At 44.5% G+C, this 72,089-nt stretch overlaps 1 protein-coding gene across 1 annotated transcript; it reads right to left on the reverse strand.

Moving 5' to 3' along the window:
* Positions 1-11,000: 11,000 nt before the first annotated feature.
* thnsl2 (threonine synthase-like 2) lies at positions 11,001-51,514 on the reverse strand. The gene is made up of 9 exons (XM_041194086.1): positions 51,457-51,514; positions 47,827-48,059; positions 40,625-40,819; positions 30,137-30,289; positions 23,521-23,751; positions 22,367-22,515; positions 21,583-21,708; positions 17,351-17,502; positions 11,001-11,251 (listed from the first exon to the last, which is right to left on the reverse strand). Exons 2-9 carry the CDS (start codon positions 48,047-48,049, stop codon positions 11,047-11,049), a joined length of 1,434 nt encoding a protein of 477 aa, XP_041050020.1. The 5' UTR covers positions 48,050-48,059; positions 51,457-51,514; the 3' UTR covers positions 11,001-11,046.
* Between the last annotated feature and the right edge of the window lie 20,575 nt (positions 51,515-72,089).

Below are 72,089 nucleotides of genomic sequence, written 5' to 3' on the forward strand. Positions count from 1 at the left end.
GTTGATCTAGAGACTTCTACTCTTCAGCGAACAAATAATTAATCTATTTGGATGAGATTCTTCTGTCTACTATTTTAGCAGCTAGATTACAGTGTGGCAGACTTCTGTCTCGTAACTCATTTCAAATAAACAGGTTCACTCCTCCATTGAGATATCAGGTTGCAGAAAGATACTCTGCTAGTATTACCAATAGTAATTTCTAGACAATGGGTGGAATTTTCCAGCCCCCTCGCGGTGAGATTAATGACAGGCGAGTGGGGGAGAGGCCACAATGTGGCGGGAGCTGTCAAGTTGGTTTCCCGCCAGCGTAACGTGATGGTGGGATCTTCTGCTCCTGGCCAGCATGGTGGATCGGAATTCCCGCCAGAGGTCGGCCTGAAGCCGATTTGCATCCCACTAATGTGATGCCGATGAAGTCTCGGCCGGAATGACCCCCCAAACCACACCGCCAGCAGGAAGTCACGCTGGTCCAGAACATGTCTGGACCAACATGTCTGCAAGCACTTACCTTAAGGCCTGGAGCAGCTCCCAGAGATGAGGAGAAGATGGAGACATCCAGCAATCAGGCCCTGGAACATCGTGTGTAGCTGTGGGTGGGTGGGGCATCAACCACATGGATCTTCTCTCTGCTCATCAGCATCCAAGAGGTGGTTGTTCTTGGCACAGTAGCTTCTTCCAGGGTTTGGATCTTCAAGCTGCAGGTGGAAGGCTGCAGGAGGCACTGGTGGGCGGCGAGGGTCTATGCTGGGGAGGGGGGAGTAGACTGGGAGTAGGCAGGGTGGGTGTGCAGGCCTCTAGGTGAGTAGGAGAATCTAGGGGTGAAAGTGGGAAGAGAGATTCAGCAGGGGTTGTGCAATGGGTGAGGTGGTACGGAGCAGGAGGGTGGTAAGGGCCGCGTTGGAGTGGAGGCGGTGAGGGAGGGAGTGGGTACTTGTGCAGGTGTGAAAGGGCAGGGGGCTTGCAGGGTTGTGAAGGGACACTGGAGATACAGAGGCTTGGACTGGCCTGGGGGCGTGCAGAGGGGAAAGGGGTTCAGAGGGAGGGGTCAATGGAGGATTCCTGGGGGGTATTCTGAGGGTACCGCAGGTAGGACGAGATGATGAGGGTTAAAGGGGGCAGTGGGAGTTGATAGGGTGGGGGGGTAAGGATGTGACGGTGTCACGTGAAGGGATGCTGAGGGTTGTTGGTGGGGATCCGGAAGATGATGCGGATTCGGGTGGGTCAGGAGGATGAGGGGGGTTATGGCAATTGTAACAGGGTGGGATTATCAGAATGTTAGGGGGCTTCTACATTTACCTATATGGCATGGAAGTGTTCAAGGGTGAGGGTGAGAAGGTTGAAAGTGATTCCTGGGGGAGTCAATGGTTATTGGGAGGAGGCAGTGGGTGAAGGGGGAGGGGTAAAGGTATAGACTCTACTTCAAACGTCACTTGCACTATGGTTGCTCGCAACTATGTAGAACTTTGTGGTGGAGATCCCGAGACGCTGCATGGGAGTTGAGTCATTGAGGGTGGGCAGTGATACAGGTCAGCTCAACTGAAAGGGAACCCCAGCATGTATATTTACAATGCTAGGGCATTGAGGCAGATAATAGTGTGAAGGGCAAAGGCTCAGCCTGTGCGGGAGACCTCTTGTACATGGCCCACAGGGGCCCTGGCAAAGACCCTTGCCTCCCTGCACATGCCTGATTCCTGGAGATGTGGGGTGTCCCTCGGAAGATGTTGGGGGTGGGGTGTGTGTGCACAGGCTTAAGGACTATCGCAAATAAACCATGCCAGACATGATTAAAGTGCAAATGAACTATATGAACAGAAGTGTGATATGCGTAACAATCATAGTGCACCCGTACAACCACTTGTGAAATCAGAACTTGTTAATATTTCTTTCCCTACCACTTCTTCTAAGTGCTCCCCTGACATCTGCAGCAGGGGTGGAGGCAGCCTGCTGACCAGTTGGCCCTGTTGCCTTGGGTGACCTTGGCGGCCGTCCTCTGGAGAGTCGAGGCCTGGAGACTCCTGGCTTACTCTGGCTGTCCTGCTCTGGGCCAGCTGCTTCCTCTGTATTCACAGGGGAGGGCATCACAGGCAAAGGGGATTCAGAAGGACCGGACACCCTCAAAGAGTCCTGAGTGGAGGTCTCAGGGGTGTCCAGCTGCTGCACTCCCTCTCTTTGGTGCCCAAAGGCCCCTGCCTGGCTCCTTGAGGGGAAGGGGTACCTGGAGGGAGGACAAGGTGCCCTTTCCCCCTCTCTCATAGCCACAGCAGAAGTTCACCAATGGCCAAGCAATGGAGTGCATGTCTGTACACATCTCCAGCAGAATCTGCTGGACTGGATTCTCCATGGAGTCTGCCACCCTCCTCATGGTGACCATGCACAGGTAGGCACCACTTCATCAGCAAGCAGGCAGGGTCCTCTGCCTCATGTGCCACTCTGTTGAGGGCCTCCGACATCACAGCCTGATGTTCCTCCAAATCTTGCTGCCCCTCCGCCATCTCTTGGAAGGCCGATTCCAGAGGCCCATCATTAAGCGCGAACCCTGCAGATGCCTCTTCCCCAGCATTCCTCCAAATGCCGTGAGCTTAGTTGGCCCGGTCTCCTCCTGCTGCGGACATATGTCCGTGCAGTGACCACCAGAATGCGGTTAACTAGAACTAATACCCACCGAGGTACGTGTGTGGAGGGTGCAGGTATCTGCTGTGATGCCTCTACAGATGCACTTTCTTCATCAGCGATGTCTTCACTCCTCTCTGGGCTTGTGTGCATGCTGGACATGGCTTCCCCTCTTTCAGGCCTCGCCCTCTTCCTGGTGGCACCTGTAAGTGAGTGAGGAGGGAGCGCGTGACTGCATGAGTTGCCTCCGACACGGAGGAATGCTTGACCCTTAGGTTTCTGTGACATGCGTAGATCCTTACTGGATGGAGGCCGCAAGCTAATCTCTCTCCCTCCGATGCATCTGTCCCAGTCCACCCTTACCAACTGGGATGCCCTCTCCCCCCCAAAGTTGATCTGTCTTTTAAGTGTAGCTGGCCACCTCCCATCTTCTCATCTCCTCTCTCTTTCTTCTATTATGGCTTAATTTCTGCACAAAGAGATGGGATGAGAGAAATTAGGTTTCACATATCTTTCCCATGCTTCCAGTCTTACACATAACCCACTGGATTGTGTGCCATGTGATTGATGCACTGCAGGTTGCCCACCAGAGCAGTGAGCCCACGCAGATGGATGGATAAGGCTTAGAGGGGCATGTCATTAGCGGTGCTTTCTGGTGCCCTCAGCACCTGTGACCCCTTCCCTCCCAACCAAACCACCCTCCCATCCTTCCCAGACAGCATCTGAGATCTCTGTTTGGGAGGGTGAGGGATCCCACAATGGCCTCTCCACCTGCAGATTAGATGGACAGCAGTGGGGCTATGAGGCATCACTTCATCAAGTAGCCACTGAGGCCCATGTCCCCTGTACCATTCACTGAGCAGCTGAGGGTTCACTTACCCTTGCGGTGCAGATGAGGTCACTCATCCTTTTTTGGCATCGCAGGTCAGCCCTATTCTGGAGGCCCTGGGCACTGACTGCCCTTGAGACTTGCACCCATGCAGGGTTCGTCTCCCTGCTCAGCACCCTACTCCCCGTCCATGGATAGAGGGTGTCCCTCCTGGCCTCCACTTGGTTGAGCAGGGTGCCCAAGGAGGTGCCATTGAACTTGGGCGCCAGAGCTCCCTGTCAATTTCTGGCCATCTCCTCAATCAGCGTGGTGGGAAAGTCGCTGTCTGGGTGCCTTTTAAATATGGCACCCAGATATGACGACGGGGCATGTGCCATCCAGCCAACACCCCCCACAAAAAATGTCAGGAAAACCCCAACAGCATAATTAATGAGGTCAGGGTCGCGCCATGCCACATGAATTCCCAGCAGCCTCTGCGGTGGGAAACACTCCCTGTCCCTACCCCCAACGCAGGACTTAGTCCCGAAGGGGAAAATTCCACCCAATTATGTTTTATTTATTGTGATGGATATGAGAATGCTGACAAGCTGTAATCCAACTAAAGGGCTTAATAAAAAGCAAAATACTGCAGATGCTGGAGTTCTGAAATAAAAACAGAAAATGCTGGAAAAGCTCAGCAGGTCTGGCAGCATCTGTGGAGAGAGAAACAGAGTTAACGTTTTGGGTCCAATATGCCTCTTCTTCGGAACTGAAGAGAGGTAGGAATGTAATGGGTTTGAGCAGCATAAAACCCACCTCACATCCCTACCTCTCTTCAGTTCTGCAGAAGAGTCATATCGGACTTAAAGCATTCACTCTGTTTCTCACTTGACAGATGCTGCCAGACACACTGAGTTTTTCCAGCATTTTCTGTTTTTATTAATAAAGGGCTTAATTGTTTGTTTTACAGAATATTGTGCATGCCCAAGAGTCACTTCAGGGAAGTATTTCCTTTGAGATGTTCAGATGGTTCATAAAGGAAGGGAAAGAGAGAGAGAAATTAAAGCAATTTGCATTAATTTAAGCTTCAATGTTTTAAAATGTCCCAGAGTGAGGTGAGAATCACTCCCTTGACATCAAGGTAGCATTTGACCAAATGTGACACCAAGGAGCCGAGTAAAATTGAAATCTATGGGAATCAAGGAGAAAACTCTTCACTGTTTGGAGTCATACCTGGCACAAAGGAGTGTCTTTGTGGTTGTGGAGGGAGAATCATTTCAGCCCCAAGACATCACTGCAGGATTTCATATTTCCAGCATTCACAGTATTTTGCTTTTACATCACTGCAGGAGTTCTTCAAGATAGTGTCCTAGGTCCAACCATCTTCAGCTGCTTCATCAGTTCCCTTCCCTCCATCGTTGGTTAGAATTGGGGATTTTCTTTGATGATTGCACAGTGTGCAATTCCATTTGCAATGCCTTTAGTAATGAGGCAGTCCATATGTGCATATGCAGCAAGACCTGGACAACATCCTGGCTTGGACTGATTAGTAGCAATATTCACACCACACAAGTGCCAGGCAATGATCATCTTCAACAAGTAAGACTAGCCACCACCCCTTGAAATTTATTGACATGGCCATTGTCAAACCCCCACCACCTTGGAGTTACCATTGACCAGAAAGTTAACTGGACGAGCCACATAAATACCATGACTAAGAGCAGGGCAGGAGCTGGGTGTCCTGCAGCGAGTGATTTAACTCCTAACTGCCCCAAAGACTTTCCACCAAGCACACAAGGCACAAGTCAGGAGTGTGCTGGAATACTTTCCGCTTGTCTGGATGAATACGGCTCCAAAAACACTCAAGCTTGACACCACCCAGGACAAAGCAGCCAACCAGCCACCACCTCAAACATCCACTTCCTCCACTAGCCATGCAACATGTTTTGGCCTTTATTTCAAGGGGTATGGAGTATAAAAGTAGGGAATTTTGCTACAACTGTGCAGGGCATTGGTGACATCGCACCTGGAGTACTGTGTACAGTTTTGATCTTCTTACTAACTGGATGACCAGGAATGGCCTATAATAACAGGAGTTAAGCAGAATGAGAGGTAACCTTATTGAAACATATACAATTCTGAGGGGACTTGACAGGGTGGATGCTGAGAGGATCTTTCCCCTTGTGGGGGAATCTAGATACTAGGGGGCACAGTTTCAAAGTAAGGAGTCTCCCATTTGAGGCAGAGATGAGGAGGGATTATTCTCTCAGGGTTGTTAGTCTTTGGAATTCTTTTTCACAGGAAGCAGTGGAAGCTGGGTCATTGGCCGGGATTTTCTGGCCCCACCCACCGCTGTGAATTTCCAGTTCCGCCAAAAGTCAATGGACATTTAGCTGGCCTGCTGCATCTCCCATGGCGGCTCCCAACATGGTGGGGACAGAGAATCTCAGCCATTGAATATGTTCAAGGCTGAGTTAGAGCTTTGATTGACAAGAGAGCGAAGGGCTATGGGAAGTGGTGGAGGGAGGGGGTTGGGGGCGGAGTGGGGGGTGGTGGTGGAGGTGGGGGGGTGGGGGGCAGCAAAAAAGAGACCACATCAAATCCGCCATGATCTTATCAAATGGCAAAGAAGGCTCAATGGGCCAAATGGCCTATACTTGCTCCTATTTCTTGTGCTCTTGTATTGGGAGGTCTCAGGCAGTTGTAGAGCTCCTCTCAGGAGGTTATAGAGTTGCACGGGTGGGGAACCACGAAGGGGTTTGATAACAAGAATGACAATTCTCATTGAGACACTCGGGTGCCGATGCATAACTTTATTTCTTCTGGGGTATAATCCTTTCCGAAAATTGGCCCGAAGATTTGAGTGAAATCAGCAGTGAGCCAGTCCGCACAATTTTGAGTCAAAAATAAAACATTCAGAAAACTTCAGGTTGAAGTCAATATAAATACCAAATGCTCATACAGTAAAGCCTGCAAAGGGCAATCTTAAGATATTTTGACTGCTGGTGTAAATCAGTTTAAAGTTGTCAATGTGCTATTTGAACTCAATTTTCCAGGTGCATTAAAAAACATAGGACGTCCTAGTCTAAAAAAAGACCAGAATTCAACCACAAAAATAAAAAACTATGAATGCTGAAAATCTTAAATGAAAAGAAAAAGTGCTGGAAATGCTGTAGAGGTCAGGCTGCACCCTGCAGAGAGAGAAACAGAGTTAACGTTTCAGGGTCGCGATGACCTGTCATCAGAACACCAAGATGCATCTAGTTTGCCTTCTACCATCCTGTTAATCTCGTAATGCAATGATAATGGAGCTGTTGACATCATTGCAAGTGATGTCAATTAATCAATTTACAACAGAACCAGACGTGAGACGATTAAAAACCCCAGTGGTAGAGAGCTTTGGGAACCACAAATCCAAAATCATCTGTTCCTTTCAAGCCTGCTATACTTAGCAGACATCATGTGTAAAATTACACATACAGTGTATCCCCTTCTGAAAGAAATCTATCTAATTTGTATTTGAATAATTACTTGTTGCTTCACATACTGATAGACACACAAGCAGTGGAAGCTGAGAGCACAGATGTGACATTTAAAGGCATGTGGCAATTAAAGGAAAGGAGCAAAATGAACAAACAGCCTTTGGAAAGGAATTTAATAGAATTTAAGACTGGAAAACTGGAGTAGTGTCAGAAAATCGCACAACATGTGCATCATCATGATTATAACATGAAGATGTTGACCAATACTTCGCTGGAAATTGGGGCACTATGTAAAACAACAGCTTGCCAAAATATAGCATTGTTAATATAATAAATTGTCCCAAGGTGCTTACAGAGATAACATAAAACAAAAAATGCCACTCAAAGAGTTAATAAGGCAGATAACTGAAAACTCGGCCTGGTAGATAGCAAGATGGAGAGGTTTAGGGAGGGAATACCAGAGCTTAGGGTCTTCACAGCTGAAAGCACCTAGTGTGGGAGAGAAGAAAATGGGGGATGCGCAGGAGGCCAGAGTTGAAGGAGCGTAATATCGCTGCGTGTTGTGGAGTTGGAAGAGATTACAGAGATAGGGAGGGGTGAGGCAATGGACGGACTCGGAATGAAGGCTGTTAATTTTAAAATCAAACTGCTACTTGAGTGGAAGCCAATGTAGGTCAGAGAGCACCAGTGATCAATGAACAGGAATTGGGGCTGGATCTTATAGGATGCTTGCGTCCCCACCACCCCCCTCCCCCGCCCCACACCAAGGTAAAATGGAGGGGTAGACTACCCACAATCCCGATGGCTGTTCTGCAGCAATTTAATGCTGGGAGCAGCTTTAATTGTTTTAAGCCAAGACTTCTGCCCCTCTCTTGGAAGGAAGCCCCACCTTAGAGGGCTGCTGGCCATCCGATTGACCGGCAGCTCCGTAGTCCCAGCAACGCCAGCAAGGAATGGTGGTCACTGCTGGGATTACAGGCCGAGGAGCCCAGGTAAATCTGGAGTCAGGGCTCTCAGTGAGTGGAGTGAGGGGGTGGGGGCATCAGGTTCAAGAGGGCAGTTGGGGAAAGTTAAAGGGGGGAATGTCTTGGGACAAAGTGGACCCCTTGTCTGACACCAGCCTGCACATCTAAAGATGCCGGGCTTCTCCACATGGTGTGGACCTACCCCGCCGGAGGTAAAATACAATTGGGGGCGTGATAAATCCCTTACATAGAAACTAGGAGCAGGAGTAGGCCATCCGGCCCTTCGAGCCTGCTCCGCCATTCAATATGGTCATGGCTGATCCTCTCAACGCCATATTCTCGTTTTCTCTCCATACCCCTTGATGCCCCTAACATCCAAAAATTTATCAATTTCTTTCTTGGATATACTCAATGACCTGACCTCCACAGCCTTCTGTAATAGAGAATTCCACAGGTTGCCCACCCTCTGAGTGAAGAAAGTTTTCCTCCTCTCGGTCCTAAATGTTCTGCCCCGTATCCTGAGACTGTGGCCCCTGGTTCTAGACTCCCCAACCCGGGGAAACATCCTCCCTGTATCCAGCCTGTCTAGCCCTGTTAGAATTTTATATGTTTCAATCAGATCCCCTCTCATTCTTCTAAACTCCAGTGAATACAGGCCCAGTCGAACCAATCTCTCCTCATATAACAGTCCTGCCATCCCCGGTATCAGCCTGGTGAACCTTCGCTTACTGTAGAGGGTGCATAGAAGTTGACCTGGTGTATAAGTCAGCCCCTCATTTCAGTCACAATATGCTATGCTCGCATTGGCAGTGAGTCTCAATTTTTCACTCCACAAATGGATGTTTTACTTACTGGAACATTACAACCGGGTCCAAGTGATCAAGTAGGCAATATGGGCTGTGTTGCGAAGATGCACAGAAGTTTAAGACATGGCCACGCAGAATAGATCCCTCCCCCAAACTCCCAACGTGGCAGATGACAAAGATGGCGACCACCCACACCCATGCTAGCAGTTCACTTTTACACTCAGCATGTAAGTTAACCCCTGTTTTTGGAAAGATTTTTCAAGGATTCAAAGGTTGGCTTATATCCCGGTATCTAAACTAAGGGCCTCTATCAGGCTGACTGCACCCCCTGCCCCCTTTAAAATATTAGATAGGTCGGGGTAGGGAGCATAGGCAGTTGGAAGGCCGCCTGCTGGATTTTATGTGCGCCCCTGCCTTCAAACCCACTGATAGGAGGCATAAAATCTAGCCCTTGGTATAAGTCAGGACAGGCAGTGGAGTTTTGGATGATCCTAAGCTTACAGCGGGAAGAAAGTATGAGACCAGGTAGTAGTGTGTTGGAATAGTCAGGTCTGGAGGTAACAAAAGCATAGATGATGGTTTCAACAGCAGGTGAGCTGAGGTGGGGTGGAGTCAGGCAACATTACAGAGGTGGAATTAGGCGGTCTTACCAATGATGTGGATATATGTCAGGGTCAAATGAAACACCAAGGTTTTCCAACAGTCTGCTTCAGCATTAGATAGTTACCAGGGAGAGAAAGATGGAGACAGTGGCTAGGTCCCTAGTGTCGAGGACTGAAGACAATGGCTTTGGTCTTCTTAATCCTTAGATGGAGGAAATTTCTGTTCATCCTCTAATGGGTGTTGGATAAACAGTCTAATAATTTAGAAACAGTGGAGGGATCAAGAAAGCTTTTGTTTTATTAATTCATGAGATGTGGGTGTTGCCGGTTGGCCAGAATTTATTGCCCATCCTTAATTGCCCTTGAGAAGGTGGTGGTGAGCTGCCTTCTTGAACCGCTGCAGTCCATGTGCTGTAGGTACACCCACAGAGCTCTTAGGAAGGGAGTACCTGAATTTTGACCCTGGTGCTGGTGAGGTAGAGCAGGATATTTTTAGCATACATGTGAAAACTAATACTTTACCTTCCAATGATGTGGCAAGAGGACAGCATGTAGATGAGAAATAGGAGGGGACCAAAGGACCCTTTGGGGACACTGGAGGAAACCATGCAGGAGCAGGGAGAAAAACCATTGCAAGGGATACTCTGGCTATGATTAAATAGTTAAGATTGCAATCAGAGGAGAGCAGTCCCACCCAGTTAGATGACAGTGGAAAGGCGTCAGGCACATAGGACTTAGGAGCAGGAGTAGGCCATCCAGCCCTTCAAGCCTGCTCTGCCATTCAATAAAATCATGGCTGATGCGGTTGGAATCTCAACTTCGCTTTCCTGCCTCCCACAACCCTTGACACCCTTGTCTATCAAAAATCTGTCTAACTGAGCCTTTAATAAATTCAATGACCCAGCCTCTATATCTTTCTGGGGAAGACAAGTCCACATACTAACGATCCTCTGAGAGAAAAATTTTCTCCTCATCTCAGTCTTAATAGTGAGACCTCTTATTCTTAAATGGCGCCCCCTAGTTCTAGCCTCTGCCATGAGTGGAAAAATCCTCCGGGTATCTACCCTGTAAAGCCCTCTCAGTTGGGATTGTGTGTGTAAGGAGCCCTTAATAGGTTGCCAAATGAGAGCCAGAGGCAAACTGTAGGCTTGTCTAAGAGAGAGAAACAAGCCTGAGGTGCAGTAGGAGAGGAGTTCTGAATGGCAAAAACTAGAGAACTACAAAAAAAAACAAACACAGCTGACAGCTCAGAGCATTAGGAAACCCATCCAGAACACCACTCTGAACCAGACCCAGCCCACAGGCAGGAGCTTGGGGTAGGTGTGAAGAAAGCGATTCGGAGAGGGGCAAACCGACATTGACAGCATCCTTTACTGCAGGTATGCGCGGGCAGGAGGAGTACTCCTGGGATGTAGTGTAGTTCTGTCCTGGTCCTGGAAGCTTTCTTTGATTGACAACCTCAATGTTAGTCAGCATCTATTTTGCATTAACTGATCCCATGAGAGCAGGTGTCAAGAACAATAAAGTCCAGCACCATCGGTAACAAAAGACCAAGGGAAAGGGCTGAATTGATGAATGCAGTAGGTTAGTTCATCTGAATCCGATAACAAATCAAGAGCAGCCCATTGGAGGCAGAGAACACCCTTGGGATTTGGGCAGCAGACTACAAACACACACATGCAGAATCAGAGAATTTGGCCTTCCATTATCCAGGTACAAAAGACCAGTGTGGTGAAACCAAGGCTATTTATATGTTTGATTCTGGGAAGACATTCATGTTCCTCTGCGTGCATTAATTTCCTCGATTTTATGGTAGAGAATCTTTTCCCAGTCTTCTCCTCTCTTCATGGCCATACAGCGTGTTTCCATGGTCTCCAAAGCACGGATCTCAGGTGGAATTTCTGGAGTTAGTCCAGCCTTCAGTACAGCCTCTGGAAACTTAGCAGCAGCAGCGGTCGCTAGGCAACATCTAGGGGTGCTAAGTGCAACCAGACAAAGAGAATTAGGGGTCAGGAAAGAGTTTTTTTACTTCATTTCATTATTATTGGACAGTCATAACAAAGGAAAGAAAATACAAAGACATCTTCCTTTTTATAGTGCTATTTCACAATGTCAAATCACCACTTATTCTCCTCTGCTCCACAGAAACCAGCTCTTTCTGATTGTTTCATTTTTCCTGCCCTTTTCACTGTATCAACAAACATCTGCCAGCCATCTCACACACCTCCTTCCTTCCTTCTAAATTTGGATGAGACATTAAACAAAGGCCCAAATCTGCTTGTCTTGCCAGACAGTATTCCAAGAACAGAGAGTCTTCAATATCCCTCCCTCAACTCACATCACCAAAACTAGTCAGACAACAGGAACAAGCCATTCAGCCTCTCGAGCCTATTCCGATATTTAATTATACCACACCTGATCTCTGTCTTAATTCCAAATTGGTTCCATAACCTTTCATACCTTTGCCAAAAAAAAATCAGTTTTGAAACTTCAGTGTAAGTGAAGTGCTTCAGGATGTTTCTTCCAGGTGTAATAAGGTGTGATATGAATTGGAAGTTAAGTATTGCTGAATAAAGAGACATCTCCAAGCTTTTCTTCTTGCACTCATCAGGACACAATCAAGAGAGGAGAAGCAGTCGGGAGGGAGAAAACAGCGCGAGAGGAGAGGCAGTCAAGAGATTGAAAACAGTGCAAGAGGAGAGGTAGTCGGGAGATTGAAAACAGCGCGAGAGGAGAGGCAGACGGGAGGGGGAAAACAGAGCAAGAGGAAAGGCAGTCAAGAGATTGAAAACAGTGTGAGAGGAGAGGCAGTCAGGAGATTGAAAACAACATGAATGGAGAGACAGTCAGGACTGTGAAAACAGTGTGAGTCCTACAGCACATACCTGTGTAATTAAGAAAGGAATACCTTTTAGTTGTATTTGTGGGTTGTACTAACATTTAATAAGCACAGTAAATTGTAGTATACATAGGACACAGTAAATTGTAGTATACATAGGAATTATTTTAAATTAATTAAGAAAATGTGTAAAATAAATTAGTAAATAAATACTGCATGAAATGTTTTATACAAAGTTTAAGGTATGTCAGTGTAGCTTGGCCATATGGAATGTGTATCCTACGGGATGTGGGAAGTCATGCAGGCACAAAGTGCCCTCGATGACTACACCTGCAGGAAGTGTCACCAGCTGCAGAAACTTGAGCTCTGAGTTGCAGAGCTTGAGCTGAAGTCACTGCAGTGCATCTGCCAGGCTGACAATTACATGGCTAGCACATTCAGAGGTGGTCACACTGCAGCTAAGGAGTACATAGACAGAGAGGGAATGGGTGACTGCCAGATATCTAAGATAAAGAGGCAGGTAGTGCAGGAATCCCCTTAGATTATTTCACTTGCTAACCGCTTTTCCATTTTGTATACTGGTGAGTGAAATGGTTCCTCAGAGGACTGTAGCAAAAGCCAAGTTCGTGGCACTACAGGTGGCTCAGCTGCACAGGAGGAGAGGATGAAGAGTAGAAGTGCTATAGTAGTAGGGGGTTCCATAGTTAGGGGAGCAGACAGGCATTTCTGCGGCCATAGACCTGACTCCAGGATGGTTTGTTGCCTCCCTGGTGCCAGAGTCAAGGATGTCACAGAGCACCTGCAGGGCATTCTTTTGGGGGTAGGTGAGCAGCCGGAGGTTGTTGGCCATATTGTGACCAATGACATAGGTAGGAAAAGGGATGAGGTCCTGAAAACAGATTTCATGGAGTCAGGTAAGGAATTAAAAAGCAGGACGTCAAGAGCAGTAATCTCAGGATTACTCCCAGTGCCACGTATTATTGAGCATAAGAATAGGAAGATTGAACAGCTAAAAATGGGGCTGGAAAAATTGAGTAGGAGGGAGGACTTTAGATTTCTGAGGCATTGGGACCGGTTCTGGGGCAGGTGGGACCTGTACACCTTAACAGGTGGGATTATTGTCCTCTTGGGGAGGTTTGCTAGTGTTGTTGGGGAGGGTTTAATCTAGATTGGCAGGGGGGGTGAGAACCTGAGGGGAAATTCAAAGTGGGGAGGAGAAAAACTGGCAGTGGGAAGTAGGAAAGTATCAACTGATAATGAGGATATATCAGAGAGTAGTATCAAGGTAGACCGAATATTTGGAGAGTTTGATACAATTAGATAGAGTCAGAGTAAGCAGGAAAGTAAAAAAAGCTTAAATCAGGGCTAATATGCATGTATGTGAATGAAGAGTATGATTAATAAGATCGGTGAACTGCAGTCACAGGCTGACAAATGGACTTATTGCTATAACAGAGACCTGGCTCAAAGAAGGGCAGGATTGGACGGTAAATATTCCTGGGTCCAAGGTGTTTAGGAGAGACAGGAAAGGAAGAAAAGTGGGAGGGGTGGGGAGATTGGCAGTACTGATTAAAGATGGCATTAGAGTACTGGGGAGAGAGGATGTTCCTGAGGGGTCAGGGACGCGATCTCTCTGGCTAGAGGTAAGGAATGAAAAAGGTGCAATAACGTTGATCAGCATAGTATATAGACCACCAACTAGCGGAAGGGATGTGAAGAAACAAATTTGCAAAAAAACTACAGAGAGGTGCAAGATTTATGGAGTAATCATAATGGGGGACTTCAATTATCCAAATATAGACTGGGATAGGAAAAGTGCAAAGGGGCAAGAGTGGCAAGAGTTACTGAAATGCGTACAAGATAAATTTCTGCAGCAGCATGTTTCCGGTCCAATGGGAGGACAGGCACTTTTAGACATGGTTCTGGGGAATGAGTTGGCCCAAGTGGATTTCATATCAGTGAGAGAGCCACTAGGGGACACTGATCATTGTATCACAAGGTTTAGGTTGGTGATGGAAAAGGACAGCGCACAATCGAGAGTAGGGATAATTAATTGGGGGAAAGCCAACTTTGATGTGATGACAATGCATCTGAGTCAAGTGAGTTGGAATCAAACGTTGGTAGAAAGGACGGTGGCTGAACAATGGGCCACCTTCAAAGAAAAGGTATTGCAGGCAGTGTCAAGGTATATTCCCTTGAAGGGGAAAGATAGGACAATGAATCCAGAGTACCCTGGATGATGAGAGAGATAGAGGTAAAGATGAAAAGGAAGAAGTTAGGTAGAAAATACAATCGAGAATCAGGCTGAGTATAGGTGGACCCAGAGCGGAAGTGAAGAAACTAATAAGAAAAGCAAGGAAAGAGGCTGGCAATGAACATAAAAGGGAATCCCTACGTCTTCTATAATCATATAAATAATAAAAGGGTAGTAAAAGAAAGATAAAAATAAAGTACTGCAGATGTTGAAAATCTGAAACAAAAACAGGAAATGCTGGTAAAACTCAGCAGGTCTGGCAGCATCTGTGGAGAGAGAAACAGAGTTAACGTTTTGAGACCTTTTAACTCTTCTTCAGAGCTAAGGAGGTAAAAGAAAGATTAGGGCTGATTAGGGACAAAAAAGAGGCTGGAGAAGTAGCGAAGGTATTGAATGAATACTTTGCATCTGTCTTTATAAAGGAAGAAGATGCCACCCAGGCCGAGGTGAGAGAGGAGGTAACTGATAGACTAGAAGAATTTACAATTGAAAGGAAGGAGGTGTTGGAAAGGCTATCTTTACTTAAAATAGATAAGGTACCAGGACCAGATGAGATGCATCCAAGGCTACTGAGGGAAGACAGTGTGGAAATTGCAGAGGCACTAGTGATCATCTTCCCGTTTTCCTTAGACACAATGGAGGTGCCAGGGGATTGGAGAAATGTTACACCTTTGTTCAAAAAGGGGTGCATGGGTAAAACTGGAAATTACAGACCAGTCAGTTTGACCTCAGTGGTAGGGAAACTTTTGGAAATTATAGTTCAGGATAAAATCAATAGTCACTTAGACAAGTGCAAGATAATTAAGGATGGATTCATTAAAGGAAAATCATGTTTAACTAACTTGCTGGAATTTTTTGAGGAGGTAACAGAGAAGGTTGATAAGGGCAATGCTGTTGATGTGGTACATATGGATTTTCAAAAGGCATTTGATACAGTGCCACACAATAGACTTGTGAGCAAATTTCTAGGTTATGGCATAAAAGGGAAAGAAAGCACTTGGATGAGAAATTGGCTGAGTGACAGGAAATAGAGAGTAGTGATAAGTGGCTGTATTTCAGATTGGAGGAAGGTCTGTAATGGAGTTCCCCAGGGGTCAGAGTTAGGACCTAGCCTGTGGTGTACAGGGCATAATTTCAAAATTTGTAGATGATATGAAGATTGGAAATGTTGTCAACTGTGTTGGGGTTAGTCTCAAACTTCAAAAGGACACAGGCATGTTGGTTATTAGGTAAACAAGTGGCAGATGAAGTTCAATGAAGAGGAGTGTGAGGTGATTCATTTTGGAGGAAGAATATGGTGAGACAGTATAAAATAAAAGGAGCGACTCCAAAGGAGGTGCAGGAACAAAGGGACCTCAGTGTATATGTACATAGGTCACTGAAGATGACAGAGCATGTTGAGAGAACAATTAATAAAACACTTAGTATCTTAGGCTTAATTAATAGGGGCATTGAGTACAAGAGTAAGGAGGTCATGTTGACTTGTATAAAACACTAGTTGGGCCTCATATGGAGTACTGCATCCAGTTTTGGGTGCCATAATTATGGAAGGATGTGAAGGCATTGGAGAGAATACAGAGGAGGTTCACAAGAATGATTCCAGGGTTAACGAACGGTGCTTATGAGGATTGATTGTGGAGTTTGAGACTCTATTCCCTGGGGAAAAGGCTGAGAGGAGACTTGATAGAGGTATTCAAGATCCTGAGGGGTATGGACAGCGTAAATAGTGAGAAACTGTTTCCACTCAAGAGAGCATCAAGAACTAGAGGGCACAAATTCAAAATAATTGGCAATAGGAATAAATGTGTTGTGAGGGAAAACTTTTCACCCAGAGGGTGGTTGAAGCCTGGAACAAACTTCCTGAGAGGGTGGTGGATGCAGGCTCAATTGAGGTATTCAGAAGGGAATTGGATTGCTACCTGAAAAGATAGAATGTGCAAGGTTACGGGGATAAGGCAGGGGAGTGGGACTAGGTGGCATGCTCTTTCAGAACATGGGTCAAATGGCCTCCTTCTGCACTGTAAAGGTTCTGTGATTCTGTGAATGGTACCAATATAGGGGGATAGTGTGGGTAAAAGGCATTGAAGTGTTCGATCAGCCATGATCGTATTGAATGGTGGAGCAGACTCAATGAGCTGAATGGCCTTCTCCTGTTCCTATGTTCCATGTGTGTACAGGTGGATGCCTGAGTATTCACACATTTACGACTATGTATTACTGAGAAAAGAGACATGTATAAGCTTTTCATCTTGTACTCATCAGTGCACTCACAAAAATACCAATATAAGGGGAAAGCAACAATTTATACTGTATGTGAAGAGAGTGCTGATTGGTTGGCAAGTGGAATTGCCATGGAGAATGCACCACTGATGGTGACTGACATACTCCTGAGTGTGCTAAGAATTACACTGACAACCAATTTAAGATTGTCAGTCAGGCTCAGTGTGGTGCATTGCGTGTACTGGATGCCATGTATATTAATACACAGGACCCCGTTCTTTGCAGACAGAAAGAACATGTACACACATTGTGCCTGTTTCAGCTAAACAAAATAAGTGACAGCCAATCGCTGACTCATTCCTCAGGACAATTCCTTGACCAATCGGTGTCAAGCTCCTGGTTTGAATTTCAAACAATGCTCGGCAGTTAACTGTCAGTCACCATTACTGTTGCATTCTCCATGGCAGCGCCATTTGCCAACCAATCAGCACTCACTTCACATATGGCATAAATTGTTGTTTTCCCCTTATATTGGTGTTCTTGCGAGTGTCCTAATGAGTGCAAGACGAAAAGTTTAGGCATGCCTCTTTTTTCAGCTGTACTCTAAGTTCTGTCCTAACAAACAGCTAATTGAAAGTTATTTACTTGTGGATAAATGGGTATTAATACAACGCCTTGCTTCATAGCCTGAACACTCCTGCATGTTCAGTGCACCATTTAAAGTTTAATTGTTCAATGAGTGAAAGGTTGACCAGTGCCATTACCTGTTTGTGCCCAGTTCTGATTGCAGATAATGGTAGGTGACAGCGACAGCAGAGTGAGGACACAGCAGATACTGATTCTCATTCCAACAGCGGAGCATCGTTTCAATCACATTCTCATCATTCACAGTGAATGAACTGAAAGCTTGCGACAGCTGTACGTTAAACAAAAAAGGCAGCAGGTTAGAGATCATCTCAGTGACCCAACAATTGTTTTAGTAACCTCGAACCCTCCTCGCTTCAACTGTGGCCTTCAGCAAACTTCTTATCTTTTTAATTCATTCACGGGATGTGGGCTTTGCTGGCTGGGCCAGCATTTATTGCTCATCTCTAGTTGCCCTTGAGAAGGTGGTGGTGAGCTGCCTTCTTGAACCGTATAGCCCTGCTTCACAGTTCACTCTTTTGGTTAGGGGGTTGGGGGGGGGAGGGGTGTTGGGGGTGGTCCAGGTGTGAGTCTGGACATTGTGCAGCTGGCAGGTTCTCTGATCATGGCAGCGTTATGGTGGAGCCTGACCCTGAATGCAAGCTCAGCCGCCATCTTGACTGAGATTCCAGAGATCTGCCATGGATGCCTTAAATCTGCCTGTTCCTCAAAGTTAAGTTCTGTGATTGCCTTCATAGCCACTGTGAGAACATTGCAGGCAGAGGAGCATGGCTGCAGATCCTTGTGCTGTAGACAGGAGTTTCATCCGATTGCCTCTTTGCAGGAGTATGTTCTTCCTATACACTTCACCAGTGTCCCTACATAACCTGTGTTGTTTGTTTATCCAATGGGAATAATACCTGATGGGGCGGATCCTCATTCAATGCTGCCTGACTCTTGGTCACATCATGCTCTGCTGCTCCATTGGGAATGTCACACTGATAAGCCCTCACTCTGGATGGGTAGGATTGGGATGGTGAGTGAAAATCTCTTGGTGGCCTTAACCAGTCACAAGCAGTGAGAACAAAGTCCAGGTCTGTGAAGGCAAATTTGAATCATGTTTCTTAACTACGGAAATCGTGAGTGTAACTCCTTACAGATGAATCTGGCAACTGGTGTACCTTAAAAATCTCAGCCCAAGTTAACCCAGGCAGTTTGTGAATGTAACAACAGGGAACTAGGAGCTGCAGGATTAGTGAGCCTTATTATAATACAATCAAATTGCAGGAGGCACCTAAAAATATGACAAAATTCAGCGCTGATTCTGCATTGAAATTACACTGAGATCAGTGAAGAAATTCTCCCCCAAGTTATTCCAAACACATTTATGACGGAATTATGTCCTGGCTAATATTCATCCCTCATTACCGAAGAAACAGATTATCTGGTCAATATTACATTGCGGCTTGGGACCTTGCTGAGCTTGATGTCCTACATTACAACAGGGACTATACTTCAAAAGTGCTACGTTGGCTGTAAAGCACTTCGGACATTCATGAGGTTGTGAAAGATGCTATATAAATGCAAGTTCTGTTTTTTCATGTGTGAATGTTGGGTGAAAACAATATTGGACTTAGCTACATTAAATAATACTTGGACTTAGCTATGATGGCCCTAACTACTGATCAATGGTTCAGCAGGTCACCATGGTCTCCTAGTCCCTAATGAAACAAGCTCATACTTGCCTAACTTTTCCTCATAACTTGGGTGTCAAATGAGTTGATCACTTCGTAAAGTAAAACATTGCTGATAAGTTCAGATCAATGTTCAATAGATTACCATATTCCTAAAGTATAATGGCCAGGACTTTGCTGCAATAATAATGGCGAGGTTATCAGTGCTCATTGTCAGTTGTTTTGATCGCGAGGTAGACCATTAACTTATATAAATAAACGCAAACTCCCAGTCAGTAACTGAAAGAATTACACCACACTTTAAATGCAAACTGTTTCTGTACAAGAGCTAAACAAAACAGTACTACTAGTGGTCACTTGTTCGCACAAAACTTGAATACTGCTGAAAAGAGAAACATGTTGCCAAAGCTTTCCATCTTGCACTCATCTGGACAAATGCAAGAATGCCAAATTTCAAATAATTACAGCAGTTTATACTATAGAGGAGAAGGATGCTAACTGGTTGGCAAGTCCACTGTGATTGGCAGAGGCATTACCATGAGGAAATCAACAGGGAACAATAAACTCCCCGAGCTACTGGATAATTTTAAAAACAGGGCAAGGCACTAGCATATTCCTTTTGTTTGCAAAGAATAGGGTCCCTGTGTATGAATGTAGGGTAATTCTACAAGAGTAAATTATGATTATGAGCTCGAATGATTATTTTAAATTGGTTGTCAGTGTAGCTATTAGCGTATTCAGGATTGGTCAGTAAGTGCTACCCAATCACAGAATCACATTTTCAGCAATATTCAAGTACTCTATTCAACACTATATTAATACTATATTAAACCTGAAAACCTCAATAGACCACTTCCTGTTCTACTTTTTTTCCACTCAACAATTCCCCTATCCTTTACAAGATCTTGGGAGCTCTTTCACTTCTGGAACCAAACCAAAGTGTGCCACAACTCTCAGGAATTCACTTTGATTCTCCGCAGTGTTCCTGCTATTTTCTGAGGCATGAGATTTCTTGGCCTCCTTCCTCAAACATCCAGCTAGGTGACGCTCCAACTCTCATTAAGCACCTCATGGCTGTGGACATCCCAGCTCAAGCAGGGCCTCACTGCTTTCTTGCTCAGTGACTCCAAAAATCAGACAATGCCCTTTGTTTCTGATTGCCCTTTTGTATCTGGTCTGCAGCTCCTGACAGATTTCTCCCTCTCCTCATCTGAATGCTACTTCCAGGCACCAACTGCAACTGCTAGCAGCTTTCTCTCTTTGCCTGTTTCCAAATGTTCCAGCTCCAGATATAAAACTGCCCGTTTTCTGTGACAAATCACATACATAAACACAAAACAAAAGGGTACCTCCTTGCAACATATCCTGACAGCAACATGGCACACCTGAATGTCCCTGATAGAGATTTCAGCTAATTAACTTCACCTTTCAAAACATTCCCTTTGTTCTGGAAAACCATATAAATAATTTAAACCCCTTATGAAGACAACTGTAGACACCTCACCTTCATCAAGAAACTCAAAAAGGGGCTATCCATTCTTTAATGTTTTCCCATGTGCAACCCTGATCTTATTAAATAAATACAGGCCACCCTTTGAATGGCAACTACTTCAGCTCAGTTTACCAGCTTCATTCCAGATGCTTCTATTACCTTACACTTAAAACTCCACCCCCACAAACTAAAAGTTATGCTCCCAAAACATATGAATCATGAAGTTAAGACATTTTCACAGCTCACTACATGGTCGCAATTTCTGGTGTCCGCACATGCGCAGTTAAATGTGGGAATCCAGAAATTGCTGTCCCTCCACTTTGCTGACCTCACTGATGTTATGACCTTATGTTTAGACATAATTTAACTTTTAAGTGGAGTAATAAGTCATAATTACAGATGAACAATCTCTTTGGCCCTGAAAAGTTAATTTTACAAGTGTTTACAAGTAGAGCAGTGTGACTCACTTACGCATTCTAGACGCTAGATATATTCACACACACAGCCTTGTTCTTTGCAGACAGAAGGAGCATGTCCATGCATTGCACCTTTCTCAACTAAACAAAACCTTGGGGTCAGCCATTCCCTGGTTCATTCCCCATGACCAATCAGAGTTGACCTGCCTGCTTTGAATTTGAACAAAATCTTGGCGGTTAACAGTTCTCATGCATCCTCCATGGCAACGCTGCTACCAAACAGAGTCCACTTGCCAGCCAATCAGCACTCTCTTCTCATGCGGTATAAATTGTTGTTCCCTTTACCATTGGTATTCTTGCAAACTATCCTGATGAGTGCAAAACGAAAAGCTGTTTATTCTGGGTTTTTTTCTGTCTCCTCTTTTATTTCTCTCCCTTCATCCCCCTCATATTTCACAATCTTTATTTGACCTTCTCTACATCATTTAAATCTAAATTGTATTTCATGCTGTATATTTCCTAGTTTGGGCTTTCCGTGCCTCAGTGAGGATACTTCAGTGATTAGTTATGGAGCCTCACTGTTGTTTGCCCTGTTCATAAATGCCACATATCTGTGGTAGAGGGCATCATGTGGGAAAAATGGAAACCTCCATTGACAAGATCACGTATAGTCTGTGGGCAGTTGTCTGTGAGGTGAATGTTCCTTGGCCACTGAGTGCAAACTCCGCACCAACACCTAATCAATTGTCAAAAAACAAAGAAAGACAGACCTTTGTGGACAAGACTTCTGGCACACTGGCTTTGCCCAGTTTCTGGAATTCTCCCATTATCATTTTTATCAAGGTGCTATCCTTTTCCGACAACAGCCAGAATATTCTCTCCATGTTGTATGGTTCCTGCAGAAGTAAGAAAAATTTGTTCATGTCAACTAGGAGCACCCTCACCTCTGAGTCAGAGGGTTGTGGATTCAAGACCCACTCCAGAACTCAAGTACAAAAATCAAAGCTGACATTCCAGTGCACTACTGAGCGAGTGTTGCATTGTCGGAGGTGCTGTCTTTCAGTTGAAAACAGGAGCCTGTCTGCCCACTCGGGTGGATGTAAAAGATCCCATGGCACCATTTTGAAGAAGAGTAGGGAAGTTATCCCCGGTGCCCTGGCCAATATTTATCCCTGAATCAACAGCACAAAAGCAGATTATCTGGTCATTATGAAATTGCTGTTTGTGTTAGAGTTCAAAAGTACTTCATTGTCTGTGAAGTTCTTTGGAACATTGTGAAAGACTATGTGTAAATGCAAGTCCTTCTTTCCTCTTTCCACTTGCCTTGCTGAGCAAGAGGTGTTCGGGAGCCCCTCAACTCTTACACACGGACAGAGATGGGAGGTTACTATCTGTTGTCAAGTCACCTAATGCCTCTACTGAGCAGGCTTATATTCTCAAGATTAAAGGATGTGTTCACATGTACTGGTACAAATGGACACTGCCGTCAAGGATCAATCAAAGCAGTTGTACACGAGTGCAACAGCCCAGGAATTAACCTCTGTATTAGCATACCTGGATGTCAATGGACGGTGCCAAGGAAGGCTTAATTGAATCGGCCAATGAGAAGTCACCATTCTGAATGGTTCTGTGAATTATATCATTTTCGTTGACAACAGCGACTAATCGAATTGGGAGACCCATCATCTGAGCAATGTATCCAGCTGGGAAAGACAGGGATGGAGGTTCAAGGGATTAAAAAAAACAATCACAGGAACTTAAAAGGAACATAGAACTTGGATGGCAACCTCAGCAAATCATCATTTCAATGAGAACTTGGCTTCCCGCAGTTTATAACAGCCAGAAATGCACAAGTCTCAGTGCAACTTTAGGCCTAGCACACCTGACAAAATACTGGGAGCATAGCAACATGGCAATTATAGGGTGGCTCCGCATAGCCATAGAAGGGAACAGAAAGAGCCCACTCGGCCCATCGGGGTTGTGCTAGCTGTTTCCTAAAGCAATCCCAATATTATCCTACTATAGTTATATAAACATCATTGAGTCAGGGGGGAGGGCGGCTGGTGTTGCAGGAAGTGGAATGCTGGGGGATCAGCAGCAAGGCTGGAGGGTTTGCTAACAGCAAGCCACGACTCCTCAGTATCCAGTCCCTTGATCAGACACTGAAAGCTTTTGATCAAGGGACACCACCCTCCCCCCCACCCCACCACACACCCTCGAAGTGACAAGCTGGCCACGTGCTTTTGGCTGCTGTGCATGCCACATGGTGCCAGGCTTCCTGCAGCTGGGTTAATACCAGGGCTGGCAGGATGAGGCCCATAAGTGGTCATTAATTGGCCAATTAAATGGGCAGGTTAACCATGTGCCTTCTCGCCCAGAATTTAATTCTGGTGGAGGCGGGAAGGTGGTAGTGTTTGAATACGCCACCATCCTGCATAATTATCATGCCCTTCCCACCTCCTAGCTTGCCACCAGCGAGAGCAGAAGATCCCACCCTTCAGCACATAATTTAGACTGACATTCCTAGTGTTGTGCTGAGGGAGTGCTGCACTGCTGGAGGATCCCCCATTCCCCTAGGAAATTGAACCGAGGCATCCTCTGCCTTCGCAGGTGGATGGAAGAGAAAGGTGCAGCATCATGTAAAACACTGTCACTGTACAGTTAACCAAAGCTGCTGTGTGACCCAGGGTATTTCATCTTAGTCCTACCTGTGATGTTGCCTGCTGCTCCTGTTGGTACAACAATCTCTACCAAAGGAAGTGGAGTCTCCTTCGTTGAAGAGCTACAGTGAAAGTATGCATAGAAATAGTGTGCGATCTGCACCATGACGCGGGCCCAATTGATGGAGTTTAAGCTCATTATGTTGTGTCTCTTCACAAACTCAGTGTCAGTAAACACATTCCGGATTGGCTCGTCCAGCTCATCACTTGTGCCATCAGCTGAATAAAAAGCACAGGACAGAATCAAAACACAGAATTATATAGGGAATACAACATGGAAACAGGACGTTCACACGAGCAGAGAGCAAGCAACTCTCATCACACATACCCACCCCATATATCTTCAACTACCTATTCAACTTAATATGCAATGGTGACACAGTTTCTGCCTCAGCTAGGCGTTCACTAGGGGTGAACAGTTTGCACTGACTGACATAATTACACTCAGAGTCGCACTCTACACCATCATTAGCAAATTATCGGTGAATAGCAAGATACAATTTAACATCAGAACATCCTGCTCTCATCCTGCTCTCATGCCCATCCTTGACCTGCTGCAATGTTCCAGTGAAGCCCAACACAAACTGGAGGAACAGCACCTCATCTTCCGATTAGGCACTTTACAGCCTTCCGGACTTCACATTGAGTTCAACAACTTCAGACCATGAACTCTCCCCTCTACCTTCACCCCTTTTTTAATCCCCCTTTTAAAAATGTATTTTTATCAACTAATTTTTATTTTTACTTTTTTTGATTCATTCATTGTTTTATTCCCTCTTTATCAATCTCTCCCTAACCCCCACCTATTGCTGGCCTTCTATCCAGCTTCAACTGCTCCACCCCCCTTAAACAGTATAAAATCCATCACATTTCTACTTCTCTTTAGCTCTGAAGAAGGGTCATATGGACCTCAAAACACTAACTCTGTTTCTCTCTCCACAGGTGCTGTCAGACCTGCTGAGTTTCTCTGTTTTAATTTCAGATTTCTAGCATCTGCAGTATTTTATTTTTATTATACTATTTAACATCATCATGCTTAGGTATTATACTGGATGGTGTGGAGTAGGGAAACCAGAGTTAGAAAGTCGGCTTGATTCCGTCATTGCATTTTACCCAAGGAAATATGGGGCATGGTTAAATCTCTGCTCATTGTTAATAAAAATGTTAAAAATGAAGTTCAAACATGTTTGCTTTCCACCCATTGCAGAACATCTCATCAAATAGGACTTACAATTCAAAAACAGGCATTCAGCCTAACTGGTCCATGCTCTACACAACCCTTCTCCCACCTTTCTTCATCTAACCCCATCAACATATCATTCTATTCCTTTCTCACTCATGCACTTATCTAGCTACTGCTTAAGTGCCTCTATGCTATTTACCTCAGTTATTCTTTACGGTAGCAAGTTCTACATTCTAACCACTCTCTGGTCAAGAAACTTCTCCTGAATTCATTATTAGATTTATTAGTGACTATCTTATATTTATGGCCCCTTGTTCTGGTCTTGACTGCAAGTGAAAACATACTCTCTACATCGACCATCTTGTGGTAATCATGGTTTTATTTAGTGTGTAATATACCTTCAAGAATAATGCTTGTTAAAGAAGATCACATGATCTATTAGTACCCAATAGGAGAGTAGCGCGAGCTACCTCTGTAGTTAGTAGTGTAGAGATAGAGTTTGCAGTGAAAGCACACATGTATTTGCTGCTGACTACCTTTCTAAATAAACCAAAACTTTCCACCTAAGAAGTTTTTGCTGATCAACTCAATAGTACCAACTATTATACAATGTTATCAATTGTACCAACTCCACCACCCCTCACAACAAACTGGTGACGAGGATATAACAAGCTTAACAGAAGAAATCAGGTGAAATGAAATTGGCACTGTACCACACCCAGTAATTGTAAGCAGAAGTTCTGTTTGAATCGAAGAAATAATTCCCTCTCAGAATGCTGCAATTCAGAAGAATTGATCCTTTCGATCCAGTCACAGATGATTGGTCTCATTACATTGAACGCCTTGCATTCTTTTTCCAAGCCAATGAGATTACGGGGGAAGAGAAGAGGCGAGTGATCTTCTTAAGTACATGTGGGAATAAAACCTATGGCTTGATTTGAAGTTTTATGGTACCCAGTGCCCCAGATTCAAAACATTTTGATGAATTGGTGGGCCTTGCGAATGATCATTATCAACCCAAGCCCTCAGTAATGATGCAAAGATTCAAGTTTAACTCGAGAAATAGAGTCCCAGGGGAGACAGTTGCATGCTATTTGGCACGTTTGAAGCAGCTAATGGAACATTGTGAGTTTGGTACATCTCTAAACGGCATGCTCAGTGTGCAGTGTGAATGAGGACACAATTCAGAAGAGATTATTGTCTGAGGTGAATTTGGATTTTAAGAAGGCGCTAGAGATAGTACTGGCCATGGAAAGCGCAGAGAGGGATTCAAAAGCAGGGAGAGCAAAATAGCTCAGTCCGCTACATCAGGTGGGAAACCCCAGCTAAAAAGGGTGTGAAAATGCAAGACTTTGCTGAGAAGAGAGAAACAGACCCACTAGCCAGAATTTTTTGAAATGACATAGCAGCAAAAACAAAGAATAATTTCAATATAGGTGGAAACAAGCAGTCTTTTAATGATTGGCAGTTTTAAAAAACTGAATGTTATTATTGTCACAGAAGTGGAAAAATAATGAGACAGTGAAAGGAAAGATTCAAGCAGGCTTTTAAACAAAAGAAAAGACCCAGTGAGATCTACAATGTAGAAGAGCCCGAAGCAACAAATTCAGATGTTTACACGTTGTTTAATCTGAAAGCTAGAAAGACAGAACCAACATTTGTAACACTGAAAGTAAATGGCAGACCTATTAGAGTGGAAGTAGACGCAGTAATTGGGGAACATACCTTCAGATATCTGAATAATGGGGATTGTTAATTAAATTTAGAAGAAATAACTGTCCAATTAACAACATACATGGTTGAAGACATTCAAGTCAGAGGCAAAAGCAGATTAACTGTCCATTATGGAAGTCAATCGGTAAAGCTGCCAGTGTTAGTATTGAGAGACAGAGGACCCAGCTTCCTCGGGCAAAATTGGTTAAAGGAAATTGACCTGAGTGGCCACTGAGATTCCAAAAGGAAGCTGGAAGTGTTCCTGTTTTGAAAAAGGAGTGTGTAAGGACTCAACAACCTGAAGAAGTGCAGGCTGTCTTAAATCAAAGCATGGAAGAACAGTAGAAGGAACTTGGGAACATAGGGAGAGAACATGCTAAAGGACAGAGTTTTAGACGAGGTGAGCAACCTCCAAAAGGAAAAAGAAAACCTGCTAAACATCCTTTGCACACTACAAGATTCCCTCAGTTCAAAATTTGTACCTCTAGAAAAGTATGAAGAGAAACAGAAAGAATTCAACACTTATCTGAATAAACTGAAGGATGAGTTGTCACAGAAGGCACAACAATGCTCAATTTTCCAGGAGCAGCAAACAAATACAAAAGTTGAAGAATTTTCGAAGAAGCAGACAATTATGAAATATTGGGAGACTCAACAACCGAGCTCACTCAAGTCGAGCTCACATCTGAGAGAAGGCTAGCCAGTATGAAAGTTGAAAAGAAGGCTGAGATTAAAGTCGGTGCTAGAAAGAAGGCGGCACATAGATAGAAGAAACAGAAACACAAATAAGACTTTAATCCTGGCAGCATACGAGTACGCTTTCCTACATCAGCCTGGAAATCAAATAGCAAGCTCCAATGCACTTAGTCGTTTGCCTTTACAAGAAATTGATGAGGGTGTCCCAGTTCCCCAGGAACTAGACCTAGCCATATCTCGAGTATGAGAACAAGTGCTTCATGGTTGTGCACAAGAGCCTGCATCTGATTAAACGAAACTGTACTTTAGTTTAGTGAAGAATTGTGTGCAATGTCAGCAACTGCAAAAGTTGCCTTCAACAGCTCTGTTACACCCTTGGGAGTGGCCAGGAAGAGCATGGGTGCGTTTACACATTGACTGTGTGGGACCTTTCATGAGAACAATATTTCTGCTCAATGTCAATGCCCATTCAAAATGGATGGACCTATATATTAGGTGAAGCAACCAATGTCGACAGCTACAATTAAGAAGCTACGTCAAAGTTTTGCCATTAAATGAACTACTAAAAACGGTCGTTTCTGATAACAGCACGACATTAGTGCGCTGCGTTTCAATGGTTTATCAGCCTCAACGGTATCACTCATGTAAAAACTTCACCGCACCACCCATCCTCAAATGGACTGGCTAAAAGGGCAGTTCAAATATTCAAGGCAGGCTTGAAGAAGCTAATTGGAAATTCCTTAGCAACCAAGCTAGCACACTTTCTTTTCCACTATAGGACCACCCCTCACACAACAACAGGTGCCACACCGACGGAATTATTGATGAAACACTGTCTCAGGACCAGACTGAGCTTAATAATGCCGAATTTAGGAGGGAAGGTGAAAAGGAGTCAGCGAAGTCAGAAAACTAGACACGACTGGCATAGTCATGAAAGGAAATTTACTGTGGGAGAGATGGCATATGTGAAGAACTTAGGAGAAGGGCCAAAGTGGTTATTGGGTGAACTAAGTGCAGTGACTGGGCCTCTATCTTATCACATGAAGGTAGAAGGCTGAGACATATGGAGACATGTGGATAATCTAAGGAAGAGAGAAACAAATCACCAAGAATTGACTCCACCAGTATTCATGACCGGATCAGCATTTCCTGTTGAGAGAACTCAACCCAGTACAGATATGTCCGACGTTCCTACAAGAGTTGAGGATACTGAAGCACCTGATGTTCAGGCAACCCCAGGAAAGGAGGTTCCTGACAAAGCATCTGAAGTTGTAGAAATGAGACGTTCTACACGCATAAGGAAACCACAGAAAGACTGAACTTGTAAATTACTTACCAATGTAAATATTTTGTTGTCTTGAGAAAATTGTACTTCTAAATATAAAATGTATATCCGAGTAAAGGGGGAGGGATATGGTAATTATGGTTTTATTTACCCTGTAATATAACTTTAAGAATAATGCTTGTTAAGGAACAGACATGGCCTTTAATGCCCAAAATGAGAGTAGCGCGGGCTACCTCTGTACTTAGTAGCTAGTAGTGTAAAGATAGAGTTTGAAGTGAAAGCACATGTGTAGTTGTTGCTGAGTGCATTTGTAAATAAACTAAAAGTTTCCACTGAAGGAGTGTTTGCTGATCAACTCTATCAATAGTACCAACTCGGCCACAACTCACAACACCTATCAAACTCTTTCACTGTCTTTTCGAGAGAAAGGAGCTCCAGCCTGTTCAATCCTTGGTAACTTCTATGTTCAGGTATCATTCTGGTAATTCTTTTATGCACCTTTTTCTCCTGCAAATTTACACAATCTTCCTCAATTGAACAATTCCATGTCTAATTTTTAAAAAAATATTTCCTGGGATGTGGGTGTCAGGTCAGTATTTGTTGCCCGTCTGAGCTGAATAACTTGCCAGGCCATTTCAGAGAGTATTTAAGAGTCACATGTAGGCTTGACCAGGTAAGGATAGCAGATTTCCTACTCTAAAGGACTTTTGTGAACCAGATGGGTTTTTAAAAACAATCGATGATAGTTTCATGGTCACCATTACTGAGGTTAGCTTTATAATTCCAGATTATATTCCAGATTTATTAACTGAATTTAAATTCCACCAACTGCCATGTTGTTGCTTCATAATTAGGTAAAATGTATGGTGTGATTGGTCTGCATCTCCAACTAAAAGAAAGTGAATATAGAATCCTAGCTACTGTTCAATGTAACAAGTCTGATTAACCCACATGTTGCATCACAGCAGGTGAAATACAGGATCTTGCCCTTTGCTATTGCCACAGCCCTGAATACAGCGCGGATCAACAGGATAGAAAGGGGAGAAACTGGGTGACACCAACAGCAAAATGCAAACTATGTTAAATATATGTTGAATTTTCTACTGCACCAGATTTTATTTCCACTGAAGACCACAGAACTGTAGTCCAGTCTTTTGGATATTTGTTTCCGAGCCTCACCGTCAGAGTTTGCAATTAAAAATCTTGGCAATATTTTCCAAGTCAATGGAAGATAAACATTGACGGGATGGCTGCTGATTCGCTAGGAGCCCTTGTAGCATTGCTGGCACAGCCCAATTTTATCCCCATAGAATTATAAAGCACAGAAGGGGGCCCTTTGGCCCATTGGGCCTGGGCCAGCAATTATTCCCACGCCCCTGTTCTTTTTCCCATTAGCAATGCAAATATTTCAAATACTTAATTGGCTGTAAAGTGCTTTGGGGTGACGGAGTTTGCCAGAGATTCTATCTAAATGAAAATTCCTGCTTTCTCCTTTATATGTCCAATAAAAATATTGGATATAGCGTGGCCCCATGCCATTGGCAGGACTTCACAAATAGCCAAGTCACGTCGGATAATCCAGGTCTGCTTGCCTCTGATTTTCCATCTGTCAATCTCTCAATGGGCAGCACACTTATGTGGTGACTATGCAAGCTATTGCCAATGTAAAAGGACCTCCTAAATTCACCTTACAATGTCAATGTGAGGAATGGGAAACATTCACAAACCTGCAAACACATGGACATTATCTTCAATAACGGTCGTCATCTGCAACTCTTGAATTGGACTACAGCGACCATGTGGCAGCAACACGATGATGTTCATGTTGTCCATGCCCCGGATACTCTCAATGGCAGAGCTGCCAGTGTCTCCTGCTGTTCCTGTGGTTGAGATGAAGTTAATTACTTTTTGCTTTATTGGAGTTAATGGCCCAAGCTTCATGGAGCCAGGCAGCAATCGGAATAGAAAGAAAACATAGTAAATCAAGGACCATGATTGTGTTTCAAAAACTCAGTGCATTGTAATTTGCTGTTCATACCTAATGTCCTTTAGGGAAGGAAATCAACCATCCCTACTTGGTCTGGCCTACATGTGATTCCAGATCCACAGTAAAGCGGTTGACTCTTAATTGTCCTCTGAAATGGTCTAACAAGGCAAGCAGTTCAAGGTCAGTAGGACAGTTAGGGGGTGGGCAACAAATGCTGGCCTTGATAGTGACATCCACGTCCCATGAAAGAATAATTTTTGAAAAATCTAGTTCACTCATTAACGTTGTGCTTTCTAACATACATTGGCTCCGACACTACCAATGACACAAACTTAATATCCTCAAAAACGTGTTCAAATCCCTCCCTGGTCTCACACTTCCCATCTCTTGCAGCTCTCCAAGAACTTTGCATTCCTCCAATTCTGCTCTTTTGTGCAGCCCTCACTTCCTGTGCTCCACAATAGTGGCCATGCCTTCAGCTGTCTAGACCCAAAGCCCTGGGATTCCCTCCTTACCTCCTCTTTCAACGTGCTCCTTAAGTCCCTTTGACCAAGTTTTTGGTCAAGTCCCCTTCCTTGGCTCGATGTCCTTTCTTTTTTGTCTGAATCTGATTACATTCCTGGGAAGCGCCATCGGATGTTTTACTACATTAATGGTGCTACGTGAGTGCAAGTAATTGTTGATGAGTAATTAATAATTTAAGTACCTAAGAAAGAGTTAATGAGTGTAGGAGAGTGAGAGACAAATCTTAGGCCAGAGTCTTCGGGTCAGCGAGTGGGGGCAGGCTCCGGTCGCCGAGGAGTAAAATTGCATGCGGTCACCGTGCGTCATTCAGATCTTCAGTTCGGCAGGTGCGCACTGGAGTCTGCTGCGCGCCTGCTGATCTGTCAAAGGCCTATTAAGGCCATTTAACTTCCAAGTAAAATAATTAACTGAGTTGCCTGTCCAACCTTAAGGTTGGCAGTGGGTGGATGAAGAGCCCAGGCGGCCTTTGCATTTATCATGAAATCCCATCCACGGGTGGGATGAAGTTTCACGAAGGTTTTTAAACTTCAAATAAAAATTTTGAATAAAATTCATAGACATATCCCAGCTCATGTGACACTGTCATGTCTTAATTTTTTTTTTTCCTTTATTTAAATTTTTAAAAATCAAACTAATCTCCTTGAGGCGGCTCTGTGCCTTGACTCGGCCTACTCACCCTGCCCGCACGGGTAGCGCTGAGCGCTTCCTGGTGCGCGTCATGCTGGGAGGGCCTTAATTAGCCTACCCACGTAAAATGGCGGCGTGCAGCCGATCGTGGGAGGCGATCGGCTGCAAACCCACCCGCTCCCACCCAACCCTCCCCCACCCCTGACGGGGAGAAAATTCTTCCCTTAATGTCATTGCAATATGCATACAGAATAAAGAAAGTGTATGTAGGACCTTGTATTGAATGCTTCAGAAAAAGTAAAAAGATTGCACTGGACAGTTATTAGAAATAAAAAATGCTTGGAATGTGGTCCTTGTTAATGATTAGTCACTATTACAGAAAGATACTATCCTTGTGGCTAACCACCTAGTGACATGCAACCACGCAGTCAGATCTCCTCAACAACTAATTAATAAAATTAGCTATATTAGTCAGTATTTGCGAGTGGTACAAGCAGATGATATGTTTAACTTATATTTTGGGTTGTTTGTGCGCAAATGCAATTGGTGGCCATGCAGACATCAACTGGTATCTGCAGTACCAATCCGAATGATTCCTTTCATGTTAGTCTGTAAATTTTCTAGCACCTGCCCTACCAGTCAGACTCTGCTACTTGAATTTGATGCCATTTTAAGCTTGTAGAATCACATGGAATGCTGTGTGTGAATGTGTGAAGTGTGGCAAATAAGATTGTAACGTTGCAAACATAGATAGCTACATGGAAACATGATGCTGTGGTGATAAATGAGACCTGGCTTAAAGAAGGATATAAAATATTGTTGGATAGAAGGTATTCAAGAAAGATACGAAAGGGAGAAAAGGATGAAGGGTACTGATGAAGGAGAACATTGCAGTGCTGGAGGAAGAGGATGACCCAGAGAAGCCAAGGACAGAATCTATTTAGCTAGAGCGAACAAACAAAAAAGGTGCAAGGACATTGCTCGGTGTAGTCTATAGACCAACAACTTGTAGGAACGGTGTAGAGGAACAAATCTGCAAGGAAATTACAGGGAAGTGCCAGTTTTTCTTTTATTCATTCATGGGATGTGGGCTTCGCTGTTTGGGGCCAGCATTTATTGTTCATTCCTAGTTGCCCTTGAGAAGGTGGTGGTGAGCTGCCTTCTTGAACTGCTGCAGTCCATGTGTTATAGGTACACCCACAGTGCTGTTAGAAAGGGAGTTACAGGATTTTCACCCAATGACAGTGAAGGAATTTTGTAAACTTCTATCAAGTCGTCCCGCAATCTCTGTTGCTCTAGTGAGAACAATCCAAGTTTCTCCAACCTCTCCTCATAGCTAATAACCTCCAGACCAGGCAGCAAACTGGTAAACCTCCTCTGTTTGTGGATGAGGTGCCAATCAAACGGGCTGCTTTGTCCTGGATGGTGTCAATCTTCTTGAGTGTTGTGGGAGCTGTACTCATATATTTCCAAGTCAGGATGGTGAATGACTTGGAGGGGAACTTCCAGGTGGTGGTGTTCCCATCTATCTGTCCTTCTAGACGGTAGTGCTTGTAGATTTGGAAGCTGCTGTCAAAGAAGCCTTGGTGCATTCCTGCAGAGTATCTTGTAGATGGTGCACACTGCTGCAACTGTGCATTAGTGGTGGAGGAAGTGAATAGAACAAAGCACAAAGAAAAGTACAGCACAGCAACAGGCCCTTCGGCCCTCCAAGCCTGCGCCGATCATATTACCTGTCAAACTAAAACATTTTGCACTTCCGGAGTCCGTATTCCTCTATTCCCATCCTATTCATGTATTTGTCAAGCTGCCTCTTAAACACCACTATCGTACCTGCTTCCACCACCTCCTTTGGCAGTGAATTCCAGACACTCACTACCCTCTGCATAAAAAACTTGCCCTGCACATCTCCTCTAAAGTTTTCTCCTCTCACTTTAACTCTATGTCCTCTAGTAATTGACTCTTCCACCCTGGAAAAAAGCTTCTGACTATCTACTCTGTCCATGCCACTCATAATTTTGTAAACTTCTAACAAGTCGTCCCTCAATCTCCGTTGCTCTAGTGAGAACAATCCGAGTTTCTCCAACCTCTCCTCATAGCTAATAACCTCCAGACCAGGCAGCATCCTGGTAAACCTTCCCTGTTTGTGGATGTGGTGCCAATCAAATGGGCTGCTTTGTCCTGGATGGTGTCAATCGTCTTGAGTGTTGTGGGAGCTGCACTCATCCAGGCAAGTGGAAAGTATTCCATCACATTCCTGACTTGTGTCTTGTAGATGGTGGACAGGCTTTGGGGAGTCAGGAGGTGAGTTACTCATCGCAGGATTCCTAGCCTCTGACCTACTCTTGTAGCCACAGTATTTATATGGCTAGTCCAGTTCAGTTTCTGGTCAATGGTAACCCCCAGGTTGTTGATAGTGGGGGATTCAGTGATGATATTGCCATTGAACATCAAAGCACAATAGTTGGATTCTCTCTTGTAGGAGATGGTCATTCCCTGACACTTGTGTGGCGGGGATATTACTTGCTACTTGTCAGGCCAAGCCTGGATATTGTCCAGATCTTGCTGCATTTGGACATGGACTGCTTCAGTAGCTGGGGAGTCGCGAATGGTGCTGAACATTGTGCAATCATCAGCAAACATCCCCACTTCTGATCTTTTGATGGAATGATGAAGCTGGTTGGGCCTAGGACACTATCCTGAGGAACTCCTGCAGTAATGTCCTGGAGCTGAGATGACTGACCTCCAACAACCACAACCATCTTCCTTTCTGCTAGCTATGACTCCAACCAGCAGAGAGTTTTTCAACAGATTCCCATTGACTCCAGTTTTGCTAGGGTTCGTTGATGCCATAATCAATCAAATGCGGCCTTGATGTGAAGGGCAGTCACTCTCACCTCACCTTGGGAGTTCAGCTCTTTTGTTCATGTTTGAACCAAGACTGTACTGAGGTCAGGAGCTGACTGGCCTTCGCAGAACCCCAAACTGGATGTCAGTGAGCAGGTTACTGCTAAGCAAGCACCACTTGATAGCACTGTTGATGACCCCCTCCATTACTCTGCTGATGATGGAGAGTAGATGATGGGGCGGTAAGTGGCCGGGTTGGATTTGTCCTGCCTTTTGTGTACAGGACTACACCTGGGCAATTTTCCACATAGCTGGTTAGATGCCAGAGTTGTAGCTGTACTGGGACAGCTTGGCTAGGCGCACAGCAATTCCTGGAGCATAAGTCTTCAGTACTATTGCCGGAATATTGTCAGGACCCAAAGCTAGGATTGTAGAGTAGTTATAATGGGAGATATTAATTATGCAAAAACAGATTGGGATTGTAGAAGTGCAAAGGAAAGAGAGAGGCAAGGGTTCCTGGAGTGTGTTCAGTAGAACTTTCTACATCAGTATGTGTAAAGGATTAACTCTAATAATAGCAACTGAGCATGTGGCTAAGGATCTATGTCATAGTGATGTCACTCACTGAGAGAAAATGAGCAAGAATCACCTTAGGGAGAAACTATAGCTAATGTCCAATCTGATGTCCAACAACACCGTATACAGTTAGTAATGTAAATAAATATATTTTGAAGGGAAGACCATTGCCCCCTTTAAGATCTCTTCTGGAGTAAGAAACCAATGTCTCACGAGACAACCTGTCAACAACAGAATATGTTTTCAGTCCAATGAGAAATGAGGCATTGCTAGACCTGGTTCTCAGGAATGAGGTGGGCCAAGAGGATCATGATTCAGTAGGAGAACATTTAGGGTACAGAAGTCACTGAAATGGTAATCCAGAGACCAAAACAGATGGTGAAATTTGAATTCAATAAACATCTGGAATTAAAAGTCTAATGATGACCATGAAATCATTGCCGATTGTCATGAAACCCCATCTGGTTCACTAATGTCCTTAGGGAAGGAAATCTGCTGTCTCACCTGGCCTGGCCTACATGTGACTCCAGATCCATAATGCCCTCTGAAATATAGAAACATAGAAAATAGGAGCAGGAGTAGACCATTTGGCCCTTCGAGCCTGCTCTGCCATTCATTATGATCATGGCTAATCATCCAACTCAATAGCCTGCTCCCACTTTCTCCCCATACCCTTTGATCCCTTTCACCCCAAGAGCTATATCTAACTCCTTCTTGAAAACACACAATGATTTGGCCCCAACTACTTTCTGTGGTAGCGAATTCCACAGGCTCACCAATCTCTGGGTGAAGAAATTTCTCCTCATCTCAGTCCTAAATGGTCTACCCCGTATCCTCAGATTGTGTCCCCTGGTTCTGGACTCCCCCACCCTTCGATCGATGTTCGATCGAACATCCTTCCTGCATCTACCTTGTCTAGTCCTGTTAGAACTTGAAAGGTTTCTGTAAGATTCTTCTCATTCTTCTGAACTCCAGCGAATATAATCTGAAATGACTCAATCTCTCCTCATATGTCGGTCCCACCATCCCAGGAATGTGTCTGGTAAGCCTTTGCTAAACTCCCTCTGTAGCAAGGACATCCTTCATCAGGTTAGGAGACCAAAACTTCACACAATTTTCCAAGTGTGGTCTCACCAAGGCCCTGTATAATTGCAGCAAGACATCCCTGCTCCTGTACTCAAGTCCTCTCGGTATGAAGGCCAACATACCATTTGCCTTCTTTACCGCCTGCTGTACCTGCATGATTAGCCTAGCAAACCACTGAGTGGCCAAGCAAACCACTCAGTTGTATCTAAGGGTTATAAAGTCTGTAAAAATGAATGAAACCGGATAGACCACCCGGTGCCAATCTAGGCACCAGAAACAACAATGGCAAACTCAGGCCTGATGACTCTGCAAAGTCCTCCTTACTAACAGTTGGGGGCTAGTGCCAAATTTAGGAGAGCTGTCTTACAGACTGGTCAAGCAGCAGCCTGACATAGTCATCCTAACGGAATCATACCTTACAGATAATGTCCTAAACTCCACCATCACCATCCCTGGGCATTTCCTGTCCCACCAGCAGGACAGACCCAGCAGAGGTGGCGGTACACCTCTGTACACCTGGTGGTATACAGTTGGGAGGGAGTTGCCTTCAATATCGACTCTGGACCCCATGAAGTCTCAAGGTATCAGGTCAAGCATGGGCAAGGAAACCACCTGCTGATTAACACGTACCGCCCTCCCTCAGCTGACAAATCTGTGCTCCTCCATGTTGAACACCACTTGGAGGAAGCACTGAGGGTGGCAAGGGTACAAAAGTACTCTGGGTGGGGGACTTAAAGTCCATCACCAAGGGTGGATCGATAGCACCACTAATGACAGAGCTGACTGAGTCCTAAATGACACAGCTGCTAGACTGGGTCTACAGCAGGTGGTGAGGGAACCAACAAGAGGGCAAAACATACTTGACCTTATCCTCACCAACCTGCCTGCTGCAGATGGGTCTGTCCATGACAGTATCAGTAGGTGTGACCACCACACAGCCCTTGTGGAGACGAAGTCCCATCTTCACACTGAAGATACCATCCATCATGTTGTGTGGCACGACCACCGTGCTAAGTGGGATAGATTTCGGACAGATCTAGCAACTCAAGAGTGGGCATCCATGAGGTGCTGTGGGCCATCAACAGTAGCTGAACTGTACCCAACCACAATCTTCAACCTTATGGCCCAACATATCTCCCACTCTACCACTACCATCAAGCCAGGCAATCAACCTGGTTCAATGAAGAGTGCAGGAGGGCATGCCAGGAGCAGCACCAAGCATACCTAAAATGAGGTATCAACCTGGTGAAGCTACAATGCAGGAATACTTGCATGCCAAACAGCTAAGCAATTCCACAATCAATGGATCAGACCTAAGCTCCCTCACACTCTCCCCTTCTCCTACACACTCTCCCCTTCTCCTACACACTCTTCCCTTCTCCTACACACTCTCCCCTTCTCCTACACCCTCTTCCCTTCTCCTACACACTCTTCCCTTCTCCTACACACTCTCCCCTTCTCCTACACACTCTCCTCTTCTTCTACACACTCGCCCCTTCTCCTACACACTCTTCCCTTCTCCTACACACTCTTCCCTTCTCCTACACACTCGCCCCTTCTTCTACACACTCGCCCCTTCTCCTACACACTCTTCCTTTCTCCTACACACTCTCCCCTTCTTCTACACACTCACCCCTTCTCCTACACACTCTTCCCTTCTCCTACACACTCTCCCCTTCTCCTACACACTCTTCCCTTCTCCTACACACTCTTCCCTTCTGCTACACACTCTCCCCTTCTCCTACACACTCTCCCCTTCTCCTACACACTCTCCCCTTCTCCTACACCTTCTTCCCTTCTGCTACACACTCTCCCCTTCTCCTACACACTCTCCCCTTCTCCTACACACTCTCCCCTTCTCCTACACACTCTCCCCTTCTCCTACACACTCTCCCCTTCTCCTACACACTCTTTCCTTCTCCTACACACTCTCCTTCCCACCACCGGGGTGCCCGAGTCATGAGGGGGGAAAAATATCTGCCCTTCCAAGGCCACAGGCCCCACCCTCCCTTGGGTGTCAGCCACACACCTGTGATTGAACTTGTGGAGGTTTGTGGCTCTTGGTGAATGTTTCTACAGCTCTCCAAAAGATTCCGCTAAGTTTAGACCTTCTCCTCTAACGTGTAAAGCCCACACGGAATGTTTCAAAAACCTGAGGGATGAAAATCGTTTCTGAGTGAAGGCAGCTGCAGTTCTAAATGTGCTGATGCCTCCACGAAACACACATGTGCAAAGTACAACCTGCCCCTCCCAGAATGAAAACGCAATCAAACTTGGAAATGACTGGAATGGGTCCAAACTGGAGTTCCATTTTAAGGTATACCAGACCAGTCTGGACCTGTACGAGACATTTCCCAAGTTTCCCTGGTTTTCCCTCATCCTCCACCCCCACAAAATTGATGGATGCTGTTCCCAGGGGCTAGAATTAAGGATTCGGGGCTCCAGTGCCCTTTCGGCTAAGGTGCTGAGCCCTTTCGCTCACCCCCCTTCAGAACACCCCCACAGGAAATTCAGGCTTGAGAGAAGAGACTGGCAGCTAACAAAAAGGGAATCCAGAAGAATTCTACAGGCCGATAAAGAGGTGGTAAGAGGAGGAGTGTAATAGGAAGGATGTGATTGCATTGGAGAGGGTGCAGAGGAGATTTACCAGGGTGCTGCCTGGGTTGGAGGGTCTGAGCTATGAGGAGAGATTTGATAGGCTGGGGTTGTTTTCCTTGGAGCAGCGATTGTTGAAAGGGGACCTGAGATTATATATAAGATTATGAAGGGCTTAGAAAGGGTGGGTAGGAAGGCACTTTTTCCATTAGCAGAGGGATCAATAACCAGGAGGCAGAGATTTAATAAAGTTTATGTAATATTTATTAATATGTCCCATCTCGTGTGACGTTGTCACATGAGGGGGACATGTTAATAATTTTTTTATTTTGCTATTTTTGATGTTTTTTAATCTTTCACCGATCTCCCTGAGGCAGAACTTAAGGTAAGGGGTAGAAGGCTAAGAGGGGAGTTGAGGAGAATTTTTTTTCACCCATAGGGTGGTTGGAATCGGGAACTCACTACCTGAAAGGGTGGTTGAGTCAGAAACTCTTGTAACGTTTAAGAAGTATTTGGATATTCACTTGCATTGCCATAGCCTCCAGGGCTATGGGCCAAGAACTGGAAAATAGGATTAGCGTAGTCAGATCTTTGTTGACCAGAGCAGACCCGATGGGCTGAATGGCTTTCTTCTGTGCTATGAACATCTCTGAGTCTAGAGTAGGACCGATTAGGGACCAAAAAGTAGATTTATGCATGGAGGCAGGGGCATGGCTGAGGTATCAGGTGAATATCTTGCATGTGTCTTTACCAAGGGAGAAGACATTGAAGAGGTCATGGTGAAAGAGGAGGTAATTTAGACACTTGAAGGGTTGAAAATTGAAAACATTCCAATGGAAACAATTTCTTCCAATCAACTCTTATCTGAACCTCTCATTTTCAATACTTATATTAATCTTCCCTTAACCTACTCTGCTCTAAGTCTCTGACTAAACATAGGAACATAGGACTTAGGGAACAGGAGTAGGCCATTCAGCCCTTTGAGTCAGCTCTGCCATGTAATAAGATCACGGGCAGAATTTAGCCCTCGATGGGCAGGCGGGCCCCACTGGCTCGGCAGCGGGTGGGCAGCCGAACTCCGCCGCCGAAACGGGCCCCGCCGCCATTTTGAGTGGGCGGGCCAATTAAGGCCTGGCCAGCAGGCTTCCAGATAGGAAGCGCTATGCACTTCCTGGCCGGTGGGGGGGGGGGGGGTGCGGGAATGGATTCCCCATCTGTCAAAGTGCGCTGTTTTGCGAAAGAGCGCACTGCTCCCTGAGGCTAAGTGCTGCTTCAGGGAGATCGGTGAAAGTTTAAAAAACATTAAAAATAGCAAAATAAAAAAATTATTAACATGACCCCCTCATGTGACAATGTCACACGAGATGGCACTTGTTAATAAATATTACATAAACTTTATTAAAGATTTTTTAAACATGAAACCTCATCCCTCCAGTGGATGAGGTTTCATGTTTTTTCTCCATCCCGCTGGGGCTCCTGGCCTGCCCGCCAGCCTTAAGGTTGGACGGGCAGGTATTTAATTATCTTAATGATTCTGTCAATGGCCACAATTGGCCATTGACAGGTCAGCGGGCAGACAGCTGATTTCGCTGTCCGCCTGCCTTCCTGAATATTTAAAAGGGGCGGGATGACGTCATGGGTTCCTCCCGACATCATCCCGCATCATTTTCCTGTCGGCAAGCAGGCCCCACCCCCAAATCGCCGACGGGAAATTTCTGGCCCATGATTGATCTGGTTGTGGTCAACTACACTCTGCCGCGTGCCTCCCATAACCATTGACTCCCAGCATCGCTGGTACCACTCAAAATAAATCTCCCCTGCACCCTCTCCAAGGCTTCCTAAAGTTCCCAGTGTTGGACACAATACTGCAGCTGAAGCCCAAGCAGTGATTTATAAATTGATTTGAGAAGAGAAATAAGCCAACCTCTAAGGTTTTCAGGCAGAAGAATCTCTCTCTTCATATTCCACTTACCTACTACAATGGTGATGCGTTTCTTCCTCTTCCTCAGGAAATACTGGAGCAGCTGTCCAACGCAAGACATTGCGAGGTCCTTAAAGGCATAGGTAACACCGTGCCATAGCTCCAGAACGTTCAGCCCGTTTTTCAGTCTGGCTAATTCCACAATGTCCTTGTGTTGAAATCTCTGGAAGGCCTGGCTGATCAGGTCTGAAAATTGCAAAACCAGCTACGTTAATCATGAAATAGGAGCAGAAGTAGACCATTCAGCCCCTCGAGCCTGCTCTGCCTTTCAAGAAGATCATGGCTGATCTGTTTCTGTTTCAAATTCCACATTCCCATCTACCCCCTATAACCTCTAATTCACTTGCTTAACAAGGTCTATCTACCTCTGTCTTAAAAATATTCATTGACCCTGCCTCCAATGTCTTCTGAGGCAGAGAGTTCTAAAGTTGCACAACCCTCTGAGAGAAAACATTTCTCCTCACCTCTGTCCTATAAGGGCGACCTCTAATTTTAAAACAGTGCTCCCTAGTTTTGGACTCACCCAGGAGAGGAAACATCCTTTGAACGTTCACCTTGCCAAGGCATTCTGGATCTTATAGACTTCAATCAAATCACCCCTCACTCTTCTAAACTCCAGTGGAAACAAGCCCAGTCTGTCCAACCTTTCCTCATAAGACAACCCACTCATTCCAGGTATCAATCTAGTAAACCTCCTCTGAACCTCCTCCAACATATTTGCATCCCTCCTTAAGTAAGGAGGCCAAAACTGCACACAGTATTCAAGATGTGGCCTCACCAATGCCTTGAATAACTGAAGCATAACATCCTTACTTATATGTTCAATTTGTCTCATATTAAAGGATAGCATTCCATTAGCCTTCTTGATTAGATGCTGTACCTGCATGCTAACTTTTTGTGACTCATGCATGAGAACACCTAGATCCCTCTGCACCTTGGAATTCTGCAGTCATTCTTTGTTTAAGTAATACTCTGTTTATTTTATTCTTCCTGCCAAAGTCAACAACTTCACATGATCCCACGTTACACTCCATCTACCAGATTTTTGCCCACTTACCTAACCTAGCAATATCCATCTGCAAACTCCTTATGTCCTCTTCACAACATACTTTCCTACCTATCTATGCGTTGTCTGCAAATTTAGCTACCATGCCTTCACCCCTCTCATCTAAGTCATTAGTGTAAATTGTAAAAAGCTGAGACCCCAGTACAGACCCCTGCAGGGCTCCACTCATCATATCCTGCCAGTCTGATGAAGACCGATTTATGCGTGCTCTCTGTTTTCTGCCAGCCAGCTAATCTTCTATCCATTCTAGTATGTTACCCCATACACCATAAGCTGTTATTTTCCACAATAACTTTAAATGTGATACCTTATCAAATGCTTTCTGAAAATCCAAAGTACAGTACATCTACAGGCTCCCCTTTATCCACAGCACATATGTTGGTCCTTCAAAGAACTTTAATAAATTGTTTAAGCGTAATTTCCCTTTCACAAAACCATGCTGACTCTTCCCGATTACCCTGAATTTTTCTAAGTGCCCAACTATAACCTCTTTACTGATCAATCCTAACACCTTCCCCATAACAGACATTAGGCTAAATGATCCATAGTTTGCTGTTTACTGCCTCCCTCCCTTCTGGATTAGAGGGGTTATATTTGCTACTTTCCAGCCTGATAGAACCTTTCCTGAATCTAGTGAATTTTAGAAAATTAACACCAGTGCATCGACTACCTCATTAGCCACCTCTTTTAAGACCCTAAGATGTAGTCCATCAGGACCCGGAGACTTGTCAACCTGCAGCTCCATTAATTTGCTCAGTACCGTTACCCTAGTGATTTCAATTTCACCAAATTCCTCTCTCCCTTCCATCTCTTGATTTGCAGCTATTACTGAAATATTTTTTGTATCCTTTATAGTGAAAACAGAAGCAAAAATTTGTTCATTTCCTTATTATCTACTATTAACTCCCCATTCTCACTCTCAAGAGGACCAACACTCACTTTACTTACTCTTTTCCTTTTTAAACACCTGTAGAAATTCTTGAAATCCATTTTTGCATTCCTAGTTACTCTAATTTCTTTCTCCTGATTAATCTTTTAGTCATTCTCTGCCATTCTTTATATCCTGTCCAATCATCTGACCTGCCGCTAATCTTTGCGGAGTTGTATGCTTTCTCCTTAAGTTTGATGCTTCTCCTAACTTCTTTAGTTAACCACAGATGATTGGTCCTTCTTTATTGTAGGAATATACTTATTCTGAGGATCCTGAAATAGCCCCTTAACTATCTGTCACTGCTTCTCTGTTGACCTATCCCCTAGCCTAGTATCCCACACCGTTTCGACTAGCTCAGCTTTCATGTGGGAAGGTGTGAGGTTCTATATTTTGACAGGAAGAATAGAAAAGCTGAATATTATTTAAATGGAGAAAGACTGCAGAAAGCTGAAGCACAGATGGATTGCAGTCGTCGTGCATGAGTCACAGGTAAGTTCAGCAGGTAATAGGGAAGGCAAATGGAATGTTGGCCTTTATTTCAAAGGGAGTGGAGTATAAGAATAGGGAAGTCTTCCTAAAGCTATACATGGCACTAGTTAGACCTCACTTAGAATACTGTGAACAGTTTTGATCCTCTTATCAAAGGAAAGATATAGTGGCATTGGAGGCAGTCCAGAGAATGTTCGCTAGGCTGATCCCGGGGAAGGAGGGATTTTCTTATGTTGAAAGGTTGAGTAGGTTCGGCCTGTAATCGTGGGAGGCAACTTTATTGAATCATATAAGATACTTCGGGGGCTTGACAAGGTAGATGCTGTGAGGTTATTTCCATAGTGGGAAAGCCTAGGACCAGAGGGCATAATCACAGAGTAAGGGGTCACCCATTTAAGACAGAGATGAGGAGGAATTGCTTCTCTCAGAGGGTAGTCAATTTGTGGAATTCTTTACCACAGAGGGCTGCAGAGGCTGAGTCATTAAGCATATTCAAGGCTGAGATGGATAGATGTTTAATGAGTAAGGGAATCGAGGGTTATGGGGAAAAGGCAGGAAATTGGAGTTGAGGATTATTAAATCAGCCATGATCTCATTGAATGGCCACACAGAATTGATAGACCAAATGGCCTACTTCTTCTCCTACGTGTTATGGGTCTCATGGTCTACGACTGCCAAACTGATTTTTCCAATTTATATGTAGATTTAAGTCACCCATGATAATTGCCATCCCTTTATCACAAGCACGCAATATTGCTTCTTGTATACTTTGTCCTACATTTGATTACTTTTCAGGGGCCTGTAGACCACTCCCACTAGTGACTTCTTTCCTCTACCATTCCTCATCTCCACCTAAACTGATTCAACATCCTGATGCCCCGAACCAAGGTCATCTTTAACTATTGCACCAGTGCCATCTTTGATTGACAGTGCTACCGGTCCACCTTTATCTAGCTTCCTATTCTTCTTGAATGTCATATACCGCTCAATATTCAGGACCCAATCCTTGTCATCCTGCAGCCACATCTCTGTAATGGCGATCAGGGGGGATTTAAAACAAAAAATGCTGGAAATGCTCAGCAGGTCAGGCAGCATCTGTGGAGAGAAACAGAGTTAATGTTTCAGGTCGAGATGACCTATCGTCGGGACCAATTCAACAGTAGTAACTTTTCCAGCAGGAGGCAGCTCAGGTCTCTCGCTACCTCCTCAGCTGACGGCCCAGACACCAGTTGACTCCATAAAATTCCCCTGAAGCATCTTGAATTTCCCACGTGGCACAGGAATCACAAGCAACAGGTCTCAGATGTCCATCCATGATCTAAAAAATCTCTAGTCTCTCTTTTGGAATCTGCTATTATCTTGTTGAAACTATTAGTTTCATCTAATGCCTCGAGACGTACTCTGTACTAATTCTCTTATTAATGCACTTACTGTTATACTGGCTTCATTCATGCTGACAATACTTTTAGCTTGTTACCTTGCCCCTGATGCACATGCTCACTTCACTTGATCCCTGAACTCCTTCAGCTACACATTCACCATCTCGAGGCTCTGCAAATAACCAAACTATGGAGGCCTGTAGAGCTGGCAAATGTTGGTGCCTTTTCAGTGGAAAAATTCTAAATCACAACACCAAGAAATATTGGTATCAACAAGGTGAGAAAGGTGCAAACAATTGGAACATGGGTTTAAAATGTACAGAATAAATTTTGAGAGGTCACACATTAAATGGCCTGAGAAAATTCACTCTTATATTTGGTCCCTGTACAAGTTTGGGTCAATGGTAGTGTTCATGTCACTGTGTCAGATGTTTGTGGCCTCAAACCTCATTTTTGAGCTGGGAATCAAGGCTGACAACTGCAAAGCTTAGGAAGTACAGCGTTTTCTTCCACACTCATATTCCTGCCATCTCTAAGACCTCCCATTTCCACCTCCATACCATTGCTCGACTTCATGCCTGTCTCAAATCACGTGCTGCTGAAACCCTCATCCATGCCTTCGTTACCTCTAGACTTGACTATTCCAATGCACTCCTGGCTACTCTACCAGCCGTAAATTTGAGGTCATCCAAATCTCTGCTGCCCGTGACTTAACTGGCAGCAAGCCCTGTTCTCTGATTCACCCATTGTGCTCAATGACCTACGTTGGTTCCCAGTCAAGCGACATCTTCATTTAAAAATTCTCATCCTTGTTTTCAATTCCTGCCATCGCCTTTCCCTTCCCTATGTCTGTATTCTCCTCCAAACCCATAACCCTCTGAGATATCTGCAATCCTCTAATTCTAGCCTCTTGTGCATTCCTAATTATATTTGCTCCACCATTGGTGGCTGTGCCTTCAGTTGCCTAGGCCCTGAACTCTGGAATTCCCTTCCTATATCTCTTTGTCTCTCTACCTCATTTTTCTTCCTTTAAAATAACACTTAAACTCTACCTCTTTGACCAAGCTTTTGGTCATATGGCCTAACATCTCCTCATGTGTCTTGGTGTCATACTTTATTTGAAAATGCTCCTGTGAAGCACCTTGGGACCTTTTATTAGGTTCAAGGTGCTCCATAAATAAAAGTTGTTGTGGTGTGGATTAAGGATTGGCTAAGTGAAAACCAAGAGTGGGAAATAAATGGGTCATTCTCGCATTGGCGGGCTGTGACTAGTGGGGTACCACAGGAATCAGTTCTTGGGCCCCAGCTGTTCACAATATAGATCAACAGTTTGGATGTTGGGAACAAATGTAATATATCCAAGTTCACAGATGACACAAAGCTAGGTGGGAATGTGGTTGAGAAAAATGTAAAGAAGCTTCAAGAGTATTTGGATGGACTTATTGAGTGGGCAAGAACATGGTAGATGGAATATAATGTGGAAAAATCCACTTTTGTAGAAGGAACAGATATGCAGAGTATTTCCTAACTGTTAAGAGATTAGAAAGTGTCGATGTACAAAAGGACCTGGGTATCCTTGTGCATGAGTCACTGAAAACTAACATGCAGGTGTAGCTGGCAATCAGGAAGACTAATGCAGTGTTAACCTTTATCGCAGGATGATTTGAGGAGGGGAGTAGCGAAGGCTTGTTTCAATTGTATAGAACCTTGGTTAGACCGCACCTGGAATACTGTGTGCAGTTTTGGTCCCCTTACCTTATGAAGGACATTGGCCGGGATTTTCCTGTCTCATCGTGGCAGTACCTGCCACAAGAGATTCGGCAGCCCAGCCAGGAGTTCATTGGCTTTCGGTGGGAGTGACCGATCCCTGTGGCGGGTGGGGCCAGAAACTCCCACCCATTATTGCCATAGAGCGAGTGCAACGAAAGTTCACCAGATTTTTTCCCGGGGTGGCAGGACTGTCCTATGAAGAGAGATTGGGGAAACGGGGCCTGTATTCTCTAGAGTTTCGAAGAATGAGAAGTGATCTCTTTGAAAGCTATAAAACACTTAAAGGAAAAGACAGGGTAGGTGCAGGTAAGATGTTTCCCCTGGTTGGAGAGTCTAGAACTGGGGGACACAGTTTCAAAATAAGGGGGAAGCCAATTAGGACTGAGATGAGGAGAAACTTTTTTACTCAGAGGGTTGTGAATCTTTGGAATTCTCTACCCCAGAGGGCCATGGAAGCTCAATCATTGAGTAATGTTCAAAGTAGAGATTGACCGATTTCTAAATAGCAATTACATAAAAGGATTTGCGGATAGTGTGGGAAAAAAGCGCTGAAGTGGATGATCATCCATGATCGAATTGAATGGTGGAGCAGAATTGATGGGCTGAATGGCTACTCCTGCTCCTCTGTTCCTATGTTCTGTTTTCCAGACTTTGCTGTGTTCAAACCATCTGTTAAATTCTGCCAATATTGCATCAGTTTGATATCAATCATTGGGACCTAATGAGGCTCTATAACAATGGGAGTTCTTTCTGACGCGATATGGAACCATCATTCAGCAAACAAAGACAAAATCCTGGATACCTATGTCCTAGTGGTAATGTCAAGAGACCCAAGAAGCTATTCCTTTTCCATAGATTAATCTGCCTATCCAGAACACAAAAGGCCAGCAAGTTATGCTAAACCTTCATAAAATGTTTGACCCCAGTTGGAATATTGTGTCTAATTCAAGGCACAACACCTTAGGAAGGATTGTGAAGCCATGGGGTGGGTACAGAGGAGATTCCAGGAATGAGGGAGTTATAGATACAAGGAGAAGCTGAGAGGAGATTTAATGAATGTGTTTAAAATTATGAAGGGTTTAAACAAAGTAAATACTGAGAAACTGTTTCCAGTTGTGGAAAGATCAAAGGTCACAGTTTTAAGATGTTTGGCAAAAGAACCAGGGGAGATTTGAGGATTTCTTTCTATTCAACATATGGTTAGGATTTGGAATGTACTGCGTGAAAGGGCGGTGGATGTTGATTCAATAGTTGCCTTCAATAGGGAATTGGAAAAATACTTGAAGGAGAGAAAATTTCAGGGGTATAGGGAAAGAGTTGGAGAGTGGGACTAGCTGGATTGCTCTTTGAAAGAGCTAGCACGCGCACAATGGGCCAAATGACCTCCTTTAGTTTTGTCCTTTTCCATGATTCTGTCAACCACCACATCGCTAATGCAGGAAGAATGGGGACAAGGGCAAGTCACTCCAGACTGCCTGGCAGCAATGAACCTGCGCCCCATCATGGCCTAACGAAAAGGAGGGAAGAAATAGTAAAGATAAGACAAAGAAAAGCTTACCGCTTAAATCTTCCCTTGGCAAGTCTTCTCTGGAAATGAAGAGTGAGCAAATCTCCTCGACCAGCTGTGGGTAACTGTAAGTGCTCCACGTCCTCAGTGTGGCCAAGGTAAGGCTTGGGATTTCTTCAGGCATGAAAAGGCCACCATCTGGGGCATAGCCAGAGAAGATGACCTCCTCAAAGCTCACGTCGGTCAATTCACCCCGTGTACTCGTGTATTTCATTTTGCTCCACCTGCGTGACAAGAGTTAAAAAGGGAAAAGTAAGAATGAGAAAGGAAACCTGCCTGTGCAGGCCCAGGGCACTTTGCATCAGTTGGCATCACTTGGAAAATGTTACATCTGTCTTCTCAAAACAACAGGTTGAAGTGTGTGTTGCAGCAGAGATATTGAATAAGGATATAAGCAGATAGAAAGGGATGGAAAAGAGAGTATGGCAGAAGGAAGCCCCTCCCTGAATGTGTAAACTTTCAAAGCTCTATTGAGGTTGGTACACTGGAGCAGCAGCAGCCTACTGCTCCCAGATGCTGCCTGATGAGAAAACACCAGGCTCTGGGTCATCACTACATTTCAGGTGATTGGCTTCTGCCCCTTCGTTCACTCCCATCAGTGGGAATGGAATGTATATTCTTATATTCCACGTTAAGTTATTAATAAGATGATCACATGTAAGGCTGTATGCGAAAGGACACTAAGTGAAGGTTCTAGTGTAAAGTGTGATGTACTACCACGTGAGGAGCAATTCAAGCGCTTTAACATAACGTAAGAGGGGAGAGGAAGATGGTAGGCACGTAGACTACAGTACATTCGGGAAAGATTTGGTAAGTTTTCTGTTTTCTTTGTATTCATTCATGGGACAGGAGCAATGCTGGCAAGGCCAGTGTTTATTGCCCAATAGCTCTCCCAATTTTGGCACAAGACACCAGATGTTGCTGAGGAGGGCTTTATCGGACCAGTTAATCCTAGCAGGGTGTGCCGTCATCATTTCCCATGCTTAGGTCAATGCCGAGTAGCCTGTCCAGTTTTATTCTTTTTCAATTTTTCTGTAGTGGTTTGATACAGTTGAAAGGCTTGCTCAGACATTTCATAGGGCAGCTAAGAGTCAACCACATTACTGTAGGCCTGGAGTCACCTATAGGCCAGACTGGGTAAGGATGGCACAGTTCCTCCCTTAAAGGTCATAAGTGAACCAGATGGGTTTTTACAACAATCTGATGGTTCCGTGCTCATCATCACTGAGAATTGCTTTTTATTCCAGGTTTATTAATCAATATTAGGTTGCAGCTGCTGTGGTGGAATTTGAACTCATGTCTTCAGGGCACTAGCCTGGATCTCAGGATTACTAGTTCAGTAGCTTTACCACTACGCTACCGTTCATGTTCCCTGGCCTATAAACATGTTGTAGCATTGTGTGGTACTGCAGCAAATACTAGAACTACCACTTACCCTCCCTTGGTAACACCTTCCACTTCTCTACAGGTGCTCTCCTTGTGATTCACATTTGCGAAGACCATACAGGACTTGCACATCAATACCAATGCTGTGTGCATGTGCTCATTTGACATTGCTAGCCTTTACACCAATGTTCCATTTAAGGAAGCCATAGATAATTGCACTGCAGCACTATATCATGATGATCTAGACCCGCCATCATTGCGTGAATCAATATTCATTGAACTTATGAACTTGGCAACTTGCGCAGTTGAGTTCAGCTTTAATGACACCATGTGTGCCCAAATAGATGGTGTTGCCATGGGATCCCTTCTAGCCCAGCTCTCACAAACATCTTTGTTGGGTTCCATGAGAAACGCGTCTTCGATGGAAAGAGACCTAACCTCCTACCCCTTGTATATTTCCGATATGTGGATGATATGTTTGCTATATTTAAATCCACAGCTGCATGTAACAATTTCCTTACATGTCTTAATGGGCTCCATCCTACGCTCAGGTTCACCTATGAAATGGAACAGTTCAATGAACACCCACCGTTCCTTGACGTTGTATTTGAGAAATCTGCCAAAGGTGTTTCTGCCATGGTTTACCACAAGACTATCTTCATTGATCACTTTCCACGTTGGGATTCTTACAGTTCCGCACGCTATAAGATTGTTCTTATTGGCTACCTTGTAAATAGGGCATGAGTCATTTACTCACCATGCAAGCTTGATGCTGAAATAGGGGCGTCAAAGACAGGTTAATGGCTGCCCTGATCAAAATCATTTCACGCTGTATATCACGCAAACACATGAACAGGCCTAAGGCCATCACTTTCAGCCCCGAAAAGTGCCCAGTCTACCTCGGATTACCTGGAAGGGCATGGTGTCTCAAAATCTTGAAAAACAGGCGAAGCTAGCCGTTTCATGCTGCTACTATGTTTTCATTACTAACAGGATGCTGCCATCAAACAAAAAAGATGTTCTGCCGTCACACAAATGAATAATGTGGTATATGAATTTCAGTGCCAGTGTGATGTCCGGTTATGTAGGCCGTATGTCCCTAAGACTGGCGGATCGCATCAAACACCATGTCCCATCCGCTGTTCGCAACAGACAAGGTTCCCTGCCCAACCAGCCCGTGCTTGCAAAACTCAAAACACAGTGCCCAACATGAGATGTGATTCCACGATTGGACAACATTTGCTAAATACTCCTCAGTGTCTAAGAATTACGCTAACAACCAATTTAAGATTGTCAGTTGGGCTTGCAGTTTGGTGCATTTGTGTACACTGGAAGCTACATATATTAATACACAGGGCCCTGTTCTTTGCAGAGAGAAAGAACATGTACATCCACTGCGCCTGTTTCAGCTAAACAAAATAAGTGACAGCCATTCACTGATGCATTCCTCAAGGCAATGCCTTGACCAATCAGGGTTAAGCTGTATGGTTTAAATTTTAAACAATGCTTGGCAGTTAACTGTCAGTCACCATCACTGATGCATTCTCTATGGCAACACCTCGACCAAATCAGAGTCCACTAGTCAATCAATCAGCACTCTTTTCACATACAGTATAAATTGTTGTTTTCCCCTTATTTTGCTATTCTTGTGAAGTATCCTGATGAGTGCAAAACAAAAAGCTTTAACATATCTCTTTTCTCAACAGTAATGATTTTATCCTGAATTCCTTTTGCATTTATTAGCAACTTTCTTATATTTATGGCCCCTGTAGACAACCCTGCCAAAGTCCTTAACAATATTAAATTTGCATTGTTAGATACTCAGGTTAGCAATGTAACAGAAGTGTGCAACTCCACCCTTGAGTTTCAATCTTAGCTCTGTCATACCCAGGTCAGTCATAAAAATGATAACCTTCAGTGACAGTCAGTGCCCAACCTCAGCAAAGCACAGATGTCAAACCAACTCGGTGACAGTGGCAGATGGCAGTGAATGTCATCTTCAGAGCTGACAGGCCTGTATAAATATGTTACTGTGTCACACAGCAGTTTGGCAGCACAGGCTGTTTAAACATTTCTTACTGGTCACTCTGATCTGTAACATTGTGATTGATCAGATGGAATTATAACGGTGGGAAGTGTCAGTGATCCTAGGCTGAGCTCACAATTCACTCCCCGCTTTGACAGTGTTTAAATCACTGGTTTTAATTTTCCTTTCATAACTCCTTTTATACTCACTTTCAGCAGACGATAACACAACAGATGCTCTTCAGAGTTTGCCTGACACCAATGTTAATGACAGCTGGAAACAAGAACACTAAGCTCTATCGATAGCTCAAACTCCCCGCACAGCACCCTCTACACAGGAAAGCATCAACAGGCTTTTGGATCGCACTCTGAAATGACAATGCAACCCTCCCAAACCTTGGCTGTGCTTTTCAGTAACAGTGCACGTTTACTAATACCTTCTGCATGAGGAATTAATATAGGCCGTGGTGTGTAGGGGATTTGGGTGAAAGGGACTTGGTGCAAGTTTGTTCCCACCTTTTTTTTCGAGAAAGAAGGAAAGGAAGTTTGGCCAATCATGACAGGACAAACTGTCTGAATCCTTTGCTCCATATTTACTGGCAGGGCTAAACCTACCTCTGGAAATGGGTTCTTACAAGTAATTCAAGTCAGAGGGTAGCCAGTTGCAGAGCTGGTGTCATCTGTGGCTAGAATACCTGCAGTCAAGATGCAGCATTAGGCTTCAGAGAAGGCTATTGGCTATAAGGATCTGCTGTGCCCTTCAATCCTGTCCCTACCTCTTTCCAGCAGCCCCACATCTGGCAGTGGGGCACAATTGCAGCATAGTAAATGTCTATTACAAATGGAAGACATAGGAATTTATAATATTACATAGATTAACAGATGGTGCAGACTGACACGGGGTTTTTAATACACTAACCTTCTAGTTATAATGTCAAGGTGTGTGTGGGAGTATTTAAATTCAAATAATAAGGCTCACATCTAAAGCTTGGCAGTTTTAAATTTTAAATGTTCAATCATGTGCTTTGAGATTTGACCACTAAGGATTAATTATCTGGTCGTACCAGGAAAATGTGTTGGAGTTTGGTTCTTTTCCAATTGAAACATAAGGTTACACAATGTATATTGCTCTGCCCCTTGGAAAACAAAGCAGAAAGATTAACCCTTTCAGCTGACAGTTTTGTCTTAAACATGGTCAAACATCTAACCCATTGGGCTCCTAACCAGAATCAAAATAGATTTTTGTTTTGTTTTCTCTTTTAGAACAGTTGACAATGGATCTCAACTCAGCTCAACCATAAATGCTGGCCCAGCCAGCGAAGCCCGCATCCCATGAATGAATAATAAATAAAAACATGAAAAACAAGAGATGAACATATGCAAGCTCTTTAAATTTTCAAAAAGGGGCTAATGAAAAGATATACACACACACACACACAGAAACACACACACACACACACACAAACACACACACGGACACACACATAGACACACACACACACACACACATACACAGAGACACACACACACACACACAGATACACACACACACACTCAAACTGGTTCTTATAACTAAAGGAATAAAGTTTACTTTGGGTAAAAAGTCCAGTGGAACTTAGCAAGTTACTTTTGAGAAATAAAAATGCTATTTAAAATAAAGAACAAACAAGTAAAAAAACAAGACATTACATGTGTCTTTCTCAGCAATACTCAAATTTTGTACGACCAAACGAATATTTGTATACCTGAGGCAGAGCTACAACAAAGACCAAATTTGGGACACCAACAACATAGTTTGACTCACAGGTAAGTTAACAACAGGTAAGCTACCTATTGAATTGCTCTGAAAGTTTATTAGACACACGGTTGTGCCGGTGTTCATTTCCAACCTTATTGATAATGCTGAAGTGAGATACAGTCCCACGGTTGAGTGAGTATTAATGCAAGATGAGATGGAACAGATTAGTAATAGGGTTACTAATTTACACTGAGCCCTACACTGTGCCTGTTCTGAGGTGCGCAAATTTCCTTCCTTTTTTGACTTGATCTGTCTGTGCCACTATATTACCTCAAGAGATGAGCGCACCATAAACAATAACTGCTTGAAACATGCCTACACTGTAAACTCACTTAAGGAGCCGTAGGCTGCAACACAATTAACGACGCTATCAAACATATAGTAAATCTTTCTGACCATGTACAACCTGAAAGCAAAGAGTTTGTTCTTGTTCATGGCTTCAATTTTGGTGTGCCTTCATCCGGCATCAAACAGGGAGAGGTACTTGCTGAGATTGAACTCCTCTACTCCCAGCTATCCCGCCCCACAACCAGCATCCACTAAAGACGCTGAATTCTTGAAAGCGTACCTAACTGATCTAGCAAATGTATTTTGCGGGAATCTGAATGACTTGGCCGGTTTTCACGTGCAATATGAATGTCTGGTAGCATTGCAAAGCCTCAACATCACCCGACATATATTTCTGTAAAGCCGACAAAGAAGCTGGAATAGTTATCCTTAACAAGTGTGACTATATCAACAAAATGCATGCCATTCTTAATGATGTATCCAAATTCATATTAGACCTGCCGCTCAACATGACCAGACAGCCCTGTTTGAAAGCAAGTTACAAAAATGTTTGTTGGACATGCGTAAGATTAATGAGCTGCCAGTTGATATATATGATAGGACTTGTCCTCACAGCTCACTGATTTGACGTATGTATGTATGGGCTGCCCAAGATATACAAAGGTGATGTGTCTTTACGCCCTATCTTAATTATGACAGGTTCTGCACAGCATCAATTGGCCAAATGGTTCGATGAGTTGCTACAACCAGTTCGGAGCAAGTTTTCTACATACACAGCAAAGGATTCATTCAGTTTTGTGAAGACCGTACAGGATTTGCATATCAATAGCAATACTGTGTCCATGTGCTCATTTGACATTCCTAGCTCAAGGGAGCCATGGACATTTGCACCATGACACTGTATCATGGTGATCTAGACCCTCCACCATTGTCTGAACCAGTATTCATTGAACTTAAGAATTCAGCAACTAACACAATTGAGTTCAGTTTTAATGATATCATGTATGCCCAAATAAATGGTGTTGCCTTGGGATCCCTTCCAGCCCAGCTCGCACAAACATCTTTGTTGGGTTCCATGAGAAATGCATCTTCGATGGGATGGGACCTATATATGGATGATACATTTACTATATTTGAATCTGCAGCTTCATGTTAGTATTTCCTTCCATGACTTTATGGGCTCCATTCTTCGCTCAAATTCATCTTTGAAAGGGAGCAGTCAAATGAGCTCCCTTTCCTTGATGTGCTGGTTGAGAAATCTGCCAGGGGGTTCTCTACTGCTGTCTACCGAAAGCCTACTTCACTGGTCAATATACACATTGGGATTCCTGCAGTTCGATGTGATATAAGTTTCGTCTTATTGGCAACCTCGTAAATAGGGCCTGAGTGATTTGCAAGCTTGATGTTGAAATTGAGCGCATCAAAGGCATTCTGCAGGATAATGGCTACCCTGATCAGATCGTTCCTCACTATATATTGTGCAAACTCATGAACGGGCCTAAGGCCATCACTTTTGGTACTGAAAATTAAAGCCTATCTCAGATTACCCTGAAAGAGTACGGTATCTCAAAAATTTGAACAACAGGTTTCATGCTGCTACTATGCAATAGGAACACGAGTGGTATTGGCTAGGTATGATGCTATGAAGCCTAAAGGATGTCCTGCCCATACACAAATGAGTAATGTGGTATCTGAATTTCAGTGCCAATGTGATGCTAGGTATATGGAACATATGTCCCAAAAACTGACAGATCATATCAGCAGCTTGTCCCTTCGGCTGTTTGCAACAGGGGAAGTACTGACCATAACCAACCAGCCCGTGCTTGCAAAACTCAAAACATAGTGTCCAACATTAGATGTGATTCTGCGATTGAACAACGTTTGCTAAACAATCCTGAGTGTGGTAGGAATTACACTGACAACCAATTTAAGATTATCAGTCAGGGTCACAGTGTGGCTCACTTACACATGCTAGAAGCTGCATGCATTCACACACAGGGCCGTGTCCTTTGCAGACAAAAGGTACATGTACCTTTCTCAACTATGCAAAATAGTTACAGCCATTCCCTGGTTCATTCCCCAGGGCAATGCCTTGACCAATCAGAGTCAACCTGCCTGGTTAGATTTTAAACAAAGCTTGGCAGTTAACTGTCAGCCATCAGTTAATATGTCTTCATGATAATACCTTTACCAATTAGAGTCTATTACCAACCAATCGGCACTCTCTTCTCGTGCAGTATTAATTTTCCAGCAAATTGTCTTTTTGAGTGAAAGATGAAAAGTTTCAACAGCATGTGTCTTTTCTCAGCAACACTCCCATTCTGTACTACCAAATAATTACAAGTAAAATATGTTAAAGCTTAGAATCAAATGGGAATGCTCGATTTCTGTTTTAAACATAATACGAACATATTGGACTGTAACATTTCTCCTGGGCTCATGAATGAGATAGAATGGTAATTAATGGGATGCCCTGTTCAGATGGAAAATAGAGACGGGAAAAACATAGCACAAAATGGGAACTTGAATGATTTACCTTGGATGTAATTCAATGGAATATATAAATCTGTATTGATGTACATTCTGGAGAAAGGAAAGCATAGATAAGACTAGTAAGATCATCACTTCCTCCTGGAGATAGTTGTGTACCTGTCTATGAGCTTTTTAAGACAACTGAATTTGACAATTTGGCCATGATCTAAGGCATCAGGACCATACAGAGAGAAATAAGCAGAGGTTTTTAGACAGACACCACCCACTACACCACTTTTTTCATCAGTAATAAGATCACATGAGAGTGAAGAATGTGTGGCATGATATTGGCATACCATGTAAGAACACAAGAACACAAGAAATAGGAGCAGGAGTAGACCACATGGCCTGTTGAGCCTGCCCTGTCTTTCAATATGATCATGGCTGTTCTGGGGATTCAACTCCATTTGCTCACTCACTCCCCATATCCCTTAATTCCCTGAGAGGCCAAAAATCTGTCTGTCCCAGCTTTAAATATATTCCAAGAAGGTGCATCCACAAATCTCTGGGGTAGAGAATTCCAAAGATTCACAACCCTTTGAGCAAAGTAATTTCACCTCATCCTTTTCCAAAAGGATTGGCCCCTTATCCTGAGATTGTGTCCCCATGTTTTAGGTTCCCCAACCAGCAGAAACAACCTCTCAGTGTCCACCCTATCAAGCACCATCTGAACTTTGTATGTTTAAATGAGATCGCCTCTTATTCTTCTAAACCCCAGAGAATAGAAAGCACAATTTACTCAGCCTCTCAACCTCCTCATCCCAGGGACCAATTAAGGGAACCTCCGCTGTAATGTCTCCAATGCAAGTATATCCTTTCTTAAATGTGGAGACCAAAACTGCACACAGTGCTCCAGATGTGGTCTCATCAAAACCCTGTACAATTGCAGCAAGATTTCTTTATTCTTATACTCCAAACTCCTCGCAATAAAGGCCAGCAAGCCATTTCCCTCCCTAGTTGCTTGCTGCACCTGCTTGCTTCCTATATTCCTTGTATGAGTGCACTCAAGTCTCTTTGAACATTAACATTTACAAGTTTCACACATTGTAAAAAATATTCTGCTTTTCAATTCTTATGACCAAAGTGAATAACTTCATACTTCCCTACTTCATACTCCACCTGCCATCTAGTTGACCACTCACTTTTCCTGCCTATATCTCTTTGCAGCCTCTCTGTGTCCTCCCCACAGCTTTCCATCCCACCTAGCTTGGTATCATCAGCAAACTTAGATAAAATACTGTCAGTCTCTTCATTTAAATCATGAATATAGATTGATTGTAAATAGTTGAGGCCCCAGCACTGATCCTTGTACACCACATTATTCACCAGCTGCCAACTTGAAAAAGCCTTGTTATGCTTTCTCTCTGTTAACCAATCCTTTACCAATGCCAATATACTATCCCCAGCTCCATGAGCCCTTTTCTTGCCTATTAACCTTTTGTGTAGCGCCTTTTTGAATGCCTTTTGGAAATCTAGGTATACAACATCTACAGATTCCCCTTTATCTCCCCTTTATTCTCCTCAAAAAACTTTAATAAATTTGTCAAACAGGACATGTAAACCATGTTGACTTGTTCTAATTATGCAGACTCTTACATGCAAAGTAACTAACATGCAGAAATACTTGGTGAAGTGCGCTGAGAAACAGATCTCAGGCATGTGCAACTACCTGACAAACAGCATCGGATGAAATGGTTAATGAGGACAGTAGAGTGGACAACATTTTTAAATCATAAAGGCATATACATATACTCCATACAGAAACAGACTTTAAAACAATCAGGACAGAATTAAATAGACATGAGCAGTTGGTAGGTAGATATAGATAAGTTGAGTGAATAGGCAAAAACCTGGCAGATGAAGTATAAAGTGGGAAAATGTGAAGTTGTTCACTTTGGCAGGAAGAATAGAAAAGCAGAGTATTACTTAAATGGAGAGCAACTGAAGAATTCCGAGGTGCAGAGGGACAAGGATGGGCCAGAAATCAGAGTTCTAAATTGGGGGAAGGCTGATTTTTACAGGATCAGATATGATTTGGCCAGAGTGGACTGGGAGCAGCTACTTTTAGGTAAATCTACGCCAGAGCAGTGGGACTCATTCAGGAAGTAAATAGGGAGAGTACAGGGCCAACATATTCCAGTAAAGACAAAGGGTAGGACCAACAAATCCAGGAAACCCTGGGTGCTGAGGGATATACAGGATTAGATAAAGAGAAAAGGGGAGGCTTATGGCAGATACCAAGAGCTCAGAACAGCGGAAGTCCTAGTGGCATTTAGAATGTGTAGGGGGAACTTAAAAAGGAAATTAGGAGAGCAGAAAGGGAGCATGAAGAAACATTGGCGGGTAAAATAAAGAAAAATCCAAAGTTATTTTACAAGTACATTAAGAGTAAGAGGATAACTAGGGAAAGAGTTAAGGACCATAGTAGTAATTTGTGTGTGGAGCCGGAAGACGAAGGTGGGTTCTAAATGAATACTTTGCGTCAGTGTTCACAAGTGAGAGGGATGTCATGGGTATGAAAATCAGGCAGAAGGACTGTGATATAATTAAAGAAATTAGCATAGAAAGAGAGGAGGTTCTAAGTGGTCTGGCAGGCTTAAAAGTAGATAAATCTCCAGGCCCGGATGAAATATATCCCAGGTTGTTGAGAGAGGCATAGGAGGAGATAGCGCGGCGCTGGCAATAATTTTTAATACCTCTCTGGCCACAGGAGAGGTGCCAGAGGACCTGGGGACAGCCAATGTGGTACAATTATTCAAGAAGGGAGGAAGGGATAAACCAGGGAACTACAGGCCAGTCAGTCTAACCTCAGTGGTGGGGAGACTATTGGAAGCAATTCTGAGGGATAGAATTAATCCACATTTGGAGAGGCAGGGGTTAGTCAAGGACAGTCAGCATAGTTTTGTTAAGGGGAGGTCATGTCTGACCAATTTGATTGAATTTTTCGAAGAGGCGACCAGGTGTGTAGATGAAGGGAATGCATTTGATATAGTCTACTTGGACTTCAGCAAGGCTTTTGATAAAGGTCCCACATGGGAGACTGATAATGAAGGTAAGAGCCCATTAGATTCAAGGCAATTTGGCAAATTGGATCCAGAATTGGTTGAGTGGCAGGAAGCAGAGGGTGATGGTTGAGGGGTGTTTTTGTGACTGAATGCATGGGTCCACTGGGGTTCCACAGGGATCAGTTTTGGGTCTTTTGCTCTTTGTGGTATATATAAATGATTTCGACTTGAATGTAGGAGGGTTGATCAGTAAGTTCACGGATGACACGAGAATTGGTGGGGTGGTAAATAGTGAGGAGGATAGCCTTAGATTACAGGAGGATATAGACGGGCTGGTCAGATGGGTTGATCAGTGGCAAATGGTATTTAATCTGGATAAGTGTGAGGTGATGCACTTGGGCAGGACAAACAAGGTGATAAGACACTGGGAAGTACCGAGGATCAGAGGGACCTTGGTGTACATATCCACCGGTCCCTTAAGGTAGCGAGACCGGTAGATAAGGTGGTTAAGAAGGCATATAGGATACTTGCCTTTATTAGCCGAAGACTAGAATGTTAAGTGCAGGGAGGTTATGCTGGAACTATATAAAAAGCTGGTTAGGCCACAGCTAGAGTATTGCGTTCAGTTCTGGAATCTGCATTATAGGAAGGATGCGATTGTACTAGAGAGAGTGCAGGGGAGATTTACCAGGATGCTGCCTGGGCTGGAGAGTTTTAGTTATGAGGAGAGATTGAATAGGCTGGGGTTATTTTCCCTGAAGCAGAGGATATTGAGGGGGGACATGACTGAGGTGTATAAAATTATGAGGGGCATGGATAAGGTAGACAGGAAGGAACTTTTCCCCTTGGTGGAGGGATCATTAACCAGGGGGCATAGATTTAAGGTAAGGGGCAGCAGGGTTAGAGGGGATATGAGGAAGAATTTTTTCACCCAGAGGGTGGTGGGAATCTGGAACCCACTGGCTGAAAGGGTGGTAGAGTCAGAAACCCTCATAACATTTAAGAAGTATTTGCGATGCCATGGCATTCAAGGGCATGGCTCTAGTACTGGAAAATGGGATTAAAATATTTAGGTACTTGTTTGACTGGTGCAGACTCAATGGGCCAAAGGGCCTTTTTCTGTGCTGTGGACCTCCATGACTCTATGATTTAGGGAGGGCAAACAAAGCAAGGGAATACTCAATAACTGGGAGTTTATTGAGAGGGGTTGAGGAAGTGAAAGACCTTGGAGTGTATGCCCATAGGTCCTTGAAGGTGGCAGGACAGGTGGATAAGGTGGTAAAGGAAGCATATGGAATGCTTTCCTTCATTGGGCTAGGTATTGAATACAAAAACAGGATATAATGCCGGAACTGTATAAAACACTGGTTAGGTCACAACTGGGATTATGTGTACCAGTCCTGGTCGTTCCATTGCAGGAAGGACATAATTGCTCTGGAGAGAGTACAGAGGAGATTTACAAGAATGTAGCCAGGGCTTGAAAATTGTAGCTATGAGAAATAATTGGATAGAACAGAGGGGGCTAAGGGGTGACTGAATTGAGGTGTACAAAATTATGAGGGGCCTAGATAGGGTTGACAATTTTCTCCTAGCTGAGGGGTCAATTACTGGGGGACATAGATTTAAGGTGATTGGTAGAAGGATTAGAGGGGACATGAGGAAAAACATTTTCACCCAGAGGGCAGCGGGCATCCGGAATTCACTGCCTAAGATGGTTAGCTGAAATGCTCAACTCGTTTATAAGGTACCTGGATCTGCATATGAAGTTCTGTAACCTGCTAGACTACGGAGAAGGTGCTGGAAAATGGGATTAAAATGAGCGACTAGTTTCTTTTTTACTCTTTTCTTGGCTGGCGCAGACACGATGGGCTGAATGGCCTCTTTCTGCGCCGTCACCTCTCTATGGTTCTGTGGTTCAGAGCCGCGTGGTGGAGACCCCGAGAAGCTGCATGGGAGTTGGATCACTGGGGTGTGGGCAGAGCTGCAGGCCATGTCAACTGGACAACTGAAGGGGAACCCCAGCACATAGTCTTTGCAATGCTAAGGCCCTGGGACACATGAGAGTTTGAAGGCTAAAGGCTCAGCATGCATTGTGCTGCACTTCCACATGGCTTGCCAGAGCCCTGGCAAATAGCTTTGCCTCCCTGCGGATGCATCATTCCAGGGAATGGGGTCTCCTAAGGAAGATGAGGGGTGGGAGGTAGCACTAAGCTTTAAGGATTACAGCTAAAACAACACATGAGACATTATTAAAGTGAAAGTGAATATATTTACAAAAGTTTGATATTTGTGAAATTTAATAGTTCAACTATGCAACCAGTTGTGATTTCAATATTCCTTAATTTTTTTTTTCCTATCACTTCTTCTAAGTGCTACCTCGACATCCACAGCAGGGCTGGAGGCAGCCTGCTGACCAGTTGGCCCTGTTGCCTTGGATGATCTTGGCAGCCATCCTCTGAGGCCTGGAGGACCCTGGCTTACTCTGGCAGTCCTGATGTGGGCCAGCTGCTGCCTTTGCATCACAGGGGATGAGGTTGAAGGGGTCACAGGCAAAGGGGATCCTGAAGAGCCAGACACCCTCAGACATTCCTGAGTGGATGTCCTAAGGGTGTCTGCTGCCGCTCCTCTTATATTTGGGTGCCCAAAGGTCCCTTCCTGATTCCTTGAGGGGAAGGGGAACCTGGAGGGAAGTCGAAGTGCCCCATCTCCTTTTTGCGAAGCCACTGCAGAAACTCCGCCATGGCTACCACGATGGAATGCAGGTGTGTACGCATCTCTGGCACAATCTGCTGGACTAGGATCTCTATGTGTTTCTTTTATTCATTTATAGGGTGTGAACCAGATGGGTTTTTACAACAATCAGAAATGGTTTCATGGTTATTATTAGGCTTTTAATTCCAGATTTTTATTGAATTCAAATTTCACCATCTGCTGTGGTGAGATTTGAGCCCAGGTCCCCAGAGCATTACACTGGGTCTCTGGAATACTAATGAGTGACAATACGAACTATACTACCACCTCCCCTGTAGTCTGCCATCTTGCCCATGGAGTCTTCTATGTGTGCACAGGTCAGCAACACTTCACCAGCCAGCAGGCAGACAGCCTCCTCTGCCTCACGTTCCACCCTGTCGAGGGCCTCTGACACCTCTGCCTGATGTTCCCCCGCCTCTTGCTGATTCTCCAGCATCATTTGGAAGGCTGATTCCAGAGGTCTGTCATTGGACTTAAGCCTCATATATGCCTCTTCTCCAGCACTCCTCTAAGTGCCAGTGAGGTCGGCTGACCCTGCCTCCTCCTGCTGCGGGCACGAGGCCGTGCGATGACCACCAGGTTGTGAGTCCCTTCCTATACTAGAGCTAATACCCACCGAGGACTGTGTCTCTGGGCTGGTGGAGGGTGAAGGTGCCTGTTGTGATGCCTCTGCAGTTGCACTTCACTCTTCTGTCATGGCTTCACTCCTCCACGGGCTTGGGCTTGTGTTGGAGCTTCTTGTGGCTAGGCCTTTTGTCCTCTTCCTGGTGGCACCTGTAAATGAGAGAGGAGAGAGTGGGTGACAGCGTGAGCTGCCTCCAACATGGAGGCACCCTTGGCCCTCATGCATGGATCTTCACTGGTTGGAGGCTGAAATCCAGGCTCCCCATCTCCAAATGGCCTGGTCCCACCCCACTCCTGTCTGCTGGGCTGCCCACTCTTCGAATTCTGCTGTTTCTTTCAAATGCAGCCGACCCCCTCCCATCTTCTCCCTCTCTTGGCGGCCGTGGCTTAACTGCTCCTGCTCAAAGAGAAGAGAGGAGATGGGCTTGAGAAGAATTGTATTTAGAATCCATTTGTACACAGCAATTTCATGGTCATTCCACGTGCTTCCAGTCTCAGAGATAACCCACTGGATTGTGTGGTGTGTGAGTGATGCACTACATATTATCCAGAAGGGTTCTGGGTCAGCACCCTCCAGAGCGCTGAGCCCATCCACATACAAGGATGAGGCGCAGGGGGTGGGGCATGTCATTTGCGGAGCTTGCTAGTGCCCTCAGCACCTCAGCCCCTTCCCCCCTCCCCCTTCCAGACAGCATGTGACCGACCTCTCTGTGTGGAAGGGCGAAGGAGACACAGTGGTGTCTCCAGAGTTGATGGACTGCAGTGGGGCTATGAGGCATGCCCTTATGGCTTTACCCCTGAGGCCCATGTCCCCTGTACCATTCAGTGTGGTTAGTGTGAGCAGCTGAGAGCTCACTTACCCTGGTGATGTGGATGAGGTTGTTCATTCTCTACCGGCACTGGAGGGCTGACCTGTGCTGGATGCTCTGGGTACTGACTGCAGTGGTGGCCTGCTCCCTTCCAGGGTTGGCTTCCCTGCTCAGCTTCCTCCTCCCAGTAGCTGGTTCCTTGCCACCACCTGGTTGAAGACGACGCCCAGGGATGAGTCACTAATCTTTGGCGTCGGAGGTCCATGTCCCCTTCTTGCCATCTCAATTGGCGCGGTTAGTAAGTTTCTCTCTGGGTGCCTTTTAAATATGGCGCCCAGATATGTTGGGGGGTGGGGGGGTGGGTGGGTGGAGTGCACACCATCCAGTCTGCCCCGCCATGCGATATGTGGGAAATCCCCGATTGCGTAATTCATTAGATGGGGTCGCACAATACTGGCCGAATTCCCATCAGCCTCCGGGGCGGGAAACACTCCCCTTCCCCGGCCCCGCCACAGGGCTTAGTCCCAGTTGTAACCATCGGACCATAGAAAACTTACAGCACAGAAAGAGGCCGTTCAGCCCATTGTGTCTGCACCGGCCGATGAGAGAATTCCGCCCACTCTACTCCCTTTAACAAAATCATTCATAGCTTTGAATATCTCAGGGAAAACAAGAGCACAAGAACTAGGAGTGGGACTAGCCCATATGGCCCGTCAATTAAATACGATCATGGCTGATTGTGGGTTTCAAATCTACTTCTCTGCCCATTCCGCAGATTCCTTGATACCCTGAGAGGACAAAAATCCAAAAATCCTTAAATGTATTCAACAACGGAGCGTTCACATTCCTTTGGGGTGGAGAATGCCGAAGATTCACCACCCTTTGAGTGAAGCAATTTCTCCCCATCCTCAATTTGCTCCTTTACTGGCGGGCTGTGATGTGTTGGCTATTTAAAAACCCCAAAACTCTCCTAGGGACACTTGGATCTCCTAAACCTTCCCTCCTTACATAAATGGAATCTGCTGTTGGGTGAATGGGGTGCATAGGAGTGTGACCTCCATATTTGTATGTATTTCTCAATGCTTTGGCTTGGAGACTCATCAGCATGGAGATAGATTTCACCTTATGTCAGGCACTTAGCTGACCAGAGCACAAGTAAGCAACTTAAATTGAGGCACCAGCAATCTTCCTCTCTGCGGGTTGCATTCTGTTGAAACGTTTTACCTTATTACTCAATTTGGAGTTTCGCTATCAGTTGGACATTGCCTCTTTTAGCAACTTATGCAACAAGTTCAACAATCAGTAACGATTCACACTTACGTACACAATTTTGACCTATTTACTGTCTGAGCTGGATCAAATGACTCAATACAGAGTCAGAAACAAACCTGGGGCCTCCTCATCTGTACAACTTAGTCGTGCGTTGGTTAATCCCCATTACTTATTAAGTCACCAAGGGAGATTGCGAGCAAAAATGCAATTATGTTATTGAAAAGAAAGAAGTTTAATTTATGTTTAAGTTGAAGCAAAGTACTGCAGATTCTGGAAATCTGAAATAAAAAACAGAAAATGCCGAAAAACCCCAACAGGTCTAACAGCGTCTGTGGAGAGAGAAACAGAGTTAACATTTCGAGTCTGTATGACTCTTCTTCAGAGCTGTTCTGATAGTGGCACTAAAGTGTTAGTCTAAATATTTGTGCTCAGGTCCCTGGAGTGGGAACCATGATCTTCTGCCTCAGAGGTGTGTGTGCTACCAACTGAGGCACACTTGCAGCTCATAGTCCACCGTAATAGTGAAGTGTTTAAGTTTCTTGTGTCAATATCTATCTAACTTAATGACTGCCCATCTGAGTTCTTAGATTTATTCTGGCTTTAATATCTCAGCCTCAAGCCTGAGCAGACTTTTTATTGCGACATTAACATTGGGTGTTCCAAGTTGACTTTACAGGAAAGTTCCACCTTATCCCAAATATTGCATGTTGGCACGGATAGAAGATTGGACAGGAAACAGAGAGTTGGCATAAATGGGTCATTTTCCGGTTGGTAGGTTGTGATGAGTGGTGTGCCACAGGTATCAGTGCTGGGGCCTCAACTTTTTACAATTTATGTAAATGACTTGGATGAAGGGACAAAAGGTAAGGTTGCAAAATTTGTTGGTGACACAAAGATTGGTGGGAAAGTAAGTTGTGAAGAAGAAATAAGGAGGCTACAAGGGACATAGGTAGGCTAAGTGAGTGGGCAAAGATCTGGGAAATCAACTATAATGTGGGCAAATGTGAAATGGTCTACTTTTTTAGTAGAAAGAATAAAAAAGAAACGTATTATCTAACTGGTGAGAAATTGCAGAACTCTGAGATTCAGAGTGTTCTGGGTGTCCTAGTGCATGAATCACAAAAGGCTAGGATGCAGGTACAGCAAGTAATTAGGAAAGCACAATGGGCACCTTCCCATACAATCGTAGAAGGTGCAACACCTGCCCCTTAACCTTCTCCCTTCTCACCATCCAAGGGCCCAAACACTCCTTTCAAGTGAAGCAGCATTTCACTTGCACTTCCCTCAAGTTGGTCTACTGCATTCTCTGCCCCCAATGCGGTCTCCTCTACATTGGAGAGACCAAACGCAGACTAGGTGACCGCTTTGTCCGCAAGCATGACCCAGACCTTCCTGTTGCTTGTCATTTCAACATCCTGCTCTCATGCCCACATGTCTGTCCTTAACCTGCTGCATTGTTCCAGTGAAGCTCAACGCAAACTGGAGAAACAGCACCTCATCTTCCGACTAGGCACTTTACAGCCTTCCGGACTTAACATTGAGTTCAACAACTTCAGATCATCAACTCTCACCCCTTTTTTCAAATATTTATTTTTTAATTTATATAGATATATTTTTCCCCACCTATTTCTATTATTATTATTTTTAAAATCTATTTCCATTCAATGTTTTATCCCCACCTTTTAGCCTATTTTGATCTATCCTCCCACACCGTCCCCTCCCCCATCCCTCCCCCACTACGTCCATCTGTCACTTGCTCATTCTACTTTCTATTCTTAATGTCACCATTAGCCAGTATCACCACCATCAGCACCCCTTCAACCTTTTACTTATGACATCTTTTGCAATCTCTCCTTTGCCTTCACCTATCACTGGCCTTCTATCCAGCTTCACCTGTCCCATCCCCCTTAAACAATATATATTTCACCCCTTTTTTCTTCTCTTTAGTTCTAAAGAAGAGTCATGTGGGCTTGAAACGTTAACTCTGGCTTTCTCTCCACAAATGCTGTCAGACCTGCTGAGTTTTTCCAGGAATTTTTGTTTTTGTTACAAGGTTACAAGGTTGTTACATGGAGGTTATGCTTCAGTTGTATGGAACATTGGTGTCAACTTATTCTGGACTATTGTGTACCTCAAATGCAAGCATATCCTTTATTAAATATGGAGACCAAAACTGTACACAGTACTCCAGAGCAACCATCTTAGTCCCAGGGTTCCTCAGGATAGTGTCCTAGGTCCAACAATGTTCAGCCACACCATCAATGACCTCCCTTCCATCATAAGGTCAGAAGTGAGGATGTTCGATGATGATTGCACAATGTTCAGCACCATTCACGAGTCCTCAGAGACTGAAGCAGTCAGCTTGGTCTGATAAGTGGCAAGGAACACTTACGCCACACAAGTGTGGGGCGATGAACATTTCCATTAAGATAGAATCTAACTATCGTCACTTGACATTCAATGGTATTACCATTGCTGAATCCCCCACTATAAGCATCCTGGAGGTTACCGTTGATCAAAACTGAACTGGACCAGCTATATAAATTTTGTGGCTATGGAGCAGGTCAGAGGCTGGGAATTCTGAGGCACTTAACTCACCTCCTGACTCCCCAAAGCTTGTCCACTATATACAAGGGTTAAGTCAGGAGTGTGATGGAATATTCTCCACTTGCCTGGATAAGTGCAGATTCAACAACACTTCAACCCAGTATTCAATAGCTTGTTAATTACGATCGTTAAATATCACACAACAACTTGCATTTATACAATGTCTTTAATATAATAACTGAACAAACAACACGTATCAACTCAGCCTCATGGAAAACAATTTTCTTGTTCCATCCTCTTTTTTGAAAGAGGAGTTCTGTCTTAGAACTATTTAACTTCAGGGAGCATAGGTTGACACAACAATTATTGAATCTGTGGCACGAAATATCTCTCATTATCTGAGAAATTAGATAAACCCAAAGGATCACTGACCTTGTCTGAGGAACAAAGTTTGATTTTCTTGTTATCTGATAGAAATGGATGTTACACCTGAATCAGCGTTAGTTGGAATTAATTTCAGTATTTTACTATCACTGAAGGAAGTCAATATAATTTTGGTCTGTGTATTTGTGGCTCAGGGTCAGAAAGATTAATAATCCAAGGTCATTATTCTCATCTTCAGTCCTCAAAATGAATATGATATAATATGCCTTCAAGTGATATCAGCATATGTCATGTGATCCAGTCTTAGTTTCACTTTTGCTTTGTGCAGAGCACACACACACACACAGCACAGATGACTTCAGGCTTTATACCTATTTTTAACATTTCTCATGAGCCTAGTCTAAATAAATCAACCCAAAATGTGTTTATCCAATTCCTTATGAGTGATTGGTGCCCAGATTATTATAATAATGTTACATGGTGCTCAGTGGTCATCAAATAGCATGGCAGCAAGATTAAGAACAGGTACCGCATGGTAAACAACCTTAGATCCTTGGTATGAGAAGACCATCAGCGTTTTGGTCAGACTGAGGCTAATGTCTGAGAGGCTTTATGATTTGTGTGTCCTCAGATGACTCAGCAGGCCAATCCTGGAGCCAAAGCTCTTTGGGCAGAGAAGACAAGAGATGCCCTCAGAAAAGGGGGTTCAGGGGCCAGGGTTCTGCTCTTTCTCCTTCTGCTTTCATCGCTTCTCCACAGCTAGGTCTATGTGGTCAGTTTTTGTCTGTGTTGCGGCTTGTTGGATGAGGTGCCACCACATGGCACGGTTGGTGGAAAGTCCCTCCCATGTACAATGTCAGTTTGTTCCTTTTTCAATGAGACCTTTGATCTTTGTTGCTCGACAAACCCAAGAAAAATATCTGGAACAACACAGAGTGTGACATGGCTTTTATTGATCTGCCAAAGGCCTTTCACTCCATCAACCATGAAGCCCATTGCAAAGTCCTCCAGAGTCTTGGAGGTTCAGTAAAATTTGTTCCTAGCCTGGGACTCTTGCATGTTGGTATGACAGCAACCATCCTTTGCAATGGAATGGATTGGAATAATGTAACATTTACAATTGTAAAGGGAGTGCAGGGGCAGAAGGACCTGGATTTATTTGTGAATAAATCACTGAAGGTAGGTAGTACAGGTTGAGAGAGCAGTGAATAAAGCATTCAGTGTCCCAGGCTTCATTAATAGGGTCATAGCATACAAGAGCAAGGAGGTTATGTTAAACTTATATAAAACACTAATTCAGCTTCAGCTAGAGTATTGCATCCAGTTCTGGGTGCCACCTTTAAGAAAGATGTGAAGGCATTAGAGAGGGTGCAGAAAAGATTCACAAGAATTATTCCAGGGATGAGGAACTTCAGATTGAAGAAATTTGGACTGTTTTCCTTGGAGAAGGGGAGGTTTAGAGGAGATCTGAGAGACGTATTCAAAATCATGAGGGGTTTGGACAGATAGATCAGGAGAAACTATTCCCATTGGTTGAAGGATTGAGAACAAGAGGGCACAGATTTAAGGTAAAAGAGGCAATGGAAACAGGAGGAGAAACTTCTTCACTCTGCAAGTGGTTAAGACCTTGCATGCGCTGCCTGAGAGTGTAATGGAGGCAGGTTCAATCGAGGCAAAAAGAATGGGATTATTTTCTGAAAAGAAAGAATGTGCAGGGTTACAGGGAGAAGGCGGGAGAATGGACCTAGGTGTTTGATAATTCTGAGAGCTGGGGCAGATATGATGGATCAAATGGCCTCCTTCTGTTCTGCAAAAGTTCTGTGATTCTGTGATAAGGAGATTTTTGGACAGATAGAAGCTTGGACTAAGAGTTAGGGTTAGGAAGCATCTTAACTCAGGAGATAAAGTTAGCCGAATGAAGAGGTTTAGAGATGGATTTCAAGAGCTTAAGAACTAAGCAATTGAAGGCATGACTGCCAGTGGTGGATTGGTTGTAATCAGGGATGGACAAGTGGCCATAATCAGAGGAGCGCAAAGATTTTGGAGGGTTGTCAGACTGGAGGAGGTTACAGAGACAGTGATGTAGGTGGTCTAATATTAATTGCTGTTCACATCTTCAGTTCTCTAGGGATTCCTTCCCTTAACCTCGACTCTTCTCTATCTACCTTTATGGCGCTCCTTATCTCTTTAACATATGAACATACAAATTAGGAGCAGGAGTAGGCCACTTGGCCCTTTGAGCCTGCTCCGCCATTCAATAAGATCATTGTTGCTCTGGTTGTAACTTCAACTCCACATTCCTGCCTACCCCCGGTAACCTTTCACCCCCTTGCTTATCAAGAATCTATCCACCTCTGCTTTAAGAATATTCAAAGATTCTGCTTCCACTGCCTTTTCAGGAGTGGAGTTGCAAAGACTCATAACCCTCTGAGAGAAAAAAGTTTCTCCTCATCTCTGTTTTAAATGGGTGACCCTTATTTTTAAACAGTGACCCCTAGTTCTAGATTCTCCCACAAGAGGAAACATCCTCTTCACATCCACCCTGTCAAGACCCCTCAGGATCTTACATGTTTCAATCAAGTTGCCTCTTACTCTTTTAAGCTCCGGCAGCTGGAGGGGAGGTGGTGGCATAGTGGTAGGACTAGTATTCCAAAAGCCCAGGGTAATGCTCTGAGGACTTGGGTTTGAATCCCACCATGGAAGATGGTGGACAATGATGGTCAGGTGAACAAGGTGGGGGTGATCACACAACCTTGTTTGACCCTGGTCTGGATGTGAAAGGTGTCAATTTCAGATCCTCCGCTCAGGACAGTGGTGGCCATGTTGTCATGCAGGGATGTCAGAATGGTGACAAACTTCAACAGGCAACCAAAGCATTGTAAGGCGACCCATAGAGCTTCATGATTTAAAGAATCAAACACCTTGGTCAGGTTGATGAAGGCGAGGAACAATTCTTGGTTTTGCTCCCCACATTTTTCCTGGATCTGTCCAGCCACAAGGACAATGTACACAGAATCCCGGGATGGTTGGAAGCCACACTGGGTTTCCGGAGGGGATCTCCTCAGTGACCGGACGAAGGTGTTCAGTAGAATGCGGGCCAGGATCTTACCCGTGATGGACAGGAGGGAAATCCCCCTGTAGTTTTCACATCAGGTTTGTCCCCCTTCTGGTGGATAGTAATGATGTTACCCAATCCAGTTCTTGAGATCCCGGGGGAAGCCCCCTTCATCTCAGAGCTGGGGGATGAACTGGTGGAGTCATGACGTGAGCTGACAGCTGCTGGCATGGTAGACCTCTGCGGGTAAACTGCCTGGCACACCAGCTTTGTTGGTTTTCATCTGTTGGACGGCCTGCTTAACTTCATTGGTGGCCAGTGAATCGCTGAGGGAATCCTCCATAGGGTGTTGTGCGACTTCTCCTCTGATATGATGGAGTCCGGATTGAGGAGCAGTTTGAAATGCTCCTTCCAACGCTGACGGATGATGTTATTGTCCTTGACGAGCCAGGAGCCAACCTGTGATTGGAGGGGGTTTTGTCCGGTCAAGTGGAACCTATAGGTCATCTTGGTAGCCAGGAAGAAGTTGTGCATGTCGTGCTGGTCATTGTAGACCTGAATCTCGTGGCCTTCTTCACCTTCCAATTATTCTTCATGTCTTGAATGTGTTGCTGGACCTCAGACTTCAGCTGGTGGGACACTGCCGTCGTTCACCTGGTCTGTGGGAGACTTTGCCAGGAGATGAAGGCTGCTCACTTCTTCTCGAGATCTTGTATCATGGTGTCACTGGCATCAAATCAGTCCTGGCTCCGTCGTGCTGCAAACTTGATAGTCTGCGTACAGGTGTCGAGGACAGCGGACTGGGTGGAACTGGCATCAGTGGCGGGATCTTGTTCTCATGCAGAGTACCTGGGCCTGGAACTCTTCCTTCAATGCTGCAACATTCAGATTTCTCCGGGCGGATTTTTGGGTCCTCTGGGCAGATGCTCATCACCGAGCGCTAAGCATCATCGATGGTCCGTGGTCTCTGCCTCGGACAATGATGTAGTCCAGGAGGTGTCAATGCTCCAACCTCAGGTTCCTCCACATGGCCTTGAGCTGGTTCTTCTGGAGAAGACTGTGCTCGTCACGATCAGGCCTTATTGCCGCACTTGGTCAAGAGTAGGATGCCATTGGCATTCCCCATGACATTCTTGCTGATAGTTCCACCCAGATTTCATTGTCACATCCAATTTGAGCACTAAAGTCACCTAGGAGGATGACCTTAGACTTGTAAATCTCCTTTGAACCGCCTCCACTTACATCCTTCCTTAAATAAGGAGACCAAAACTGAACACAAAACTGGTCTCATCAATGTCACCAGGTCTTAATCAAGCTATTGGTATTCCGTCCGAGTAACTTACATGGTTCAGTGCCACATTTTGACTGATTCCACTGCTATGAAGTATCTTGTGACATTTTGCTACATGTTGCTCTGTTTCGGGGGAGGTGATGGGTAATGGTATTGTCACTGGACTGATAAATCAGAGAACAGCATAATGCTCTGGGGACCTGGGTTTGAAACCTGCCATGGCAAATGGTGGAATTAAAAGGCTGCTGATGACCATGAAACCATTGTTGATTGACTTTTTCATGCTTTGGTACAACTGCGTGGCATTAAAAAGTCAATGCAAAGGAATGAAATCGGATGGATGACCCAGCATTGACCTAGGCACCAGAAATGCCGAAGGGAAACCCAGCCCTGTCGATCCTGCAAAGTCCTCCTTACGAACATCTGGGGGCTAGTGCCAAAATTGGGAGAGCTGTCTCACAGACTAGTCAAGCAACAGCCTGACATA

The sequence above is a fragment of the Carcharodon carcharias genome, chromosome 1 (genome assembly GCF_017639515.1).
Source record: "Carcharodon carcharias isolate sCarCar2 chromosome 1, sCarCar2.pri, whole genome shotgun sequence".
NCBI classification, from domain to species: Eukaryota; Metazoa; Chordata; class Chondrichthyes; order Lamniformes; family Lamnidae; genus Carcharodon; species Carcharodon carcharias.

What these genes read in the sequence shown, in the direction of transcription:
- thnsl2 (XM_041194086.1), bottom strand. Translation starts at nt 48,049, where the DNA reads ATGAAATACACGAGTACACGGGGTGAATTGACCGACGTGAGCTTTGAG. An exon ending in ACGCATCACCATTGTAGTAG is followed by an intron (nt 30,290 to 40,624) that starts GTAAGTGGAATA and finishes TCTCAACCACAG; the next exon opens with GAACAGCAGGAGACACTGGC. An exon ending in AGCAGCAGGCAACATCACAG is followed by an intron (nt 22,516 to 23,520) that starts GTAGGACTAAGA and finishes TGTCTTTCCCAG; the next exon opens with CTGGATACATTGCTCAGATG.